Raw genomic sequence first — 72,089 nt, 5'->3', positions numbered from 1 at the left:
ACGAGAGGAAGGTCGATAGACTAAGTTAGAAGCAAGCATGAGTATTGTGGATCTAAAAAAGGTAATAAAAAAAGTCAAGGCCCAAGCAGACAGGAGGCTTACAAGCAAACTTAACCCTAAAAGCACCTAATGATACAACCTTCACATATATTTTTTGTATCTCCAACCTCCATCAATTACGTATACTATTTTCATAATATAGATATCTCTCTCTCTGAATCTATTACCAGTTAGTGCCAGATAGATGTAATGCTCATTGTCAAAATTCTATCAAAGGAATTCTTAATAGAACAAGTTATTGAAATGAATGCACCTATAAACCCGATGCACTTAAAGTACCCATTCAGTATGCACCCATAAAGATGCAGAGAAGACATACACACATACAGAATGTAAAAACAGAAGAATGAGCAACCCCCCCCCCCCCCCCCCCCCCCCCCCCCCCCCCCCCCGCATTGACACAGGAGAGAGAATAAAAGAGATGGTAAGACTACCTAAGAGCATAAGATTGAATAGTAAGAGAACCCAAAAACAGCAAGAGATTCTTCAAGATGCATCTGAATGAGTTTGCATGCGCACATGTGTGTGTTTGAGAGTGGAGTGGTCGTATGCAAATTACCTTGGACTTCTACCCTGATCCACCCCCTCGTCTTCATTGTCAGGATAATGGTTTTCCTCAGATCCACTTTCAATAACATCGCGTCTCTTACTTGTTACAACTCTTTGACCATACTCTTCTTTTTCATCACTGTCAGTATCTTTTCCTTCACTTTCTTCTCTTTGATCACCAACTTCTACTTCTTGGGAACTTTGATCTCTTTCACCCTCACTTTCTCCAGGATCAGGATCTACATCATGCAATTCACCTTCACTCTCTACTTCCGCCTCCCCATGCCCCTCCACTTCACCTTCACCTTCAGCCTCAGGTTCCAGCCCTCCCTCTCCTTCGTCCTGGAAACAAAACCATCACATTAGGAAAGAAGGAAAAAAAAAAGTTGAATCAAGCAACAAAATGCCATCAGGAAAAAAAATATATATAAAATAAAATAAACTGAGCCATTACGCTCCTTAATGTGACTTGGCTTTCAACAAAGATTTCATGCATACAAAAATTAGCATTTTCTCTTTCATTTTGTTTCCAGAAACAAAAGGGAGGGATATATTTTCGCAAAGCTAAATCTTGATGACACCAGCACAACTTTCTAACTGTAACTGAAATTGTTCTCAGTTATTTCCTTTATACTTCAATCACTAAGACCCAATTTTGACCATCTCACCTATATAAATATAAAACTTAATCACGATCAAGCACACTGAACCACGTGACTCGAGTGATGAACAATTCAGAAATAATTTTTGCCTCCAAAACCAGAACGCAACAATGAGACATACACAAGATATACACACATACCCATTTATTTAATCTTCATTCTTCAACCTATAGCATTTATACTTTACTTATAAAAATAAAAATAAAAAAATAAAAAAAAAAATGCATTTATGAAATTCCCTAAACCCAAAGCATCTGCAATCGATTTCTACTTAAGTATTTGTACCTCCAAATCTTGAACACATCCATATACAAAATAAACACATAAACAGATATTTATATGTGCATGTATTACTCTCTAAATCGATAATAACATAATGAAATTCATAGACCCTAAAAATCGCAACATGAGAACCAGATCCAGAGCCTGCGAAAGAATCTCCTTAAATTGATAAACCTAGCATTCCGAGCAAGAAATCGTATCTGAAAACTTTTGTTAAATCTATATCTATAAATCTTTCTAAAGATAAAAAAATAAATAAATAAATAAAAATAAATAAAATGAGAGAGAGAGAGAGAGAGAGAGAGAATTATTAACAGAAAACTTCGTTAAATCTATATCCATATATCTTACTAGAGAGAAAAAAGAGAATTCTTACAGAGACGTAATTGGGCTGGGGATTGGACTCGTGCTCGGAATCAACCTCTTCCTCTTCTTCCGATTGATCGCCAAACAGGTTCTGCATCATCTGGTGCCGCTTCTCCTCCCCCATCTCTCTCTCTCTCTCTTTCTCTCGCGCGCGCGCTCTCTCTCTCTGTGACTGTGTGCGGAGCTGAGAGTTCTGAGGGCACTATGTTATAGCGCGGATCGGACTACGCTCAATTTTCTTTGCGTTTTATCGACCCCCAAGATATTCTTGACACGTCGGCGTTGGGTTTTGAAAGGACGGGACCCACCAAAGCCTTCTATTATGGTCCCCCTCAATGCAATTAACCATGTAAGTTTTTTTTTTTAACGGCTAAATATCATTTTGTCCCCAGTGCTTTGAAATCTTTACTGTCTATTTGAGTGAGAATTTTTTGAAGAAGAATAATATTTTGAATTTGTTTGCAAATTTTGAGTTAATAAAAATGTGTTTAAATGTTAAATAGAATTTAGATTCTTTTTAAATTTGTGTTTGAGTGTTAAATTTTTGAGATCGGAAAAAAATATTTTTTAATGGTAGGAAGTAATTATAAATTATTGAATTATATGAAAAGTTGTGTATAATGATTGGTGTTAAATTTATTAAAAAATAAATAAATAAACTTATTGTTTTAAAAAAAAAAAGAATTAAAATTCAAAAAAAAAAAAAACAAAAAAGGAAATGGTGGCCCGAAGACTACCCCCAGGCCATAGCGGTGGCTACGCGCCACCCCCGGCCATTGGGGGTGTCCCAGCCACCCCTTCCCTTTTTTGTTTTTTTAAAATTTAAAAAAAAATTATTTATTTATTTTTTAATAAATTTATTTTTTTTATTCAAATGAACATTTGTTGCCATTTTATTGGTTTAATGTGGCATTGACGTGGCATTTAACAGAATTTGACTTCAGGGATTGAATTGTAATTATAGTTTACTACAAGGACCTTCCATGAACTTTTTAAACTATAGGAGTGATTCGTAATTATGGCAGACCACATGGACCAGTGGTACAATTATCTCTTAAATATTTTTTAGATTGAAAAAAAAAATGTTTTTTAATGGTAGGAAATGATTGGATTGTATGAAAAGTTGTGTATAATGATTGATGTTATGAAAATTAATGTTGGTAATGATTGAAATAATCAAGGCATTTGAATATTTGAATATTTAAATTAAGGTTTTATTCGGGTTAGACGTAGGTTTCTGGGCTTTCGAATAAAACCCGATAAGAATATTGAATAACATTCGAACCAAACAGACCATTATTTTTTTGTTCCCTCTACTATGCGAAAAGACAAAGATGGTACTTTCATCCATTTTTCATCCAAAACTGACGGATTTCTACGTCAGTAGCACATGGCACCATTAAAATTGTGATACACGGCTGCCATATTTTTTATTATTATTTTAAGGCTTTTTTTAAGGTTTTTAAAAAAATAAATAAAAATGTAGGAGTACTCAACCACGCCTTTGGGGCACATGGGGGTGGCCGTCCAAAACTGATGGATTTTCACGTTAATGACACATGGCACCATTAAAATTACAACACGTAGCTGCCATATTTTTTTAAAAAAAAATTAACGCTTTCTTTTTTAAGGCTTTAAAAAAAATTAATAAAAATGTAAGGGTGGCTAAGCCACCTCTTTGGGCCACATGGAGGGGGCTGATCACCCCCATTTTGGACAAGGAGGTAGCTATGCCAACCCAAAGGCTAGTTTTGGGGTGGCCGAACCACCCTAAGCCAAATGGGGGCAGTTCGACTACCCTCAATAGCCAAAATTTTTTTCTTTTTTTTTTAAAAAAAAACTTTGGCCCTATGGGATAGTCGGCCACCCCCAAGCCAAATAGGGGTGGCTTAGCCACCCCTTTGGCCAAGATGGGGGTGGTTGGCCACCCCTACATTTTTTTTTTTAAATCCTTAAAATAAATAAAAAAAATTAAAAAAAAAAATTATGCAACCACGTGTCACAATTTTAATAGTATTATTGTCGCTGACGTGAAAATTCATCAGTTTTGTACGGAAAAATGAATGGAGGTACCATTTCCATATTTTCTCATAGCACAGATATCATATGTGATAAAAATGAAAGCACAGGAGGCTATAACGTATTTAATTCTTTTTTTTTAAGGAAAAAATATATATATATATATATATAAACCAAAAAAAGTAGTAACAAGACTCATAGTATTGTCGTGGGTCACTAGACCCACCACACTAGCGGCCATGGGCCACAAGACCCACAACTTTTTTTCTCGTTTCTATGAGTATTTCTATTAGGGGTGGTTGCGTGCACCTGCTTTGGGGTGGCCTGTGGCTGGAGTTGGCGTGCAGCCACCCTGGCCCAAGCCACCCTCTCCCAAGGGGGGTGGCACCCCAAACCCTCCCTTTTTTAAAATTTGTTTTTTAAAAAATAAAAAATAAATTTTAAGTTTCTAAATTTATAATATAATAAAAAATATTTTTAATATGATGTGGTGAAAAGGCTAACATGACACTAACGTAAATAAAAAAATTGGACAGAAAAATCACAAAATGGCTTATTTCAAATTCGCGACAAACTTAAAGTGTAAAAATTGATTTTTAAAAAGTGATGGACTAATATCAAATCGCTCGTTGACTCAGGGATTTATTAGATATTTACCCTTTCAAATACTGGGAACACTTTTTCATAAATTAATTCAAACAAATTTTGAAATATATCCATGCCACTAACACTTTTTTCCGAAACAATATATAAAATACATTTTAGAAACCAAAATACTCGTAAGAAAGCTTTTTCCATTTTCATATACGAATGTTTTCAAAATACATGTTCAATTTATCCAAACACCCACAATTGAGATATGATACGTTTACAACTTCTGTATAACTTTTGTACAATTTCAATAATTTTTTTAAAAATCAACCATTCAATATTTATGACCCACATATAAGAAAACAAATCCAATAGTTAGTTTGCAAAAAAAGTTGATGTTGTGTCAAAAATTGTGCAACAATCATTTCTTCTCACAATAATAAGTGGAGGCCAGTTTTGGTGATTATAACACAAAATTAATTAAAAACAAAAATAGAGTGGAGATGCGAAGATCTCCTTTGGGTGGGGGCAACACCTTCATCCCCTTGGAGGGGGAGGAGAGAGGCTCGTTTGAGTATGCGATTTTTTTTGTATTGTATTATACTATCTTTTACTATATTCAAAATTGTGAATACCAAAAATAGTTGTTTTTTGAAACTACGTTCCGATGATTAAGAGAACACCTGAGACAAATTTTTTTTTTTTTTTTTAAAAAAAAAAGATAGATAAAATACTTTTCCAGAATTTGAATTTAAAAAATCCACCCCAAACTTGTTTTTCAAAAATAATAAAACATAATTCAAAAAACATGAGTTACCCAAATATGCAGAGATTCAAACCCTTCATCCCCCTTGTGGAGGGTGACACCAAAGGGGGAAGGGAACCTCCCCCTCCAATGAAAGGATTGCAACCCGTCACTCGTAAAGGTGTTGTGCAAATATCTACTTAAATAATAAGCGAATAAATATACGTTTTACTCACAAGTGCACAGTATCAAAATGATAGTATCTAACAAGTACGAGATCATTTCCACGAGGATTGGTAAATTATGTTTAAAGAGAATTTATTAAGATAAATATTTTGAATATAATTGCAATGGAATAAAGTAAACTACATAATTAAAAAGAATAAATAAGAAGGTATGGCTCCGATATATACCACCAATCATATTATATTTTAGGAAACAATATGCACAATGCTGCAAACCATATTGCGATGCTTAATATTTAACAGCCACAAGGGCATGGGTGTATACTCCTAAACATATTGATCTCTTTAAGCAACGAGTTAGGCATGGTATATACTCTAACTCTTTTATTTTTTAAATGATTTAGCATGGGTGTGTACTAAATTGTTCTTTAAGAAAATATAAGACTATGGAGATCGACAAACACACTTAAGTTGGAAATGGTATCTATTCCATTTGTCTTTATGTTTGATTAATCCAAGAACCCGTAATGAAGTTATTTCGTTACTCTACTATGCTCAGGACTCTGTCATCCAAATTGACATAAATAACAAATTAATACCACATGCATATGATGATCAAGCATAAACATACTAGGAATTCAAGAAAATCGGAAAATAATTAATTAAGAATCACAAATAGTTGTAGCAATGCAAATCAAAACCTTAAAGAAGCATTATTAGGTCTTCAATCGAGCCCCAACAAGAGTAATTAACTACAACTATTTCGGACTAAAGGTATATACATACAGAAAAATATAAAGAATGGAAGAAAGAAAAATCAAAACTATTGATCTAGCCATCAATTATTTTCCCAAAGCTTGTGTGTCTATTTTAGAGGACTTAGGAAAATATTTATAAATTTTTAGGAACAACCCTAGATGATTTCATGCAGCCTACAAGTCCAAAATTGAGTTGGAGTTGGATTAGAGTCTTTCCAAATTCGTCTAGATTTTTGGTCCTATATTGCGGAGCGATTTTGATATAGTATTCATCCGAATTAAAGAAAACTTATTTTAGATATATTTGTTTTCTTTTGTATTAGCTGTCCAACGTTGATAATTTCACTACAGTCCGATATTTGAACTGAAAGTTATGATCAAAATACGGAGACGTGCTCATTCTATAATCTTTCAAAAAATAACAGATTTTGCCAACTTCTCTTTTCAGCAGCAAACAAATTCAAAATTGAATTAGATTTGAATCTTTCCAAAGAAAACAAGTTTGCCAACTTTAATATTCTGTAGCAATCAAATTTAAAATTTATTTGGAGTTGGATCTTTCCAAAAGTGAGTTTATTGTCTTCAATATTCTTGCAGACTTTGTTATAAGCTTGAAATTTGATGGATTTTAAGTGTTTTTCTTCCAAAACCTGTAAAATACAAGAAAACACAAAACATCAATACAAAACAAAACTAAGAAATTAATATATATAAATAAAGGGCCTTGAATGTGTAACATTCAACACTTATCAAAATGCCAATCTATATCTCTAAAAAAAAAAAAAAAAAGAACGGCCAATCTCTAAAAGATAATAACTTTTTTTTGTTTACTTTCAAAATTAAATCAAAGTACTTTTCAATTATTTTTTTTGTTCGAAACATTTTTTAATTATCCAAACAAGTTTTCACCGGTGACACGTAGATAATCCTTTTCAATTTTTAATATTTTGAAAACATTTTTCAATATAGACTGAAAACTATTTTTAAGAACTTTACCAAATAGGGCATGCTCTCTAATCTCTTTTGATCGATTAAAATCTTAAAAATAGCTTAAAAATATTTGATTATATGAAAAACATAATTGTGTAAAAATTAACCAAAATCTTTTTAAAAAAGTCAACATACGAATATTGTTGCAATGTAGTGTGAAGAAGACAATAGAGGTTGTGGTGGTGGAGTAGAGAAATAAGAAGAATAGGACCGAGAAATGAAATGACTATTCCTATAGAATAGTTATTCTTTTGTTTAGTAATAGTTTATTTCTTGAAATAATTATTCTCATTTAAATAATTATTCCCTTACGAAGAGAAATACTGATTCCTCTAAAAAATGAGAGAAGTAGCCATTCCAATAGAAATGGACTACAATATATATATATATTGTGAGTTTTTTTTAGTAATTTTGATTGGATTCCAATTAAAGTGCTGCGTTATTATCAAACTAAATATTATGAATAATCATTCTATTCCACTCTCTTTTATTCTTGGAAATAACTATTGAGAATACCTTCAATAAGGATGGACTATAAAACTTTTGTTTTACAGCCTTCAATAAAAAGGTGCCACGTCATCTAAAAACACCAAATAATATATATATATATATAATAGACAAGAAAACACAGGATTATAAGACAATTTTTATCCTTTCAACCCCACAGGATCTGCCCCTAACCACCCCCACAGAAACGGTCGGTACTGCATGAGGCTTTATTCAGATCGATCTCTTTCTCATAGTGATCAACAGGTTCAGAGGCTGTGGAGGGGGTACTAGGTCTACAGGTCTAGCATCTGCTACACTTGGGTATTTTTTTATTTTTTATTTTTTTTATGAAAATCTGCCACTCCTTTTTATTTTTTTTTTGAAATCGAAAATTGGCTACTCTTAGTTGGCTTTGTAGTTGCGGATCTGTAGGATTGTGGGTCAAGGATACCTCCGTAGTTAGCTCCAACTTCTTTTTAGACGAAAATTAGCTCCAACTTTCAGTCTGTAATTTTCTTCTAGGCATAGATAGTTTTCTCCTATGTGTATTTTATGACCCTGTAGGGTTGTGGGTTGGGGGTGGCTCTGTTCATGGGTGGCGGTGGCTTTCAACAAAATCCGGCGGCGACGTTGCGTTGAGGATGGTGATGGGTTGTGGGACGAGGGGTGGTTTGTTTTGTGGTGGACTGAATCTTAGGCCTTCAGCAGTACTGGCTCTATTCGTGGGTGGCGGTGGCTTTCGGCGGAATCCGGCGACGGTGTTGGGTTGAGGAGGTGGTGGTTTTTTAGTACTGGTTGGACTCTTGAAACGAAAAACCAAAAATTACTTTCTTTTCTTTTTTTCACAAGATTTAGGTGTTTTCATGTTTATTGTATTTAGTTTTTTTAAATGATGTGTCAACTTCTTATTGGAAACTGTAAAACATCACTTTTACAACCTATCTTTATAGAAGGGGCTCTCATAACCGAGTAATGCTACATATCATCCCCTTGTCCTCCTTTTATTCTCCCAAAATTGATGTGGCTCTTGAAATCACCATTGAATTTATGATAGATCATTATTGGATTTTGATCCAATGGTGATTTCAACAGCCACATCAATTTTAAGAGGATAAAAGGAGGATAATGGGATGATATGTAGCATTACTCCTTTAGTAATAATATGGCTTTTATAACTATAATCGAACGTGTTATTAAGATTTTTTTGAATTTGAATTATTTATTAATGTATTTATTTTGATCAAAAAAATTAACGGGAAATGTTTCATTTGGTTTATAGAATGAGTATTTTATTGAAAAAATGAATGGTTATGAGGAGTAATGCTACATATCATCCCCTTGTCCTCCTTTTGTACTCCCAAAATTAAAAGATAAAATTTTAAAAATAAAAAATAAAAATATGAGTTGACTATACGGCAGCTCACCTCCCATTAAATTCGGTCAGTTTCTTCCAATTTAGGACATGCGTCAAAAAGAATATCTGAATACCAAACATTTTCCACGTCACTCATCACTCTTTTTCTTTTTCTTTTTTAACTCTCTCTCTCTCTCTCTCTCTCTTTTTCCCCCCCTGAGAATCTATCCTTAACGTTAACAGCATTAACATGAATCCAAATAATTAACGTTTGGAAAAAAAAAATTGCTGTCCTCGTTTTGCGTATTTTTTAAAGCTTGTTTTCAAAAGTTTAGCCCAAAAAAAAAAAAAATGTTAAAATGGTTTTCAAAAACAGAGAAAAAAAAAAAAAAAAAAACTTGTTTTAGCGTGAGAAAAGGAAATAAAGATAATTTAGCACATTTGTATTTAAAATGTTCATGGAATAGGATTATATTTATTTTAAGTAAAATGGTGAAAAATTATTTTATGGTCCAGATTAAATTTTATTCTATTTAACAATGTATATTGTGTCAAGTTATTTATAAATTTTAAATAGCGGGAGAACATAAACAATAGATATATCCTTATATATTGTAAAATCTGATATGGATCATAAAATAGATCTGAAATGAAGAGCAACGTATTCTGGTATGTGCTCTTGCCCAAAACACATTAACATTAAAAGATAGAACCATAAATTTTGTGTAAAAACTAATTAGAAACGTAAGTCCTATTCTTCATGCATGTTTGAGTACAATTTTTTGTTGATAAGAAGCAGTTTTTTTTTTTTTTTTTTTTTTTTAAAACAAATAATTCCCAAATGCACCAAACACAAGAAACATGGAAAACGGTTTTCAAGCAATATTTTATATAAAAAAAAAATGAAACCTATTATATTGATTTATTCTTTTCCATTCTAAGATTTGTTTCAAATAAAAAAAAAATTATCACTTCCTTTTGAATTCATTTTGCAATGATTTTTTCATTCAATGACTGCACATATAATCATCTATAATAGGAAAATAACATTGATTTCTTCTACTACTTTTTATTTTTTTTTAACAAATCATTGTCTTATAAATCTCCACAATGACAGATACAATGATCACAAACAGGCAAGACTTTCCTTAGTTACAATGCCATAGATAGTCCGTTGAATTTCTTCCAACCAAATTCTCTCTATGCCATTGGTGATAGCTCCTCGAGCTAGTTAATAAGCTGTTGAATTTGCTTACCGCTTAACACAAACAATCTTAAAAGATCGCAATGAGCCTAATTCATATCGGGTACTCTGTGCTCTCCACAAAGTGACCAATTCTGCTTAAATTATAACTCTCGGAATCGATCTCCTGTACAATTTGCAAAGCATCTCCTTCCACTATTACATCACAAAAGCCCATCTCTTTTACGAGGATCACAGCATGTGAGGCCCGCCGCTGTTGCTTATGCAACAACGGACTCCACATCAATTCTTTGGATTGTGCTTTTAACCATATCGAGTATTTGACCAAAATTGTCACGCCACTATTAAATTTCTTGATCCACAAGTCAACTATTAATTTATATTCTAATATGCACTTGATTTCGCTCTTTTTCTGTTCCTTCTTTGACGTTTGTGAGTCTATTGATATGATTAGCTTTATTTTTAATAGCTTATTGACTTATTGATCCATAACTCAGCTATCAATAGACTTTCTTGATGACATGTGATCTCATCATGAACACTATAAATTTAATCATGAATAAGTGTTGTCACATGTTTGTTTATTTATTTATTTTAATTTTTTTTTTTATGTGCATCGTCAAATCCCAAATCAAGCATGGATAGCATCTGATAGTTAAACTTAACAATGTTAAATTGGTGTTATTATTGTACCATCGTCACAACTATAATCACAATATCAGTTTGACCACTAATTATCTCTCACCCTTCAATGATATCATTGATTCTATTTATATTTTTGTCATCACCACTTTTAGAGTTGGATTGGGTTTGTGTTTGGAAATAGAGCTTTTATACTTAAAAATAGCTTTTGGAAGAAAAAAAAAAATCATTTTCAAGCTTTTCTCAAAAGTATATTTTTGCCTTTTCTTAAAGAAAAAAAAAAAAATATATATATATATATATATATATATATATATATATATTTAAGACTTTTATCAAACATACCCATTCTTACTTTGCACAACTTTATATGTAATAAAAGTATTTTTTAAATTTTTAGCGCAATCTGAACATACCCTTAATATACCATCATCCCTTGCATAACTATAACTAAAACGAGTCGGATGGTTTGTTTGAGTTTTTGCCTGTAAATTTTGTTCACGGTTTCAAATGAGCTTTTTATTGGATTTTAGTAATAAAAAATTGAGCCAAATTTAAGCCTTTTTTTTCTTCTTGGATTTTCAATAATAAAAATTGAGCCAGATTTAATAGTGGCTATTTTTGTATTTGGTTGTTAATCTCTTATAACATCTTTAGCAGGCTAGTCAAATACCTCAAAATAATTAAATTTGACTATTATCGAGTTTTTTTCAATTCGGCCAGCATATGAGGCAAAGTGGCTATTTTCCTTATAGAATGAATAGTGAATAGGTTGTAGACCCTATTCACTATTCATTCTATAACTAATAAAATATTAAGAAAAATTAAAATTAAAACAATATGATATTCATGTATCACACTCTTTCTCTCCCACCCACTTTTCATTATAAAAGCGTGCATAATAATGTATAATATGATTATTGAAGACGAATGAAATACTGACGATACTAGTGATATTAAATATGAACAAATCGATGAAACTTCCTATCTACAAATTTCTCACGAGTATATCATTGAATTTATGGAGTTCATTGAAAGGCATGTGAACAATAGAGATAGTCAAACTCATTCTTAGCTGCAATCTGATCTTATGAAGCACCTGTGGGAATTGCATGGTTAATCTTGAGAATTGTTAGTCTTATTGTATGTTTCTAGTTGCTTTGTTTTCCTTTTTTGTTGTTGTTTTTTTTTTCTTTTTTTCTTTTTTCCACATGATCAATTGTTTTGTTTTTGGTTGCATTGCTTTTAAAAATTGTGTAATTTTGCTAGAATATTAAACTAGTGCAACGGTGTAGATCAATGAATTAATGTGTGTAAATTTTCATTGAATGTTGGCAAAATTATAATAGAAAGAATGAGAAATAATATTTAAATGCAAGTAAAGAGTATAATAGAGAATTTATTGGAAAAAGTATAGAAAAAACTGTAAGTAAGGTAGAGAGTTGTACTTTTTCAATAGCTACTTTGGCTACTATTATTGATTATGCTCTTAAACATAATAATGGCTTATTTGGACAACACGAGTTTTAGTTGAGCTTTGAGTAAATTGGTTAATTTTAGAACAAATTCCTCTTACCTCCATTATCACAAGCCAACCTAACAAGATTGCCATCAACACCACTTAATTGCAACATTTTTTTCCTGAAGTTCTGTTTGTTTAGGCGTAAAATGTTTTATGTTGGAAAATGATTTTAATTAAAAATATTTTTCATCACTTGTTTCATACATAAAATCAACAAATATTTATTATATTTCATTCAATCATTTTAATCTATAAATATAAACTTTTATTCACAACATAAAAATATTAATATAAAACAACTAAAAATATCAACCTAAAATTTATGTTTTGTTAAAATATACACATATTGACTTACAATAATAATATTTTCATATAATTTGAGGAGTTGAGTGCCTACAGCCAAAAGAACAACATCTACAAGGCCGTGGTGTTAGCTATGTCCGCATAAGTGAAGGAGTGAGTTCACCACATTAGCAGTATAATACTCACTAAGTTTTCGTAATGAACCGACATTTCATTTTATTATCCGTTTACAATAACAGCTACCATTTATAATTATGATTCCTTAAAAACAAATCGTATTTGACAATGTAAACACAGATATTTCAAAACACATGCGAACAACATACTACATAATTGTGAATATATATACGCATTCCAATCTACCGCTCGGAAATACATATATACAAGCCCATTTATAACATATGACTTTTATACGAATGGCTCATCTATATATGTATACAAGTTTTCCAACCTTTGGAAAATACCAGCATACAAGTACGTTTGAATAGAAAACATATGGCATCAAATATAGTTATATAGAGATACAAATGTTTCTAAACCTTGAGACAATCTCGTAGGCATACTAATACATCTAGTCATGAAATCATCTTAAAACATTACATAAAAATATCATGCATGCTCATGTACGTCATTCTTGTCATTTTGGTTGCCAAATGGGCCGCAGCCCATTGGTTTTTCATTTCATTGTGCTAAAGGGGACATAGTCCAGTGGTTTTTCACAACACAATGCCAAATGGGATGCAACCCAGAGGTCTTTCACATACTCATGATATCATGCTAAAATCATCTAACATTTACTTTCATGCTCATGCTTTCAATACATAACTTTATCATAAATCGTAAACATTTCAATCGGTCATTTTCTCATCACAACTCATGTAAATCACGTCTCATTCTCATCATACTTTAAAGGTCAATCAAAACATACTTCAATCTATACTTTCATACTCATTGCTGAAAATACATAAAACTTCATCAAAACACAATTCAAATCATACTTTCATATTCATATCTCAAATCACTTAAACATCATTATCATATCTCAACATAATTGAAAGTATTAAAAACACTAAAATACTAATAATCAACATATTGTCGGTTTGAATCAACAAGCATATCATTAGCATTTCTATAAAATACATAGAACATAATATCTTTTTCTCAGTGAGTAAAAATTAGAATACTTACTTTGGTTGTGCGGATATGGGGCTTAACTATGGATTTCTAGCTAACGACTTGCAATGTATCACTGAAATCAACACATTGCACAACATTTTAGCATTTCCAACTCTAAACATCCCAAAAGCTTTTAAATCACTCAAGGGCTTAACTCATGAAAAATCCATAGAATTTATAAGGTTCTATTCAGTAACCCAAACACAAATAACACTAACCCATAAGATAATCTTAAGGTTAGGCACTTAAACCACAATTTAGACAATAACCCAAAACCTAAGGTTTTTAGAAAACTTATCAAAAGTTCACCCAAACGCAATCCGGAGCATGGAGATTGTTTAGGAAGCTCCAAAACGTGCAAAACCTAAAGAATATTAGAAGATAAAGCTCAATCTCTCAAGAATTAATCCAAAATCTAGAGATGTTAGAGATTTCGAAATAACCTCAAATCAATTGGTGAAAACATAGATCTCTTCGCGTAGATCACATTCTCGGTGTTGGATTTGAGTTAGAGGCTTGAATCTTCAAGAAATATGGGTTTTGTATCAAAACTCGAGATGAAATGGAGAGGAGAGGTGAGTATTGTGCGAAAATGAGCTAAAAAGAAGTTCATTTTCACTTTATATCGCGTGCTGTCTGGACAGATTAAAAGGCTATCTAGACATGCATGTTTAAGAATCACAATTTTACATTCTAGAGCTGTTGTCCAGATTGTACCCACAATAAGTGAATTTTCACTTCCTGCAATACTTGTCTCGATACCAACTTGGCCCATCCGAACCCGACTTCCTGAAACTCGATTTTTACGTGTTTTCTAAGTGTTTTCTTGGTGTTTTTATCACACTTTACCTAATTAATCATTTAATTAATCTAATCCATATTTCAAACACTCAAATAATGTATTGTATATTACATGAACAGTGTCCTGATCGATTGTTATTCATAACTGATTGAGTGGTGATCACCACTAGTCCAAAATACCCAATTTGGCCAGATTAAGGATGAACTATCCTCCACAGCCAATGAGATGGTTTGACCAAACCACCTCAAAATGAATTGGGGATGGATGAGTCACCCCCATTTGGCCATAATGAAGATGAAGAACCATTCTAACGGCACATGGGGTGGTTTGGTCACCCCTAATCAGCCACCCTCATCGGCCATAAGGGGTGGTTGAGCCACCCCTAATTTATTTATTTATTGTGTTTTGTGTTTTGTGTTTGTGTTTGTACATTTGGACAAAATAAAATGCGAAATCAACCTACTTGAAACAAGTGGGTCCCACAACCCCAAGGGATCCTAATCCCACTTGGATCCACTTAAAGACCTTTAAAAAAAAAAAAAAAAAAAAAAAAATCTCACCAAGCTCCTATTTCATAGCCAAAAGAACTTAAAAAAGAAGAAGAAGAAGAAGGATAGTGCAATTTTTCAAATAAGTTAAATAAATAAGATGTTTATTCTTATCACTTATTTTTGTTTTCATGATTCTAATTTTTTAAGACAACAAGTAAGTTCTTACAAAGGTACTTCTAGTCTTTTAAGCCAACATCTAAGTTATTACAAAGGTCTTGTAAAGAGTTACACAAGATTGATTGCAAATCAACGGTTTGGACCAATCCAATCATACAACACTCTACTCCATAAACTCATAAATAAATATTATGACTCTTCTCATGATCAATTACTACATTATAACATTTATATATATATATATATATATATATATATATATATATATAATCAATGAAATTAATTATCAGCTCTGAACAAGAGCTTATTATCATCGAGATCTCGAAAAGAGCAATAATCATCATTTCAAGATTTAATTAATAAGAAAATGTCAAAATCCATAATAGATATGACAATTAACTCGTACAAAGATTGTGCAATGCTACCTTCAATATGTTCCATCAAAATGTCAATATCTACTTTTGGTAGAATAATTAATATATAGATCTCAACAATGGCTCATCAAGTTTAAGATCTCAATAGAAGTACAAAACAATTATCAATATGTTATGAGAAAATGACGATATATGATAAAATATCAAGATAACTTGATGCCCCATGCAAATATCATCAAACATTATAACTCATAAACCCAAAAGCTAGATTAAATCATAAAACAAATTAATATAACTCCACATTCCAAGCAAATGCACCTAATAGGGTTGGTTACCGGTTAAATTAGTGATTGTAGGGGCATTTTTACCCATCGAACTGCTACAATCGGTTAAGTCAGTTACATGTTTGTTGGTTAATCATTTAATCGTGAGTTTTTTAAATTGTGTTAAGACTTTTTTATAGGCAAAAATTGTTTTTTTTTTTTTTTTTTTTTTGGGCCTAAATAGATTTTTTTTTCTTCTCTAAACAAGTGCTCAAAGGTTCAAAACAACGTTGTTTTGATTTATTTTTTTTAAAAAAAATAAATAATAAATATATAATTCGGCTGAATCATTTCTACTGGCTACTGAACTGAACCAACTATGACTAACAAATTATTAGAGTATATTATAGCGGAAAACGAAAATAAATTATCTGAGATAACTAATACAAATTCATAAGCAAGAACATGTATCATCGATATAGATTTAGAACTTCCAAACATACATTACTTTAATGCTAACAATTAACATATATTTAACAAACATAACAATGCAAGCCATTCACTTGGCATATTCATCCTAACAAATTTCTCACTCTACTGTCTGGCAACCTGCTAAACTACAAAACACCGAGATGTTCTACTGTGAAAGAAAGTAACTGCGTAAGTCTAAATTATTATAGACTTTGTTTATGTAAAGAGCCTCAAGTAAAAGTTCGTAGCTTTCAATTATTAAACGTGAGTTTTTCATCAAAATGATCTGTGTTGTCATTGTTATTATGCCATCTAAAAAGCGTGCTTTATTTTAAAGAGGGATGACATAATTCTGGTAACAAGTCACTTATGTTTTAATACAAAACTCATGCATTATACACATGGGTAGAGGGAGGAGGGGGTCAAATACCCTCCTCAACTCCCAAAAATTATCCTTACCCTTGGTATAATTTTTACCTATGCCCCCAGTTGCCCACCCTCAAGGCCTCAACAATTCATAGGGGGCAAATTTGTCCACCCTCCACCGTAATTTTCTTATGTTGTCACTATTTAGGACGTTTCTGTAATTAAGTTTACAAAATTTGAAGAAGAGAGAAAGGTTGAAGATGATGCAAGCAATTTATTTTTTTTTCTTTACAAAACTCATTGTTTAACTAACAAAGCAATGTTACCTCTTTCTTTTTCTTTTTTTTTTTTTCAAACTCTATGCCTACTTAAAAAGGCATGACTCTTTACCATTTCATTTTTGAAATATACGCTTCTCTGATTTGTGAAACAAATAGGTGACAAGGCACCTAATTCAAAAAAAAAAAAAAGTGACAATGCACAACACTTCAAAGCACAATTCACAATTCTTTTTTTTTTTTTTTTTTTTTTTTTTCATTTTCATTTGGCTTAAACTAGTAGATCCCAAGTTTCCAACCATCGAGTGCTACTTTTGTTTCTATTACTTCACGTCATCAAGTGTGAGACTTAGAAGAATTTGCGATTTGTTGATTCTTCTTACAATATTTATTCTAACTTCAAGCATTCAATAGTTCAAATCAAACTATTAAGTTTCAACCGTTCAAATCAATTTCTTCATACTTTTTCTTATAAAAATTCAGGTACGTAATAAAACTTTTATATTAATTAAAATTTTATATTTATATTGCTTTTTTAAGTTACTTATTGTTTATATTTGGATGACTCTTTTTATATTTAAGTTTTTTTATGAATATATATAATTTTTGTTCCATATTTTAATTGTATAAAATATATAATTGTAATTACTTGAGATTGTGGAGAACAACAATGATTCTATTGAGCTCCAATCAAATTATAAACAAGCTAGTGTTAAGGTAGATTTAGCCAGTCTGTCACTCAATCCTTGCTTAATAAAAAAGTTTATGATTACCATTCTAGTTGTTGTGATCGTGCACAATAATGATAAATAGTATGGAATAAAAAAGAGAGAGCAAATGAAAATCAAGATACAGATTTGTGTGGTTTGCTAATGTGCCTACGTACACATGAGTGCGACTATATTTCAGTCTATGATTTAGGGTTACAACATAACATATTTATAAGAAAACCCTAATTGCTCCACCAACTGGCCACTATACTGGTATTTTAGTATTACTCTCTATACCCGAGAAAATATGAGCCACTTGTTCCAACAATTTTCATCTTGCACGAACATTTGTCTCTTTGAAGATAAACAAGTATTGGACCTCCATCTGGAACTAATAGGTTGGGGATGCTCCCTCCTCTCATTTATAGCACCTAGAGACATTTGTCAAGTCCAAGCAATGCTTGAACTTGTCTGCGATAACAAGATTCGTCAATATGTCCACTGCATTCTCAGAAGTGTGCATCTTCTCAAGCAACAATTCCTTGTAGCAATCAATTCACTGATATTGTGAAGCCTCACAAATTAATATGCTTGGTTTTCGTATGATACACTTGTTCTTTGTCAAATAAATGGCACTTTGACTGTCACAATGTAACTGAACTCCACCTTGCTGAATGCTTAGCTCCCTGACTAGCCCTGTGAGCTACAAAGCTTCATTTGCAGCCTCAATCGCCGTCATGTACTCTGCCTTAGTTTAGTGGTGGACATGGCAATCGTGGAGTGGATCATAGACATCCAACAGATGGGTCCTCCTGCAAGAGTGAACACAGAACCTGTGGTCGACCTCCTATCATCCAAATCCTTTGCATAATCTGCATCCATATTCCCTACAATTGACAAATCACTATTCTGTCGGACAAAAGTAATGCCATAGTCAATAGTACTTTTAAGGATCTGAATATCCATTTGACTACATCCCAATATTGCCTCATTGGATTTGCCATGTACTTGCTCACCATATTGACTGCTTGAGCCAAATCTGGCCTAATTTATAACATACCTTACATCAGACACTCCACCCCACCCCATTGCACTGCATATGGGATCTTAGACATGTATTCAGTTTCTTCAACTATCTTTGGGCACCGTGAGGTAGACAAATAGAAGTAATTTGCCAAAATGTGTACTCACCGGTTTCGCATTCTCCATGCTAAACCTCTCCAACATCTTCTTTACATAGCTGGCCTAGGATAGCCACAATCTTTCGAAATCAATGTCCCTGCGAATATCCATCCCAAGATTATTATTGGCTCCGCCCAAATCCTTAATGTCAAATTCTCTAATCAATAAAACCTTCAGCTTGTTGACCTCCACTATACTCTTAGCTGCAATAAGCATACCATTTATGTAGAGTAGCAGAAAAATAAATGAGTCATCATCAAGGCTCCTTACACACACAACAATCATATTCACATCTCCTGTAACTAATTTTGATCATGTAGGAGTCAAACTACTTATACCAATGCATTGGAGACTGATTCAACTCATAAAGTGACTTCTTTAATTTACAGACCAAGTGCATCTATTCAAATTGATTAAACCCTTTTTGTTGTTCAATGTAAATATGCTCATTTTAGTTTTCTTGAGGTCTTTTACTTCTTCTTCTTCTTGTTTTTTTTTTTACAAATTTAATATTAAAAACTTTTTTTTTTTTTGGGCCTTCTTTAATTAGAGGTGTGGTGGCTTGTGGCCTAATTGACCTAGCTATAGAGCTGCCCTATAGCCTTGAAGTTTTTGAAACAAGTAAAAGTATAGACAACTCCCACTACCCAAATTCATATTCTACATGAGTTGAAATTAAACATATCTCTATTAAGACTATTATTATAACATAAATTTAAAGACCAATAACTTTGAGTAAACTACCACTATAGCGTAATTTGCCATTTAAAGCAAATTATTGTTTTTACCATTACGAAACCTAACATTGACTTTAGTTTTGTTTATTAGCAAGCTTACTTAAGATTGTTGACCAGATAAATGAACTAAGTTTGAGTGACTGCTTGACTTATTTAAGGTCAAAAAAGTATTTGTTGTTTGGACAATATTCTAAGTCAATTGAAGAAAAATTTGAGTTGAATATATAATTTTTGTATCAAATAAAATTTTTTAAAACTGATTTTAGAGCGCTCTTCTTGAAATAAATTGTATAATGCACACCCTAAGCTTGCAAAGTGAATTAATTAATACCCAATAGATAGTAAATGAGGTCTCAAGACGTTTACCAAGTAGATAAAGTTAATATTATATATGAGATCAAATTGAACTAGGGTTTAAAGATACACTTAAAGTGACGAGAATTTTTTCTTATTAATTGTCCGAAGTTTATAGAAATTTATATCTACCTACTTCAGACAGGTGAGCCTTGCAACCCCAAAGGGATCTCAATTTCACCAAACTCCTATTTAATTGCCAAAAGAATAAAAAAGATAAAAAAAGAAGACCACAAAGTTTTCAAATATAAAATGGAGTACCTTATTTTTGTTTTCATGTTTCTAATATTTTAAAACAATATATGTAAGTTCGGTATTTTTAATCTTTTAAGACAACAGCAAGTTATTACAAATGCTTTGCAGAGAGTTACACTAGATTGGTCGTAAATTAACGGTCTGGACCAATCCAATCATACAGCACTCTACTTCATAAAACTTTTGCGGGCTCTCATGCCACGTGGCAAAATCTTATTGCATTACCACCTAATTCTCTCCCTACTCTCAACAACTCTTCACATGCCCTCTTCTCGGTTTCTCACACCCCAGCCGCTCGTAAGCAAAAACGCTTTCATTTTCACATAGAAACCAAAGCCCCAGCTTCGGACCCGAGCCACTCGGCTTCGTCCGCCGAGCCCCAGCCTCGGCCCGAACCTCAGTTTTGTTCCTCAGTTCGTTGAAAATTTCGCACTATTTCGATCACTTTTTATCTCTCTGTCTGTCTATCTCTCTCTGTCAAAGACGCCCATTTACTCACTCTTCGATTCAAACCCTAACGCTTCGCAATCAGACACTCTCGGAGGATCGGTTCGGAGCTTCAATGGAGGCCGCTCGACGTTACTGTGAGTCAAAAGCCCTTCTATCCCTGTCAAAAAACCCTAATTTTCTCTCTCTAGGGACCATTTCTATTTCGAAAGCAAATCTATGCTAGGTTTTTGGTGTTCTCGGGTCGGGCAGCTCTCTCGCAGCTCCTATTTATTGTTTTGCGTGGCTTTGTTGATTAAATCACTGGTTGTGAGTTCGAATTGTGGTATTGTCTTCTCGATCTTACGTGTTTCAGTTACAAATGCGAGATTTTGAGGAAACTTGTGGCTTTTGAGTTTGTTTGATCGCTATGAAAATAGAGGGAAATGAAAGAAAATGAATTTGACTGAATTTTTTTTGTCGTTTTTGTTTGCCAAAAAGGATACCGAAGTCTTATTGTTGCACCGGGATTTTGCTTTCTTCTTCTTCTTCTTCTTCTTCTTCTTTCTTTTTTTTTTTTTTGGATTTTTTGTTTTTGTTTTTTGTGTTGCTGGAAATAGTTGTATCAGAAACTCTTTTCATTGTTTGCTTCGCGGCTTTCCCTGGTTCTAAATGAGGAAAGCTTAGGATTCAATTGAATTCTTTTTTTCTCCTCCATGGCATACAATAACTAAGTAATAATGGAGAAGAAAGGTTATTATGTTAGACATGTTCTGGTACATTCATTTTTTTTTTTTTGGTGCGTGTTTGGGTTTTGGTGGTAGTGGGATTCTGGCGACTTGGTTATGGGGGCATTGGCTACTCCTTAAGCCTGAATGTTGTAGATTTTGTTTTGACTGTTGTTGTTGGTAGCATCAGTGAAATTTGATTTTACATATGATATGAGTGAGTAGATTGTACATATCTTAAGTGATTTTAATTTCCTTATGTCTTTTGGGGGTCAAGTTACATAAATGAGTTTCCCTAGTAATTAACATCGGGAACTTAAGTCTTTGCTATATAATAATACATAACTACTAGATGTATATGCTCCCACAGTTTTTACTTGGTGACAGGAGAATCTGTTAAAGTGGACCAATGCAGCTGGGCTTGTGAAATTTTTTTTGGTGGGGGGGGGGGACTGCTAGTGATTTGTAATGTGATGAAAATACTTGAATACATGAGTTATGGACACGTAACTTATTTGTTGTAGTAACTAAGGAAGATGGGGGATATGGAAAACAAATTTCTTAACAGAAAAAGAAAACTGAATGTTAATTATGCACCTGTATAGACCAAAGGTAAAAAAGTTGATGTTAGAATTGTTATGCATTCATGACTGTGGACTTTTGTTATTAGAATTGTAATGATTTATTGTTTGGAGGCAATGAGAAAATCATTTATGTTTTAACAAGAGGCTAAAGGAGTTCTCCTTCTCAATGTTGATTCCTCCTTCCATTGAAAGAGCATTTGGAGGACTAAGACTCATTTGAGGGTAGGAAAAATTCTAACTCTGGATAATCTCCACAAGCATCACATCATAGTGATGGATAATCTCTGTAAGCGTCAATCATTATGATGGATTGGAGTTGTATGTGTAAAAAGAGTGGGGAAACTCCCGATCACTTCCTTTTCATTGTGAGAGATTTGTAGAATATTGTTTTTTGGATGTTTGAAATAGAGTGGGTTATGTCTAGACACATGCTTGTTAGAAGGGAAGAGTTTGTCGTAATGATATTAAAATTGCTTGGAATGTGTTTCCTCGATGGGATGGATGGGGGTGGTGATGGTGAGGTTGGAGAGGTCCTTTCTTCCCCTCTGTGTATCTATCCCTCTGTTGCATTGGGAGATTTGGGGTACTCAGATTGGGCTCTACAATGTGTTAAGTAGATCTGTCCTATTGTGGGGATCTCTTGTGTGGGTCATGAGAAGCATAATTTGGCTTTGTTGATAGCTATTCAAGGGGTACATCGTTGTGGGGAATTGGCTTCCCTCTGTAATCTTGGTACTAAAGGCAATGATGCCAGAGGAGAGTCTTCTAGCGGTGGTAAAGGCAAGGCTCACGTCTCTTAAGCGTTGTGTGCAGTTTATGGGGGTGTCATCATGTGGGTTTTTGTGGGACTTAAGGGTGGTGGAGAAGTTAGACATGTGTGTGTGTGTGTGTGTGGGGGGGGGGGGGGGGGGGGGGTGTTGTGTTTTCGAGTTAGGTGTTCATTATGTATACTTCCTATGTAGGGGAGCCTTACACTTTTTAATAAAAATTTCCGATCAGTTATAAAAAAAAAAATTTGTTTGGAATGTAATTCTTTCATATGTTTAATGTGGTGCATTTAGAGAGAGAAATGGTCGAAGTTTCGATGATTGTGAGAAGATGAGTTAGGATCTATATATTTGTTTTCTTAAATCCCTCTTTGAGTTTCTTACTTATCAAAAAAAAATCCCTCTTTGAGTGGATCTTTGCAAACACGTTTCTTAATACCTCCAATTTTGAAAGAGAGAGCTCCTGAACCTGCATAGCTCCATCAATTATGGCGATGATTTTATTCCTGCCAGGCGTAGGAAAGGCAAGGCCCACGTGATGTAGGCTTTGGCGGGTTGTGGGTTGTTTTTCCGGTGCTTTTTGGTATTGCTTTGTAGTTCGGTTTGGGCTGGCTTGGGTTTTTGGGGTGTCTATTGGGGTGTCTATGGGTGTCTCTGGGTTTTGTTGTGGTGGGTGTTTTTTTTTTGGGGGGGGGGGGGGGGGGGGGGGTTGGGGGGCGTTTTTAGGGTTTTGTGGGTGTTGTTAGGGTGTTTTGTCTTCTGGGTTTTCGCTTTTTAGTTAGGTGTCTCCTGTTGTATACTTCTAGTGTACGTAGGGGCGCCTTACGCTTTTAATAAAACTAATCTTACTTATCAAAAAAAATTTTGTAGAATTTGTGCTGTCTTTTCTCTTTCTTGATTTGTTGGATTACTGGGGCTGCATCCCTTGCGCTTTTTAATGAAATTGTTTTACTCTTTTTATTTTTTATTTTATTTTTTAAAAGAGACTAAAGGAACTTATATAACCTTGAGATGCCTATCCCCATTTTTGGCTAAATAAGCCGTAATTGGGTCAAAAAGTTCTAGTTGGTGTTGAGAATTTACAAAAATTTGGTCAAAGTTCTTCTAAGGTGATAGACATATATTAAAGATGGCTAATTCAAGTAGAAGGGTTACGGTCAATAAAAGAAACATGCTGGATAGTTTGGTGATGGAGGATGGTCAGGAGATGGGATTTCCATGATAAATTCAATTGGTGTTTGTGCTTGGATTAGATGTCTGACCTAGGGAAAATAATGGAAATCTATGTCTGTTTGCTTGTGGTGGGTTTTAGGATGGCAAAATTTATGATCTTTAGATTTGTTATGGTGAGTGAAAGGATTTAGGATTTGTAGATTGAATAATCAGGGTTTCAGAAGTTTGAAATTTGGTGGCTGAAAATGGAGGATGACCGGTTGTAGATATTCTGGTCACCAGCAAACTTAGGTATTTTATGGCTGGTTTGATTGGTTATTTCGTGAGTAACAGGCATGGTAAATATGAGGTTTTAGGGTTTTGACAGATAAGGAAAATAGCTGGGTTTGGGGCTCAAAGAAAGGGTCAGGGCTGCGTGAACATTGACATAAACAATAACAGTGTAACTCATAAAATAATGACATCTTGAAAACTGCTGTAACCTAAGACACTGGTATCATAAACTTTGGAAGTATAAAGGTCTTGCTTCAATCGGATGTCTTTTGATGCCCCAACACATGAAAAGCTCTTAAGTTGCAAAAATTGAAAAAAATACTCCAAAGGCAGTAACTGTACCTTTCTTCCATGGCTGAATCAACGATTCAGATGTTGAGTTTGTGATTCATTTGATTTTTGGATTGGTTGGAAGACAGGTGTTCTAAAACGAGATTCTTGCCATCATTCAAAGGGTCATATAATTATCCTGGCCGTTCCAACATAGATAGGGTTTGTTGGGAGGGGTTTTATGCCAGTGGTTGATAAGTTTATTTACTGCTGATAACTAAGTCAAGCTAGAAAGCCAAGTGGGTTTGTTCGGATGATGTTGTATCATTGACGTCTTTCAATGTAATGGTGATATTTCTGTCAATGAGGCGGAAATTTCATTGTTGGCATAAAATTCTTGATTGGAATAGCACATTGAATTGAAGAAGCAAGACCTGAGAATGGTTATGTTGCTAGGAAGAGGGAAAATATTGCACGGCCCTTCAATTTGGAGATTAGGGAATGCTGTGATCAATATTGGTGGGCTAGCACTTCCATTTGTAAGGGGTTTGTTCTTTTTTTGGGGGTTAAGAATAGAATGAAGATTAGATTGGGTTTGATTTTAGTTATGTTCTTGAAATAGACGAATATAGGGTAGGGCTTGTGGTCGATGTGGTAAGGTTTGTGGGATAAAATTGGACTTACATACGGATTGAATGTGGATGAAGAGTTTGCACAGGTCTTGGTGCAATGGGGAGGGAGGGAGGTCACTGACAAAGAATCATTGTAGTCAATGTCATAGACTAAAGGAGAAATCTGCATTGGTGTATATCATTACTTCAACTTTTCTGTAAGACTTGCTTTGACAGAAAAAAAAAAAAAAGATATACACAAAATGAAAATTTATAAATTCAAAACTCCTATTTCAACATGGAAAAACTTTCTAATTACTAATTAAGACCTTTTCTGAGTCAAATCAACAATAACATTAGTAAATAGCAATCAGTAAACAATTAAATTTAATTAGCAACAAATTATTGTTTGTACAACTAGTAAAATACACATGATATAAAAATTTAGATCTCAAGTCACCTGGGAATTATTGAGTGAGTGAACCTTTTGGAGAGTCACTTAACGGGCACAAACTTTCTTCTTCGTCTGTATACAATGAAGTGCCTTTGATTACTTGTCACTTGATCTGACTTTTTGCAGCAAATGTTGCTAACTCTTTTCCTGCCAAATCACACTACTTAAGAGGTATTGAGATGCTGGACTGTTTGTGTGCAGGATAAGTTTTGAGGGCGGGAAACGTGGCAAGGAGTAACCAAATGTATAGGATGAGGTGTCTTTCCGAACTCAACTGTATTTGTAGACATTTCACACTTTTTTATGATCTCTAATGGAACTGTGAGTGGTAATCTTGAATTTTATTCATATTTCTTTCAGGTAATTTTTCTCCTCACAAAATTTTAGCTGCTGAGTATTTGTGGGCTGGATCATCTATGCCTGGCAACGAAGTTGGAGACAGGGTCCACAATTTCTTTGGCCAAGAGAACTTGTCTGAGGACCAGCATCATTCACAGGTTGTTCATGGGAACTGGCCTGGATTAAATAACAATCTATTGGTTGGAAGCCAGAGACAGATTGGTGCATCTTTTATTTCTGATTTAAAGAATTACAATGTACAACAATCAGGTATCAATAAGTTATCCTCTTCTTTTGTTGGTTTCTGTTGGCTTGTACAGTCTTCCCGAGTGTATCTTATGACAGCTGAATAAACGTCTGTTCTCAATTGCTCTTTGTTCTAGTATAAAATCAAGGATCTCATGAACATATGGTTCAGTCCTGCTATTTAATCATACTGCTATGTTTTTTGGTTCTAACAGACTCTGAGAGGGGAGATGGAAGTCAGTCTTCAAGAGTACCACATAGTTTCAACTTGGCACAATCAAATTTGAGGCCTGAGTTTGGCAGAAATTTGTCTCAGAATCAGCAGACAACTCTGAATGGCCATGTGCATGGGCAGCAGTTTTTCCAGACAAGGCAGAATGAGGCGAACTTTTTGGGAATGGATACAGAATCTGATCGCAATAATTTGACATCAAGAGGCATATCTATTCTTGCTTCACAGCGAGGGAATGCTCCTGAGCTTAGTAGGAAAAACTTATCAAGGTTGGAAGCTACTGAATCTCCGGTTAATTTTGATTTTTTTGGAGGCCAGCAGCAAATGAGTGGCCAGCAGCGTGGCATGCTGCAGTCTTTGCCAAGGCAGCAGTCGGGGATCAATGACATGCAGCTACTACAGCAACAAGTCATGCTCACACAAATGCAAGAATTTCAGAGGCAGCAACAACTTCAGCAACTAGAGGCAAGGCAACAGAGTTCTATGAATCAGGTTTCCCCTGTCCAAAAACAGACAGCTCCCAACCATTCAGCTGCCCTAATCAATGGCATTCCTATTAACGAGGCATCTAATTATCCATGGCCGCCTGAGCTTGTGGCAGGTAACACGAACTGGCTGCAGCGTGGTGCATCTCCAGTTATGCAAGGGTCTTCTAGCGGACTTGTGTTATCCCCTGAGCAAGGCCAGGCACTATGTTTGATGGGATTGGTTCCTCAACAGGTTGATCAGTCGCTTTGTGGGGTTCCTATTTCAAGTGCAAGAAGTACTTCTCATGTTCAAATGGATAAGCCTGCATTGCAGCAGGTATCAGTTGGTGGTAATTCCTTTTCGGGTCATCAATATGCTACATTTCCTGGTCCAGTTAGCATGCAAGATGAACCTTTGGCTTCCAGGCAGGATTTTCAAGCTAAGAATGTTTTTGGTCCTGCTGCTGGCCAAGGCTTAAACAGTGGATTTAATTTGGAAAACTTTCAGCAAGTGAATCCCCAGCGAAGAAATGCATCCATGCAGGAATTCAATGGGAGGCAAGAGCTAGGTGGGTCTTCAGAAACATCACAGGAGAAAACACTGATTCAGGTTGCCCCTTCACAGAGCGTGTCTTCCCTAGATCCAACGGAAGAAAAGATTTTGTTTGGTTCAGATGAAAATCTGTGGGATGCCTTTGGCAGGAGTGCAGGGGGTTATAGTATGTTGGATGGCACAGATGTTTTTAATGGACTTCCTTCTGTGCAAAGTGGGAGTTGGAGTGCTCTTATGCAATCTGCTGTAGCTGAAACTTCTAGTGCTGAAATAGGGATTCAGGAAGAGTGGAGTGGTCCAACTTTTGGGAACGCAAGACCTCCGACTGGGAATCAGCAGCCCTTAAGCATTAATGATAGTAGCAAACAGCAAGGCTGGGCTGATAATAACTTGCAGACTGCTAATTTGAATTCTAGACCTTTTCCCCATTCTGACGATGCAAATAGGCCCACTACGAGTACCAATTATTTTAATGTTCAAGGATTTCAGCAATCAGGACTCAAAACGTTGCATCAACAGGGTGACAGATTGCAGGATAGTTCTTCTCATAGAACTATTCCACAGTTTCAGGAAGAAGGAAGCAAATGGTTAGATCGTAGCCCTCGTCAAAAGCCACTTGCTGAAGGCAGTCATATATATGGAAATGCTGCTCAGTCTTCATGTCCAGAAACAAAAACCAAGAGCATTTCAGGTTCTTGGGCCCATCAACAGACCATATCTTCATATAACAGTGGTGGCCAGCCCTACAATAGATCAAATGGTTGGAACTTTATTGAATCTGTGTCACCTGATAGTGCTGCTACTCTGAAACATCATGAAAATGAAAAATCATCTCAAATGACTCAGAGTAGTGATCATAAGGGAAACTCACATGAGGAAATTGGTCATGTTGCCGGTAGATGGAAGAATGCTTCTGTTCCCAATTCATCTGTTGAATTGGGACATACAAAATCTGGCATAGGTAGTCTGCAGGTATATAGGGAAGATTCAAGTTCTAATAGTGTTGCTGCAGTACCTAATTCAAGCACTTCAAGGGCCAGCCAGGAAAGAAGCCAGCAGCTAAATAATAATAATATTGATTTGTGGAAAGATGTTGATTCTTCAGGGAGCTCCAAAGGAAAGGAGGTTCTGGGGAAATACCAACATCATCTCAACGAGAGCTCTCAAGTTTTGGAGTCATCAGGGAATAATGGCTTGGACAAGGCAGCGGGTGAAATGCATGAAACAGAGAACTCGAATAGAAAAGAGAACTCAAGTGACAGTTTTCGCTCTAACATGTATCAACAAACTTCCACTGGTGGTTTGAGAGAGAATGTCTGGTTGGATGCTAGTGACTCCCGTGCTTCGACTGGGGGCAAACAAAAGTTATCTAGTCAAGGTAATCGAAAACCTGGAACTCGCAGATTTCAGTATCATCCAATGGGGGATGTAGATGTTGATGTGGAGCCTTCTTATGGCGCAAAACATAATTCAAATTCACAGCCCATGGCTCAGCAGGTTTCTCAAGGATTAAGAGGTCATGACCAGGTGTACATTGGCCAGTCAAGATTTGCTGGTCACACCAATAGAAATTCTATGGAATTGGAGAAGGTGATCATTTGGATTTTACTATCTTTGAGAATGATAGCCATACTATTTTTTTTTTGTTCTTTTGATAAGTTTGATGTTTTAAAATTCTTAAGAAAAAAACTGCTTAACACTTATTTCATTTACAATTTGACAGGGCCGTTTACCTGGTTTTCAGGGTGACACAAAAGGCTTAGATGAGATAACTTTGAATAGCATGCTTCCAGGTCATGTACCTAATTCCTCTGCTCCCTTTGACAAATCTGTGGGTACTTATGACCCTAACATGACAGTAACATCGAGGTAGTTGAATATTTATGATTAACTATTGCTCTCTTAGCTTTGACATTGTATACACCTATTTTTTTATATTATCCGTTGATTTTCTTCTTTAATTATTGTTCATTAAATTGTGGTTTAGCTTTATGTCTATTAGATGCTGTGATAATAAATGTTTGTCCGCAGCCTCTACCTATTTGTTTTAACAAATGTCAACTAATATTTTTTATGTTTTGGAAAAATATAAAAAAGCCCTCTAAACTAACTACCAATTTTAGAATAACCTATTGAATTTCCAAGTGCACTAATGTTAGGAAGAGACATGCTGTCATAGTGGATAGATTCTTCTTGTGCAAGAGGAATGGAGAATCAGTGGACCACCTCCTTCTTCACTGCGAGGTGGCTTCCACTTTGTGGAATTCTCTCTTCACTCGATTTGGTCTGTCTTGGGTTATGCCTAGGAGAGTTCTCGATTTGTTTGCTTGTTGGTGGAATTCTGGAAGGCAGAGGAGTGCTGCGATTTGGAAGATGGTGCCAATATGCATTTTTTAGTGTGTGGAAGGAAAGAAATCTTAGATGTTTCGAGGACGTGGAGAGTTCCATGGAGGATATTTTAGTTTTGTTTTTTCATACTCTGTATCTTTAGATGGTGGCTTTTCTGTCCCCGCTGTCGCTTAGTTTTGTCGATTTCCTTGGTCATTTTTCCATTCCTAGTTAGGTGTTTCCTTTTATATAATCCTGGTGTACTTAGGGGCGCCTTACGTTTTTAATAAGACTTTATTTACTTATCAAATTTTTTTTTAAGTGTACTAATGTGACCCATCAAACTACCAAAGTGTGCCAAAAATGCTACTTTGTTGAAATATTCCTGTAATACCCTTATTCTTTTAAAACCTGAAAAAAAATTTAATAAAAAAAACTATTTTTTTAAAAATAAATTTAAAGAAATCTTAGGTGTTTCGAGGACTTGGAGAGTTCCATGGAGGATATTTTAGTTTTGTTTTTTCATACTATGTATCTTTGAATGGTAGCTTTTCTGTCCCCTCTGTCGCTTAGTTTTGTCGATTTCCTTGGTTGTTTTTCCATTCCTAGTTAGGTGTTTCCTTTTGTATACTCCTGGTGTACTTAGGAGCACCTTACATTTTTAATAAGACTTTATTTACTTATCAAAAAAAAAATTTTAAGTGTACTAATGTGACCCATCAAACTACCCAAGTGTGCCAAAAATGCTACTTTTGTTGAAATATTCCTGTAATACCCTTATTCTTTTAAAACCTAAAAAAAAAATTAATAAAAAAAACTATTTTTTTTTTTTAAAAAATAAATTTAAAAAAACTATTAATATAAAACTAAAGAGTTAGAGAAATTAAAAACTTAAAAAATTAAAATTTTTTAATTAAAAAAGAAAAGAAAAAAAAGAACAAGAAAAGAGGTGGCTTAACAGCCACCCCAATTATAAAAATTTAATTTGTTAAGCTTTTAATTTCTTTTAGTTTTTAGTTGTATATATATATATATAACAATGGCACATGTTATCATTTTATTGATGCTAGCGAGGCACACTAACGGAATTCGTTAAGTGTTTTGACAGAATTTGACTACAATGACTAAATTGTTATTTTTTGCTACCTTGTAAACCTTTGAATTATTTTTTATTCCGCATGAGTAATTTGTAATTTATGCCAATCACATGGATTGATTTTGCATTTATCTTTTTTTTTTTAAAAAAAAAAAAAGAAAAAAGAAAAAAGAAAAAATGGGTATTATAGGAATATTTCGATAAAAGTGGCTTTTTTGATACACTTTGGTAGTTTGATGGGTCAGATTAGTACACTTGAAAATTCAGGGTGCTATTTTAAAATCGGCCGTTAGTTCAGGGGGCTTTTTTTGTATTTTTCCCTTAATGTTTACACGTTTATACTTCTCTATCTGCTTTTTCCCTATTATATCATAACTCACTGATGAGTTGAGTTGAATAATATGTTTTGTTGCTTTTGAATCACTCAGTCAAAATATGCTTGAGCTTCTTCATAAGGTGGATCAATCAAATGAACTTGGCACCAGAACGCACGTTGGCTCTTCTGATCGCTATCTGTCTTCTGAGATGTGTGAAACGGAAACTTCTGATGGATCTGGTGGTCATCTTCAGCGAAAACAGTCTTCTGCTACTCAAGGTTTTGGTTTACAGTTGGCACCTCCATCTCAACGGTCGCCAATTCCTGATCGTGCCTTATCTTCCCAGAGCTCCTCACAAACAGTTCTTGGTTCATCTCATGTAGCTTCTGGGAGTGGGGATAAGGGTAACACATGGTTGGCTTCCGCAGCCTCCGTTCAGTCTTTGTCATCTTCACGTGAATCATCTCAAGGTGAATTTAGGAATAACATTTCTGGTAGTTCAGGACCAACCGGTAATATACCTTCACAATATGGTGTCCAGGGAAATTTTTCTGCAGCTTTTGCTTCTGGTTCTCCTTTCTCAAGAAGTCATCTTCAGGCTCAGCACATGACTGTTGCAAGTGGACAAGTAATGTCGAATCAACCTGTAGACATATCTTTCGATAGGCTTCCTTCCCAATCGAAACAGAGAGATCAATCTGGTGAGAGAACTCCAACGGGTCAATCTGCACTGGCAGCAGTGACAGATATGTCTACAAGCACTCGTCAAAATAACCTTGCTTGTTCTGCGGAGATGCCCCATTCTAGAGATCCAGCCCTACAAATCCCATCTTCCGAGGCCATGCCAGTCTCTCTGCCTTGTGTTACATCTGGCATGTCTCAACCAGGTGCTTTTTCAAAAATGTTACCTAATTTATGGAACAGTGTTTCAAGCCAGCAACACTTGTCAGGTCCCCAGCTATCCAAGGTTCCGTCCAATTTATTAAAGTCCCATCTTCAATCAGATAACAATTCTGGACCTCTGACGCTTGATAATCAAGATCCCCAGAGAGGAGGGAGTGGTCAGCCTGGATTTGGTGCAAGTTCTATAAATTCACAAGGCTTAGTTGGGAAAGAGCATTCTATGAAAGAAAGCCCTGGTCAGCAAGTGTCGGCTGAGAATATTGACCATGTCGAAAAGACATTGAGTCTATCACAGGGAAAGGAATCTGTTGTAAAGCGTCTTTCTGATTCTACTCATTCAAATGCTGCTGCTACCCAAAGAGACATTGAAGCTTTTGGCCGTTCTTTAAGACCAAATAATGTCATGCATCAAAACTACTCCTTACTGAATCAAGTACAAGCCATGCAATCCGAGATTGATCCAAGTAATCGTAGTGTGAAGAGATTTAGAGGTCCAGATTCTGGTGTGGATGTACAACAGGTAGCTCCCAAAGGAGGACAGCCACTATCATATGGATACAATACTATGATGAGAGAAGCATCAGATGATCATAGTTCAGGTCCATCTGGAGATTCTAAGATGCTAAGCTTTTCAGCTAAGCTAGGGGAAAGTCGGGATACAAATGCATCTTCTCAGGACATCCTTGCATTTGGTCAGGACAATTCTCATAATTTATCTAGTAGTAATGATGCAGCTGGTGTTCAGGCTGAGCATTCTCAGATTAGTCCCCAGATGGCACCATCTTGGTTTGAGCGGTATGGAAGCCTAAAAAATGGGCAGATGTTACCATCGTATGATGGGCGGAAAACTGCCACTGCCAAGGCTTTGGAACAGCCTTTCATTGTTGGGAAGCCGTCTGATGAGTTGCTTGCTCATAATTCAGTCGAGCAAGTTAATGCTGCTGCCAGTGCTAGCCATCTTGGTTATGTCAGGCAAGGTTCTACCTCTACATCAGTAGCAAATGAACAGCTATCAACCCCTCATTTATTGTCTTCTGATGTCACTGATCAAAGTCTAGTTGTGAGACCAAAGAAGCGTAAAAGTGCTACCTTAGGACTTATACCATGGCATAAAGAACTGACAGAGGGTTCCCAAAGGCTTCAGAGTATCAGGTGGTTGGCATATGTAGCTCATCTCTTCTATAGAGTTTCCAAATCACTATCCATTGACTTATGAATTTGTGTGTGTGTGCCCCCGTCATTTCAAATTTAAATTTGGTTGCCTTTCTCATATATATATATATATATATATTTGTTAACATGCGCATTTGTCTATTTTTCCCCTCACCTTATTGATTTGTCCTATACTGGTTTTTTAACATAAGCATTTCAATTTTTTACAGTGCAGCAGAATTAGTCTGGGCCCAAGCAGCAAATCGACTGATTGAGAAGGTTTGTTAAGCAAACTGTAGTTTGATATCATGTTTGTTCCTTCGATATTCGTAGTTCTTTGAGAGTACTAATTGCTTCATATTTGATGACAGGTGGATGATGAAGCTGAAGCGGTTGACGATGGACTGCTTATGCTTAGACCAAAAAGAAGGCTTTCTTTGACGACACAGCTTATGCAGCAACTGCTTCGCCCTGCTCCAGCTGTAGTTCTCTCTGCAGATTCTAGCTCACACTATGAGAGTGTGGCTTACTTTATTGCTAGATCAACACTAGGGGATGCATGCAGTGCAATATCTTGCTTTGGAAGTGATACCCATATGCCTTATGACAGCAGAAACCTGTAAGAATTGCTCTAGAAGTCACTTGAAAATGTTTCTTTGCCTTTGCTGGATGACATTAATGATTTATGATTTTAATATGATTCCATACACTAACAATAAGTTTTTTCCAAAATATGCTTTTAGCCTGTCTGAGAAGCTTAGAAGATCTGGTAGAAGTGATGATCAGTGCTTAAAAGTTATCGAAGACTTCATTGGCAAAGCGAGGAAGCTGGAAAATGATCTGTTGAGGTAGCTTTCATGACGACCGGTTTGATATATACTTTCTTACCACTAACATATCACTATTTCTGCCTACTTGTCTTTGACAATGTAGTTAGTCCTTTAGCTTGGAATTTCTCTGTTTTGACTTGTTTATGAATCTTCTTCTTTTCTTTTCTTTCCTCTTCTTTTTTTCTTTCTTTCTTTTTTTTTGAAATTATTTTAATTATGTCCTTTACAAGGTTTATCCTTTGTGCAATAAGGCATTCCTAGCTGTATCTGAAAGTGATAAGTTCTAAATAAGAGTTAAGGATTCATGATTACCTATTTCTACGAGAAGTAATAATTGCGGTTAATGAAGCAACATGGTATAAATGAATTCATTTGGCAGAATCCAAGTAGTTTGAATAAAGCTCGGTTGATTATCCTCCATTGCACTTTCACTTTGCGGCGTAGCTTTTTCCCCATATCGTTAGATATTGAGGAGAATTTTCCCTACTAACTGCAGGTCCAGGTAGATTGTGTTTGGACTTGTTTTCTGTGTGCTGTGTATTTTTTTTCCAAAATAGAATGTTAGTAGTTTGAAACTAGAAGAGAATGCCCGTGCCTTGTGCTCTTATGTTGTTTAACTTGGGTACATTCATGAAATAGGTGCAACTGAGATGAGGATGTTCAGATGTTTGATTAGAGAGACTTGAAAATTACATATGGAAGATTAACACATCCAAGAAAATTATGTAATTATAAAATAGCTATTTGAAAGAGAACAACTAAAATTCCCAAAAATTTGTTACAAGTCGGTATTGTTCATTGCTATCATTGAGAAGATGCTACTCTTTAGCCCAGATGAATGAATGAATTTTGTTGAAACTAAGGAAGCTGTACAATTGCATTACCCAAGGAACAAACCTAATTATAATGCATCCTTCCTGAGAAGTACTACAAACAATTTGACAAGCTAAAAGGTCTCTCTATCAAGACATATCAGTTAAGATTGACCAAATGATAGCACAATGTAAGCTCTCAGAATCATAAACTACAACATTCGGTTAAGATGCGCAAGATATTTTTGACAGATTGAAATGTTAGAGCAGATTTTCGTTGTGGGTTCCATTATGTTGGATTGTGCATGTGGAGAATACATAGTGCTTCTGGTTTTTTTTTTTTTTTTTGGTTGCCTGGTGTTGCTATTATCAGGGTATTATATGGTGTATTTCTTTGCTTCATAGCATGTAGTTCTCTCTGTCTCTGTCTCTGTCTCTCTCTCTCTCACACACACACAAACATTTTCTAATGCTTCCTCTTGATTATGCAGACTGGAAAATAGAGTCTCAATATTAGACTTAAGAGTGGAATGCCAGGATCTAGAGAAGTTTTCTGTCATCAACCGTTTTGCCAAATTCCACGGGCGGGGGCAGGTTGATGGGCCCGAAGCCTCATCATCCTCCGAGACTACTGCAAATGCTCAAAAATCCTTCCCCCAGAGATATGTTACTGCACTTCCAATGCCTAGGAATCTTCCAGACAGGGTACAATGTCTTTCACTTTGATCATTAATTAATTGATTTTTTTCCTCTTTCTCAGTCAATTGTCTCCACATCCCTGGTGCTTCTATGGTCCATTTTCTTTCAACTTATATAATGGTTACTTGCTCTGAAACTATAGAACCACAGGGGTGGGAATGTAGGAGAAGAATGGATAGTAGAATGTCTCCTTAAAACCGATGGAGGCTGTTAGATCTTTGCAAAATCTAGGCCATTGATGTCGTTCTTGAGAAATATAAGTTGGTTCCCTGTATACTTTGATAGTCTAGAAAGAAACTGCATTACTGCAATGCCCCGTCATTTTTCAGTAACTGGGGAGGGCAGAAGCACATTCTGGTTTTCAGCAGCTATAATTCCAGGTAATAAATGTGAATCGTTCCCAAGTTTTGGAGCATGAGTTTCAGAAATTGGGTTTATCTATTCTTTAAAAAAGAACAGGAGAAAAAGGGAGGTGAGTGGGCATGGTACTCCCAATTTTACTACACAAATTAGGCTGTTAGACTGTTAAGCCATTATATATATAATTATTTAATCTGACTTGTTCATACTTGTACCTAAAAATAGTGAACTTCTTTCTATCAGAAATTGAGCTGAAATGATAAAAAGGGTGGCCAAATTATCTGAACGGTTCACTGAAAATCCAATTTTTAATTTTTGTCTGGATCCACCTCATTGATTTACGGTACCCTATCTTGTTAAATGTATTACTGTGCCTTAATATGCTGGAGTTTAGCGGCAAGGATAGTTACTGGGGAAACTCCAAAGAAAAAAAAAAAAAAACATGTAGGCTGGATTACCAAATCTTTATTGGGAATCGTGTTGTATGAGCGTCTGCTCTCTCTCTCTCTCTCTCTCTCTCTCTCTCTCCTGGGAGGGATGGTGGCAAAGGAGGTGCTTTACAAGTGTTCCTTTTGTACGTTGTTTACCAAAAGGTGAAAAATTGAAACTAAAAATCCAGTTAAAAAAAACCAGAGATGAAAGGCAAAAAGTTCCAAAATGTTATTAAGGCCTTGGTTTTTTATTGATGAAGAATAGTAGACGGGAAAGAAACAAGTCTAAATACATTGCCCAAGACCGATAGCGTGACTAGAATCATTCACATGATTAGTGCCCGCTGACTTTTTTTTTGATATTTTGATTAACTACAGCACTGCCCACTTGGGGAGTTTCTACTTTCCATCTATTTGTGTTCTAAACCCGTCATGGTCAAATTAATTCATGCTACAGATCTCTGCTGGTTAATTTTTTTTGGGATGTTAGTTTCATGCAAACCTCAACAAGAAGTGAGAAAAGGGCTTTTCTTCTCCTTTTCCCTTTTTTATTCTGAGCTGAAAACTGCACGACAAATGGCTTAAACCCTTGCGGGGCAAAGGATATATATTTACTAATCATTCCCATGGCTCAACAAATTCTCTTCATTTGAGTTAAAAAAAATCCTATTTTTCTATTTCAGTTATCTATTTTTTCCAAAGCGCTTACATTCGATTAAGGGTGCCTTTGGCATTGTGATTTCGTAGACGAAAAAAGTGGAGCAATTTAAATCAAATTACAGAACAAGAATCGTTTGAGATTGAGTTTTTATAAAAAAATGCTATTTCAAGTCACAAACAGGCAATGTGTGTTTTTTTATAAACATAATTTTAAAAGATAAGCTGTGATTTCATCACATGTTTAATTGCGTTTTAAAAAATCACGTTTTCAAATTGTAAATCATTTTTTAAAATTACTAACCCAAATGGACTCTAAATATTTTAGCTATCCACTTTCTCTATTTTATTATTTAAAATATTATTTCATCTTTTAATTATTCCCAGAACAAGAGAACAAGATTTTTTTTGTTTTTATTAATATAAATTATAAATTATGGAGCTTGGTGTTGAGAGCAAAATATTGCAGCTGCTCAACAACTTCCTAATCATTTTGCTGAGCCTGATGTAGAGCCTTTTTAGTATTTATTGCTAAGAAGATAGCCAACATAGCTGGCTAGTCGGAATAATAACGCTATTTTAGCCACTCTCAAGTCAAGTGGTTAGAGCCCTTACCATCTTAGAAACATCTCTGCCTAGTCGGAATAATAACGCTGATGCCTATATAAGACGAGAGTAGTCGTCAAATGCTGGAACTCACATGAAGTGAGGATCCTTGGATAACATTAAAGGCTCTTTATTTTTTTTCTTTTAATCAAAGGAGGAACAAGGGTTACAAGAAAATAAAAACGCAAGAGGAAATAGGCTGCCGTGCTGAAAATAAGAATAATTAAGAAACGGACAAAAAAAAAAAAATATAGTCTGATCCTCTGTATCATGGGCTAAAAGCAGAAAAATTGACCGCAAGAGGTGGCTTCTGAAGATGGGAACCAAAGATAACAGTATCATCCCTCGTGGCCAATCACAAATGAGAACCATCTCCCAAGTTTTCCAACTTCAAATGATCACCGACTGACTACTTACATTAATTCACAAGATGTATTTCAGGGGTAACAACACAGAGAATGAAGAAAAGAAGACAATAATTCTATAAACACTGCTGCAATACAATAAAATGATTACACTCAAAAATTGACTTGGAGACAACTCAATGGGGTTTGATACTTCTCCTTCTCTTGCTACTAATTTTGCTAACGTCCACCTTCACTTCTTGCTAATGCAAGAGGATCCTTGGTTTCTGAAAAAAATTTAATCCAATAATTTTCTTGCCAGTAGAGTATGTTATCTGAAACTGACATGCATTTCCTCCTGTATTACAGCAAATATCTCATCTACCCTGTGAAGAAAAAAAAAAAAAAATGAAGGTAATTTTTGTGTCAAGTGACTCTAAATTGCAGAAAAGGAAGCTTAGAGACGTATTTATCTATATGTATTCGTAGTTTGATATGGTTATATATCTTCAACAATTTGGAAACAGACAAGGCTTTATTGTTGTTGCAGTGGTGCTACTTCTGCTCTTCCCCCCTTCCTGCTCACGCAAGAAGAGCCTTTGCCTTTCCCCTTGCTATATGAGGTGGCACCATAATTCTCCATAAGTGAGAGTATTATTAACTTTGTTCACTTTTATATATTTGAATTCAAGAGTAGAATAGAAAGTTCACTAGTTTTTTTAATTAATATTATTATTTTTTTTATCTTTTGCATTTTTCATTTTTTCTTCCCCATACAGGTTGGACAGAAAAAGCTATTATGATTATTTGATCTCCACTGACCTGTTAAACCAGAGCCATGATTTCTTTTTAGGGAAAAGAAAAAAGAAAAACATATTAAAACGAGATTGAGCTCTTGAGTTCCAAGATCTACCTATGAGTATTTATGTTCCCCTCTGCAAGCCATGTTGTTAGATAAACCTGCAACACAAGACAATTCAGTAGTTTCAGTTAAACAACAAAAAAGAGAAAAAAGAAAACACTAGTTCAGCCATATTCTAAAAAGAGAAATATTAGCACTAAAGCATAAAATATTCTGTGAGAAAATACTGTTATGAATTGCCAGGTTCTGGGGTGAACTCTAAATAGTTATAGGGGCAAGTCTACCTATGTGCCCCATGAATTACTTGAGGACTTGATGATCTCTATGTAAATACTGGATTACTCAAGAAAAGCAACATGAACGGAAGGTGAATTGTTAGGTAATATGAAAGAATTGATGTTTCACCCTCAGAAGTTTTGACTAAGATATCTCCTATTTATTTTTCAGCAAATCAGGCTCTATAACATACAATACATTATCCTTCTGATGACTGCACAAAACATGTAGAAGGATTGAACCCTAGACCTAAACTAACCTCTGACCACTTCTGTAAACCCGAAGCCCAGGTGTTCTCTCATACATGTATTTACATGGTTAATTGCATGATTTTAATTAATTATGCAAAATGAAGAATTAAGTACCTGCAAAACCTCATGGTTTGGCTGGTTGTTACATCCTACAACAGGAGTATCAGATTTCCAATCCATCAATTTTGGTGGGACAGGTTCACAAGTTTCTTCAGAAAACAAGCTGCACGCTCTCAAATGATCAAATTCTCCTGGATAAAGCTGATCCGACCAATGGAACCCATTCACTTGAGGAACTTCACAACTAATAGACAGAAACTCCAGTACTAGCAACCTCTGTCAGGACCAAACAATACTAGTCATGACCAAGCAAGAAAGGATCTTGCACAATTTCAAATTAAACCAACTTTCCAAGTAGCCAAGGGAAACTGCAATTTACCTTCAACATTAGTTCCATTTTGAACATCTGAACAAGCTCTTCTGCCAAATTCTCTGAGATTGTTCAAGGATAAGAATCATCACATTATATAAACTAATATGTATGCTGAGATTTAGAGTTAAACATATTTTGGAAATAATGCCTAAGCTTGCCTCATGGATTTGAAATTGTTATCCTTTATTTCAAATGAGTAAAAAAATTCATCAGAAACATTTAGGGTAGCAACCCAAGTATACTAGAGTATACAAGAGAACACACTGGCGACAAAGGACAAACAAAAGGCAAGAAAATAAATCAAAAGAATAAAGAATTGGTAAAATAATAACTTAAAATTCGGAGAACAACTAGCATGTCTCCACCATTTAACCAAGTAAATAGATCGAACGAAAAAATCACTTGTGCTCCAATAAACTCCACTCCTCACCATCAAACATCCAACCTGTTCTGACCAAATACTCCATTCATTCACTTGACATCATTGTTTTCTTTCTCTATTCATTTATTAAAAGGTTTTGAGGTCACTATCTTCCCAATTAGTAAAAAAGGCTGTTTCATAACTGAGACAAACTATTTTCAAGAAATAAGGACATAGAGGCTGGCTAAATTTTTTAAAATTGGTTTGTTTCAAAATCCCATGCAAAAATGATATACAAGGACAACTTTTTTTTTTTTTTTTTGATAATTAAGAAGCCAATCTCATTAAAAGAGTGAGGCGCCCCTTAGTACATTGGCAGTATACAAAAGGAAACGCATAATTAGAGAAACGAGTAAGGAAATCAAGAAAGCTAAAGGATAAGGGGAACACATAAGCCATAATCCAAAGATTTAAAGTGTGATAGAAGGAGGATAAAAGTTCCTCAGGGGTCTTCTCCACGTGCCAAAGCTCCGGTTATCTCTTTCCCCTCATAAGCACCAAAAGAGGCAAGTGGGTGCCATTTTTCACGCTGTAGCACTCCTCGACCAGTCTGAAGACCACCAACAAGCAAGCAGATCGATAACCCGTTGTGGCATAACCCAAGACAACCCAAAGCGACTAAAAAGAGAGTACCACAAAGCAGAAGCCACATCGCAATGGAGAAGAAGATGGTCCATGGACTCCTCTGTCTTCTTGCACATGCAATATCTGTTTAATAACATGACATTTTCTGAAATTATCCAAGGTGAGGATCTTCCCAAGAGCTGCCGACCACGAAAAGAAGGTCGCCCTTGAGGGAGCTTGGGTCCGCCACACACACTTACAAGGAAAGGAGTACCTATAGGACGAGTCAAAGAGTGGAAAATGCCTTTTCTGGAAGGGACACACCAAAGCTTGTCTTGGACGCCTCTTTTAACTATAACTGAATGTAGCATTAGGAAGAAAGAAGCAAAAACATCCACCTCCCAATCATGCGCTTCTCTAGCAAAGCTTATGTTATATTGGTTGGAACCACCCAAGAACTCTAGGTTATCTGCAACAGAGGCGTCCTTCACAGCGGCTATACCAAATAGAGCTGGAAAAGCTGCCTTGAGAGTCATATTCCTGACCCACATATCATGCCAAAAGTTCCTAGTCTCATCCCCCACTTAGAATATGGTGTAGCCTAAAAAAGTCTCCCAACCTTTTCTAATATTCTTCCATAATTCTACCCCGAAAGCTCCTGTGAGAACGTGGGAGCGCCATCCGCCCCGTAAACAGGCAAATTTGGATTCGACCACAGTTCTCCAACAAGCATCTCTCTCAATACCAAAGCGCTACAACCATTTACCTATAAGAGCTCGGTTGAACATTCTTAAGCTACGGATACCCAACCCTCCCTCAGAGATCAAGGAGCAAACCTTAGCCCATCTATAAGTTCCATTTTGAACATCTGAAAAAACTCTTCTGTCATATTCTCTGAGATTGTTCAAAGATAAGAATCATTACATTATATAAACTCATATGTAGGCCTGGCAATTCGGGTTAGCGGGTTGGGTTCTTGTTGACCCGGTTGACCCGATGACATATACGGGTTCAACACGAACCCGACTCGATTATTAATCGGGTTAGAACATATGACCCGATCACGACCCGATTGTGAACCGGGTAACACGAACCCGACCCACTAAACACGACCGAACTCGGTGTTATTTGGAGCCCCGTTTTGAACTTCTGGTGGATCTTCTTTCTTGTGGTCATGACCCATCACCCACGGCTTGTAAGGCTTTGTAGGAGATGCAATTGGGTCATCTGGTCCTTGGAGTCTCGCAGATTGTTTGGGCAGGAACACTGATGGCAAATAATCTTTCACACCGGTGAAAGCGCAAGTGGTCGTCGAGAGAGAGGGATACCTAGTTGGCGGGCTTGCTCCTCGGTGCATTTCGAGGTGGGAATCCCGAAGATGTTGGATAGCTGACCGGTCTGGAGGAGGTGGCCCAGCTTGGCGACGACGAAGGAGGCGGCGGATCCTGGTCTGAGGCCGAGGACCATGCCGGGCTTGACGTAGTCCACGGCGAGCTTCTTGAGGTCGTCTTGCGTGAGGATTGGAGTGGAGAGGGCTTTGATGGAGATGGGTTTGCAGGACTAGGTGCGTAGGTGAAGGGGTTTTGGGTTGCGTGGGATAAGAGGGCTAGAGGTTTGGTGGTGCAGGGAGGAGAAGTTGGAGAACGACTAGGAGAGGGATAAGGAGGAGGCCATTTCTGGGTGGAGATGAGAAACAATATAAATGTGTGTTTGGTTTGGTTTTGTTTTGTTTCTTTTCTTCTATCTCCTTTTGGTTGAGGGGGGTGATTATTTGGTGGAGGAGGGCTTTCACACCGGTGGAGAAGCGTGGTGAGGATTGTGGTTTTGAGATGGGTCTGTAGGTGCGGTGATGAAAACACTGAAAAGGACCAATAGGTGTGCGGTGCGGGTAGGGTTCTTCACTGAATGTCTGAAATCTGATTTGAATCACTAATTTTTTTTTTTTAAAGGATCCGTGTCATAATCGTGTTCGGGTTGACCCGCGAAACACGATTATAAAAGGGTCATAATCGGGTTAACCTGATTGTGACCCGAACCCGATAATACTAAACTCATATCCGATTTTTTTTCGTGTTGGATTCGTGGGTCGTGTCAAAAATTGCCAACCCTACTAATATGTATGCTGAGATTTAGAGGAATTGTTGGACCATGTACACAAGGACAACTGATTAGATAGCTTTCTTGATTTTCTTACTCTTTCTGTCCACAAGTACAACTGATTAGAGAAAGAGTAAAGAAGACGAGTTAGGAATGATGTATGTTGAAACTGTCAAAGATGACTTGGAAATACTATATAATTGCACATATGTAATAAGTATGGCTGCACACTAACTAATATAAAGAAACAAGATGCGGTGAAAAAAAAAAATTGCAAATACCAACATACCATGAGAAGAGATTGACCAAAATGCAAAGACTGGGATTCCACCACCATCTCCAGTGTCATTCTGGTCTTCAGAAGAACCAGAAAATTGTACAAGTGTACTATTACTTGTCCCTTTGAGAAAACATCTCATGGATTGACTAGTGTTGAGCATTTGTGTTACAGCAGCCACCTGCAGATAATTTATTAAAACAAACAAAATAGGAATATGTACTGAATTATTTTCACATTATATAAAATGCAGATAATAGTAATGATGTTTACCAAAAAACTCTTGAAAAACCTTTCTGAGGACAAAAAGAAAATGCTCATTTGACACATGCTGACATGGATCAGGAAAATAGCAAATGTATTCTTTTTGTCTTCACTAGTTGTTGGTAGATCTTTATAGAAAAACATTTCCTATTAACTGTACGAAACTAAAAAGGATCAACCATATTGTCAGGTTCCAGCCTAGCTGGAAACGTTAGTTTTGCATTAGGTGATAAACAAAGCCAACACAAAATTTTAATAGTTATTCTATTTTTTGAAATTTTGACCCCACAATGAGAACCCCATTACAATATGTTGCTAGATAGTACATTCTCTGTAAAAGCATTGAGTGAAAAAGATAAATACAAATTTTCTTAGATCATCAAACATGATATTCTGGAATAAACATGTGACACTTTGGATGATGTCCTGTCAAAGATGACATGAAAATACTGTATATTTGCACAATCGTAGTACGTATGGCAGCATAGTAATAAATATAAGAAAGCAAGATGAAGTAAAGAACTGCAAATACCAACATTCCATGAAAAAAGACACAAAATCACTAATTGTACAGATTAAAATTGTAAGCATACATACCATGTCTTTGTATGATGATAGAACTTTGCTCCGATAAATTTCCTGAAACAAAATTCAGTAAGAACTTTGAGAGACACAAAACCAGGTTGTAAATACTCTTAAAGATTTAAATACATCATAATCACAACAGTAAGTAATTACAGAAACATTTTCTGCATGATACACTAAAGTCCTCTTGTGATTTTACTACAAATATGGCCTGGTTGATCTTCAAAGCTGAACATATCTATGACGCATGATGATATAATTTTAAGTCTACTCCTATGAAAACCAAACTGATGAAAACTAATAATATAACATATCAGCACATGAAGATGACTGAATTGATCATTATGGACATATTAAATAAGATGATGAAGTGGGAGTGCTAGATCCCATTGTGTGGCACATTGTTGCCATATTAACAGTGATTAAATGACTTTGAAGGGGGGGAGGCCGTGCAAAGTTCATAATACTTGAGCAAAATCCGGGGAAATAATTTTCTTACCATAAATCAGAAGTCTGGTAAAGAAAACTTCAAGCTTGGCTTTCCAGAACTCTAATAAGCTGGTCTAAAATTTTCAAACTTCCAGAAAATATTTAAAATACTCACCTAAATATCAATATGAAACTGATATTTACTGTGAATTTAGGACAAGCTTTTCCCAAATTCCAAGATTTAGATAAATTTATGAAAGCAAAATGTCAGATCTTCATCAAATTTATCCTAAAATGCAACTAAAATCGGCCTTTAGCCAATAAGTCTAACAATCTCAAGCACTGGTACAATGCAAAGCAATTAGCAATCAGTCAAAATAATAATCACCTGTTGCTTAAACAATTTTCGACAGGCTTTCTTTCTTATATCAGCCATATCACTTAGAACACCCAGCTCCATTGAAGGCATGTATCTGAATCAATTATCAACCCATATAAACCCTGAATTTCAGAACTCCCGTAAATCACAACAATTAAACCTCACTAACATGAAGTAAAAAACTTCACTATAGCCATGAATCTATATTAAAGTCAACCCACAACAAAATGAGTCAAAAAATCAAAAGCCCACCTTAACTAAGCCAGACAACACCAGGTACAGTTAAACGAAGCTTCTCATTTTCTAGAATCCCAAAAAAAGAAACATTCATGATCCAAGAAGACTAAAAACTCAAACCTTATTGTTTTCCTACATTTTTCTCAGCAACCAAACAGAGCAAAACATGCAAAACCAATTACCAAGCGAACACCAAAATACATGTGGGAAATCAAAATCTTAAGTTTTTTTTTTTCTCAGAACCCTGGACAGAGCTATAGCCTCTAAACCCCAATACCACCTTTAAAAAAAATACAGTACGATAGACCCAAAACATAACACAATTGAATACCCATGAAAATACAAAAACAAAAACCACAAAAGAAAGAAATTTTTTGGAGTACCTCTGAGAGAGATAGGCATTGACGAGAGAGTTGGCGTGAGACTTTCCACTAGAAGAAGCAGAAGCCCATTGTTGCCTTTGAGAAGCCAATTTGGACCACTGGTTTCGGAGGTTTCGCTGAGCGGCAGGCCTCCATAGCCTGGTCGCTGATGGAGGTAATGGCGAAGGGATAGAGCTAGGGTTAGGGCTTGGTGGTGGTTTTGAATCAGAAGGAGAACAAGCAGGAGTTGGTGAATCTACGCTTTCCATTGCTGCGGTTTCAGCTCAGTCCCATTGAATACGATGATCCAGTATGTCAATTTTTTTTTATTATTATTATTATTTTTTTTAACTAATAGGGTTAAATACCTAATTGGTATGTATGGTAAGTTGGTAACGGTCAAAATCAAAAAGTCACTTCGGTTTCAAAAAGTATCATAAATGGTAGATGTCATTAATGAAATATTCACTTAGTACTTCCGTCTAGATTCCGTCCATTTTTTTTTATCGGTCTTTCACGTCATGTCACGCCCCCGTTTTGAAATATAAGGGGAACAAAAACTTGAGCTATACCAAAAAAAATAAAATAGAAGTTAATAATAAATCTATTCATATGTATTTCCAGGATACAACACTACTAGAAGGATTTATTAACATAATTCTACTATGTAGATACCATGCTAGGGAACCAACCAAGGTGCTGCCACTGTACTTCATACAAAATGATCGAATCCGATCTATGCTCTATCGCTCTAGGGAGGTTTTCTGCCTTCCACTTAAAAGAACCCGGCCATCTGAAAGGTTTTTAGGGAAAATGGGTGAGTTCGACAACTCAGTAAGGAAATCACAACACCATGAAAAATTAAAACATGCTGTAAAATCTTCATGCCATAATGACTATTTATGCGAAATAACATAATGAACAATTAAAGCAGGAATAAATGAATGAGGAATATGTATAATGGTGCAATAATTTTATAAATCTTCTAACAACTTCTTTTGATTCTTTTTCTTTAAAACTATACTGTAGTTTTCCCCATTTTTGACTCCACACCGCTGTTAACCGTGAGCGGAGCACGTTGGCTCGTCCCAATGGACGACTATAGACTCATTCTGTCGTCATAGAGAGAGCCACTGGGTTAGGAACTTCCCTAGGTAAAGGCCACCCGGCCAATAACACACACCGTCCTTCGGTGTGCTTGCCATGCTACCCTGTAGGTGCCGATCATAACTATAGTAGTGCCTCGGGGTGAAACAATTACTGCACATAACGCCTTCTGTAAATCTATAAGCTCGAAATATTACATTGTTTAAAACTGTAGAGTCGTTTTCAAACTATAGTTAAGTGCAGATTTTTATACTTTAGATACTCTTTTCATTCAAAACTGTATTCATGTATAAATCATAACTTTAAATGCTTTCATTCATAACTGTAATTATGCATAAATCATAACTTTGAAGTGCTCTTAATCATAACTGTAATTATGCATAAATCATAACTTTTAAATGCTCTCATTCACAACTGCAATCATGCATAAACCAAAACTTTCAAACGCTCTTAATCATTACGGTAATTTATGCACAAAATTCTTGAATAATAACATATGAGTAATAAAAGCTTAGCATTGAAATAATTAAAAATTACGTAAGTAAACACTTCATAAAATTTTTCAACACTTTCTCAAAAGATTCGTAATAAAATCTTGTTGGGGTTTTTCGGTGTTGTGTCCCCTTACCTGGATTTGCCAATAGCGCTGGGGTCGACCTTCTATCTAAATAAATTGTAAGAAGAAGCTTAGACGAATATTCTGAAATTTTAAGGTCTAAAACTTAAACTAAGGTATCCTATACATATCCTACATAACATGTAACCATAAATCTCCAAATTGTACTGCATATAAATACAAAATCCCTATCCAAATTTACTGCATATATCTGAAATCACTAACTTATGACTTCTCTTGAAGCTCAGAACAGTCCAATCAACACTACCTTAATAGGATTAACTATCAATACTAGGCAACTTCGACATAAAAAGAAACAAGAGCTCATTCGGCTTATCCACAGAAAATTCCCCCCCAAAAACAGCAACTCTCTCGACTCACCTAATTCATAATCCAAAACCCAACTCATTAAAGTTATGGCAACATCATTTAATTTAAATCCAATGAGCACATAAAGATTCCAAAATCTTAGAAGCCCAAACAACCTTGCTATGTGAATAAACTAAACCATTGATATTCAGCTATAGACAACTAAATTTGTGGAGAATTTCCATCCTAGATACCTCAAACATTTCATACAAGGACATCTTTAAAGTTCATAAATCTATAAAGACGAGAATTTATAGTAAGACACTATGTATGTAACAACATATCTCACCACACTCTCAATATTAACAAAACCAATAGATATTGAGCCAAGCTTATGAATTCAACCTCAGAATGTCCAAGTAGAAAATTGTCAAAAACCTTCAAACAAAATATTTCCAGAATTTTCTACACCCACTCGGTTCTTCCAAAAATTTCTTCCACACGGCTACCCACAAAACTGAGAATCAGCCAACCCAAACTAAAAATTAGCAATAGGATTGATTCACACCCATTCAGTTTCAAGTCCAAAACAAACCCAGAATTTCAGAAATCAATCCAACAAATCAGTATCAAAAATTCAAAAACAAGATTAACAAATCAGCATCACAAGAAAATCCAGAAATCTAGCCCAATGCCCATTCGGTTCTCTTCTCAAACAAACCCAAAATTTTGATACCCACTTGGTGTATCTACCGAAATCCATAAAAATGAAGTCTCAAGCTCATAAACAACAACCCATTTTGTTTCACCGAAAAACACCTTCACTAAAACAAAATCCCGAAAAACCCAACAATACCAATTCGATTAAAAAGAAAATCAAGAACACCCATTCATCTTCTACAGCAGATTTCAACCCAGAAATTCTCACAAAATCCAACACAAATCAATCAAAAATCAAAAATCAAAAGCTAGAGGGGAAGAAAATCTACCTGGAATGAACTCATATGTAATTACCACCGGTCTCTTTCTCTTCTTCTCTCCCGGTGAGTCTCATCGTCTCGGTCGGTTCTCTCTCTCTCTCTCCTCTGCTCTGTCTCTCGTGGTCTCTCTCTCACTGTCGCAGGTACAAGAAGAAGAAGGAAATAAGAATAAGGGAAGAAAAGCGAGGAGAAAGGGGGCGCGCGCGTGTGTACTCGTGGCTCAAAATCTGCAGGAGTCTGGTGCATGCTTGAAAGGTGTCAACAGAAGGGAAAATAGTGAGACACGATTAGGCATTTCTTTGACACGATTTTTTTTTTTTTTTTAAAATAATTACCTTTTAATTCCCTTCAATAATACTTAATACAAAAAGAGTAATGATTCACTACCACCTAAATATACAATTTTTCACCACCTTGTCTACGTGGCAAGGTGGTCCCCCACCTTAATTTATTTTTAAAAAATAAAAAAATGCAAAAAATAGTGAGGGACCACCTTGCCACATAAGCAAGGTGGTGAAAAGTTGTATATTTAAGTGACATTGAATCATTATTCATACAAAAATATTGTAAAACACCTAATATTATAACAATTTTCTTTGGGTTCGCACTTCTCATGTGATAAAAGAAAACGCTAAATTTTCTGATGTGTTATATCATTTCCTCTTTGTAAAAATTTCATCCTCAAAATTTGTCTAACTAATCATAATATATTCCTATAAAAACAGCAGCAACATATATATTAAAAAGTACAGGGCACCCCTTAACAAAATACAAGGGTATTTTAGAAATTTTGATAAAATTTAACATAAATTTTTAATCAAAGGTTAAAATTGAAAGATGGATACCCTAAATTGACATGTTTTAAAGTTTGGGTATCTTATTTCAAAAGTTAAGAAAAATAATAACTTAAAAGTATTTTTTTTTTTAATTTTTTAAAAAAGGAAAAAAAAAATTGGGGTAATTACCTTTTCCCCCCATCAACTACCAGCCATTGTCAACATGCCCCCATGAACTGACACCTCGACCAAAAGAGAGTATCCAACTACCAACTTTACATACTTTGCCTCCCTCCGTCAGGAAATCCCGTTAACTTGGACGGAATATTCTATTTTTTGGCGTTAATTTTGGTTTAAAGACCAAAATGCCCTCCAACAGTAATTAATAAAAAAATATTAAAATTAATATGTTTAAAAACGTTGAGGGCATTTATGTCATTTTTGAATTTGAGTCAGGGTATTTAAGTCTTTTTACGAATTAAACTGATGGAAATGGGCAAAGTATGTAAAGTTGGTAGTTGGATGCTCTCTTTTGATCGAGGTGTCAGTTCATGAGACCATGTTGACAATGACTGGTAGTTGATAGGAGAAAAATGTAATTACCACAAAAAAAAAAAAAAAAAAAAAAAAAAAATTAGTAATGAAATTCTGCATTCCCATTTGTGCTACCCTTTTAAGATTTCGTGTCGGTTATTCATTGAGAAGCAAGAGTGCTAAAGTAGCTTTGGCCTTCTTTGGTATGCATGTTTTGTATTATTGTTTTGTTTATTGCTCGTTTCATGACAAAGACTCATATAGAAAATTAGATAATTCTTGTTTTATCATTGAAAATATAGTCAAGAAGATGGCTGTGCTATACTCTTGATGCGTGAAGACATCTACTTTTGCCTCTTTTTGCAATTTACAAGCAAGACAAGAAATGGAGGAAACGTTGGTAGATCAAGATTTTCATAATAGTTTAAGATGGGTTAGCATATAATTAGGTTACTAATTAGAGATTAAAATGAGAAATAAATAGTCAAATTGGGCTTACAAGACGTATTCCTCAATTGTTTGATATTGGCTACTTAATTTTATGATTTTATCTAGTGTAAATTTTTTTATCAAAAAAATTTTAATTTTGTCTCTAATTTTTTAAACTATTTAAATATAATTTAAAAAATAAATTTTTTCGATACTCATAATTGTGAATATAATAAAAAATAGTGAAATATAATATAAAAAAATTGCACACCCAAATATACCCTTGCAAACTAAACAACTCTCAACTCACAAACAACTAAACAAATGCTAAACTAAATTAATGAAGTACTTTCCTTCAACTCAAACACTAAAAACTAAATAAATAAGAGTAATGTTTCTTACACAACTCTCACACAACTTTTGCACAACTCTAACTACTTTTTGTTATGATCAACCATTGGATTTGTTTTCCAACATGTGGGTCCTAAATATTCAATGGCTGATTTTAAAAGAAAGTTGTTAGAGTTGTGTAAAAGTTGTACAAAAATTGTGTAAGAAACATTACTCAATAAATAAACAAACTTTCTCCTAAATAAACCACGTAGGAAAGACATACTCAAAGAGTTTCAGTCATATTGTTAAAGAGTTTCTTAGAAACCAATATAAAAAGTAGAGAACGAAGCGCAATTTTCAGAAAATATACTGGTTGCGGAAGATAATCGAGGGATCATAAAACTGAAACTAAGAGAGGCTCTTGGCAGAAACAGAGCGATAGGGTAGGGCAAAAAAACAGAAAATTGTATCGTTTGAGGATATCATATTTTTAATATGCAGCATTTTTCACATCATTTTGATGTAAAAAACAGCTTCATTTCAAAGAAATTTGAGAATCTCAAATTTGTTTGAAATTGTTAGAGATATAATAAAGCCCTATGTCGCTTTAGACGCACAAAAACATAGTGTACTGAAAATTGCACGTACGCTTAAACCCTAACAATTAAAACGCGCATGAGAATTGCTGGCCATGGACTTAAATGCATATACACTTATGTTCCGTTTATTTCGACGTAAAATAATTTTCGTCGTAAAATGGTTTCAGGGAAGTCATTTTTCTGAGCGGAAAATATTTTTCAGTGTTTAGTGTGTACGGAAAATCACAAATATTTTTTATATTTTTATTCAATCATATTAACCTATAAAAACCAATTTTTATTTAAAACATATAAATATTAATGTAAAATAATATAAAAATCACCGGATACGAGATTTCGTCACTAACTAACAGGATTCCGGCCACTTTTACCGGATTCTGGCTACTATAGCCAGAATCTAAGATAAAGGCAGGAATCCGGACAGTCTCATCAAAATCTGGGTTGGCCAGATTCCGACAAAAATATCAGATTCCTGCCAAAATTGCCGGACTCCGACATACTGGCTGAAAACTGCTAGAATTGATGGAATTCGGACAGTAGGCTGGAATCTAGCCGTTCTGGATAGATCCTGGCCAATCGGTAGGGATTCCGTCGTTCAGGGCAGGCTATTCTGGCCAGATCAGGCCAACCGGTCGGAATCCGGCCGTTCTGGCCAGGTGGCCGGAATACGACCAGTTTGGTCGCCGAAATCTGGGTTGATCGGATTCTGGCGACATTGACATGAGGTTGTCGGATTTCGGTACCAGCAAGATTTTGGTGATGGTCGACTGCTTTAATGTGAAGGTCAACTGTGTCGTTTAAAAGGGGTTGAATGCGTCTGGCGTCTTCGGAAAATGATTTACGCTTTTAAAAAACGTAAATCATTTTTCGAAATTTACAAAGTATTTTTGGTTAAATAGAAATCATTTTTCGGTTGACTATTATTTTCGCCCCTATCAAACATTGAAAAATGCCAAAATAATTTTTCAAAAAATTAATTTACGCCAAAACAAAATGAGCGTTAAATCCGAACCAATCGAAACACACAGTTTTACTCAAAAGTACACGTGATGTAATTTTAGTAGGCCAAGTCTCTTGACTGGATCCTTGTCCCCCATTTTTGCGTTCGGTCACGCGGAGAGAGAGAGAGAGAGAGAGAGATCGAATAGAAGAGAGAGATGTCGTCGCACGGGAACGCAGCGTCGGTGAACGATCCACGTCAGCCGTCGGCGGCGAAGCCCTACGTGGCGCCGATGGTGTCCCCGCAAGATCTCCCCGTCGATTACTCCGGTTTCATTGCCGTCATCTTCGGCATCGTCGGTGTCATGTTCCGGGTCCGTCAAAATCAAAGTTCCTTCCTTCAATTTTTCTGATCTATTATATACATGCATACATACGTACGTACAAACATATATTTGTGCCTCCGAAATTTGAGTTTTTGTTGGCAATTTGATGTTGTGCAGTACAAGCTAAGCTCGTGGCTTGCTATTGTATTCTGCGCCCAATCGCTCGCCAACATGCGGAATGTCGAGAATGACCTCAAGCAGATCTCCATGGCCATGATGTATGTATATGTGCTTGTATTTCTTTCGCGTACATTCTGCGTTATCGTACAAATCTATGTGATGCAATTTTTTTTGTATGTTCGTATCGGTGAAAGAAATGTTTAGGGTTTGATCTTCTCCAACATTGTCAAAACTAAGTGTTCAACATGCAGATAGTTTTTTCTTTTTTCGTTTTACTAGAGAATTAATATGTATTTTTCTGGTTCCCCACAATTATATCGCTGAGCGTTCGATTGAACATATTGGAGATACTAGGAAATTTGTAACAAAAATTTGAGTTTTCTAGTTACAATTTCCTTGTGTAGTTAATTTTTAGATTGTGTCAAGGGTAGGTTTATTTACACACAGTTAACTTGGTTATCCGCTTGCTGATTGTAGTTTGCTTGTTCTTCTGGACTTATAGAATTAAGATGCAAAGTTATAGAGATACAGTTCTTTGTTGGAAGATTGAAAAATATGAGTAAAGTAGTTCATCAATGCTTTTATCAAAATTTATGAACAAACAAGTAGATAAAAGGGTGACAGGTCCATACCTTTTAAGAAGCCATATGCAGCTGAAAGAAGGGGACAAATTCATCAACTTTTGGGTACCCGTTCTCGTTGGGATAGGTTTGAAGAACTCATCTTAGTCTTCTATATGAAAGCAGTCATTGTATGCGTATTAAGTTTCATATCTGTTGGATTAAAGGACACTGCAAGTAGAGACTAGTGTCAGATTTGCCTAATGTGTACTTCTCAGTGCAGTTTTAGGGCTTCATTGTGTGCAAAATATTGACATATAATTGGAGAATAACATACTATCGCAGCCAGAAAGCAGAAAAAGCTTAAGTACAGGGGATTCCAATAGTCAGTATATCGACAAAGTGTAGTGTAGCTACACTCCTAATTATTGGTTACCTTCTATTTGGAAAATTTTACATCAGTGTCTAATGATGATCTACAAGTTCATGAGAAGGATACTGGTTTCTTTCCTGGATTACTTTCAACCTTCGTGACTGCTTTTTCTTATCTCTGCTTTAATATGATGGTGTTGTCGATTCACTTAGCTCACGTGTAATGTGTGAGAATTATGACATAGCTGATTTATTGCTATTACTAATTTGATTATACTTTCTGAACACCAGGTTTGCTATTATGGGATTAGTAACAAACTACTTTGGGCCTGCTCGACCAGGTACAAAAAGTTAAGATTTCATGATTCACAGAGTCAAGACAAACCGTGATGACAGTTTGAAGGTTCCTTTCTTTGATGGTGTTTTATCCTTATTCTGGGGGATATTGTTGATGAAATTTGATGTCAAAAATTTGTAGGAAGACTAAAATCTACCTTTGCGTTTTGTTAATGATTTTCGCTTACTTATATAAAAAAAATAATAAAAAAAAAAATATAAAAAAATTCTTTTCCACTTATTACTCCCCCCTCCCCCCTCTCTGCAATGAACCTGTCTTTTGGTATGACTTCATCGTTCGTAATTTGTATGGGAACCTTCTGTGATAGTCTTGCTCAAATTAAAAGGTTGCAACTATAGCTCTACCATGATGGTATTGCCTTTGGATAGGACTCCTCATCTAACATACTAAGATTAGTGGGCAGGTTGTTGCATTACCAACTTCATGTTTCAGATATCAATCATCAGATTCATCACAAGTAGAATAATGAATAGTGGGTCATGCATTTTCTGGTTCTCAATTTCATCCATCTTTTTCTTAGGGTTGATGCACAATCTAGTAACGTGGTATTGTCTTTGCTGTGGCGCTTCAGAGGATTAGATCATGTAAGCTATGAAGTATATTAACAGTCATAAACCTATTAGATATTATTTCACAACCGTCACATATTTTTGAGGTTGTCATGGAGATTCACAGCAATCCGAAAATTGTCAGACTTTTCTGAGCTCGGAGATTAGAATTGAAGCAATACCAATTCATGTGATGTTGGAAAACAGGGCAGGTTGTTTGTCTGCGTTCAATTAAGATAAATCTTAGGGGAAGATTGTTGCTTTGAAGTTTTAAAGGATGGGAAAAGAAAATGGAGAGCTTATGATTCAAATTGGGTTAGGAAAGATTTAATTTGAAAGGGTTTTAAGGGGCTGGAAATAGGAAGCATCTTGCAAGACTTTTCAGTGGCAGCAGCTTGTCGCAGGATTCAGGGAGATCTAGGGTTAGGGTTTTATGGTTGTAAATATAAGTAAAAATTCATGAATTGTGGGTTCTAATAGGGCAAGGAAAGGTTAATGTTTGGAGGTGAAACATAATGTCGGAAAGGGTAAAGTTTAGTAGCCAGAAAGATTGTTGAATGGGCAGCTCAAGAGAAGGTGTTAGCTAACCCTTCTACTGCATGTTTCCTTAGCCATCGTACATGGAATTCAACCTTGGAGGGTATAAGCATGGGAATGCCATTTGCGATACTTCGAAGTTTGGTTTAGGCTTGACACTAGATGAAAATGGGCTCATCACAAGGCATGAAATCAAAACAAAGATAAAAACAATGCTATGTGATAAGGGTGAAAAAAAGAAAAACAAAAGCACTGAAGCTGAAGGAAATCGCTGAAAAGAGTGTCAGCAAAGGTGGATCTTGTTTGAAGAATTTCAAAAGCTTTATTGAACAGATAAAGCATGAAGGGTCTTCTAAAGTTTTAACTGTCGACTGTCGTATTGTTTCTAAGTCTTTCAAAGTCTGTCCTTGATGGCATATTCCACGGGAGTGTGTTCTTAGAAAGTGATGATGCAGAATGAAAGAGAACAGTGTGTGCGCGCGTGTATCTAAGGGTTTCGGGTTTAGATAAATGGCTTGTGAAGTTGGCGTCACTAATTGTCAGCAGCATCTAATGCTACTTACACTAAACTTTAGAGAATATTATAGTTTTTTCTCTTTTTTTTTTTTGGTTTGATTTTGAACAAGCAAGTGCCAAGTAGGCTAAAGGAGGGGATTGCCCGCAATTGCCTACTCGGATTGCAACGTGCCTGATTGCAAGTATGAAAATTCCCTTAAAAAAAATCATTGCTCGGGTATATTTATAGGGCTTTTATTTTCTCAAATTAAAAATCACAAGAATAATGTTAGTTAGAAACCGTATTTTTATCTCGCAACTATCTCATAATGTTGACGTGTGACAATCTCAATAAACCCTTAGATTAGTCTTCTTCTTTTTTTTTTTTTTTTAAAAAAATAATAATAATAATAATCATAATAATAATAAAAATTCAAAGATTAGTTAGAACGGTCATATCAGCATTGTGAGATAGTTGTGGAGTAAAAATATGATTTCTAGCCTCACTCTTCTAGGATGGTAAAAGATCTTAATGACTAAACTAGTTGATAATCACTTACTAATAAAGAAAGTATATCATTGGCAAAAGCTTGTAGAAGATTGTTATGAATGGAATTGGTAATGAAGAGTTAAGCCTACATTATTGAGGGAGTTAATCCTACCTTATTGGCAATTATGATTATTTTGCAAGTTAATAACCATTAAACAGAAATAGTAATGCTATATACATATAGCATTATGATTCCGGCAGTGCAGTGGGGAAGAAACACTGATTTCGGTGTTAAAAACAAAGAATGGTGCTGGCTTCCTGCTCGGTCCGATGATTTAGTGAAAATCAGCATAGGATTATTGAGTAGAAGAGTTAAGAGAGTTGTGATGTTGGATGTTTTATGGTGTATTTTTTTGTCGCTCTGTTTTGTTAGGGAGCAGCGTTATGGAATAGCATTTATTGAATTGATGTGTTTGTGTTGCTCCAGTTTTGTTACTGGAGCGAGGATTTGTACATTTGTGCTGTTTTCTATAAAATGATTTTATTCATCTAAAAGAAAAAAATAAAAATAAATAATTTTTAGCCCTACTCAAACATAAAACATAAAACATCATGATGTATGGTTTCGTGCTTATTGTAGAGGACTTTGGACTTTGCATGCATTGTTGTAAATAATTTTGGATGGTACACAAAATACTTGGTAAAATAAAATTATACCAATATAAAAATTAACAATCAAATAAATAATTGTTAAATAAATAATTGGTTGAAAATATTCTTGTTGATATTAGACCATATTAATCCAAAATAACAAAAAAATAAATACAGTACAAGAGATTAAAATTAAAGCAAGAAAAGATCTCATAATGCTATAGAATCACGGAAGATAGTTGTCCTTAAAGGTTGATCCGTGCCTCCCGAAGTATATAACTCGGCGTGATTGGATCTCTTTACACGTAACCTCCCAGGATTAGATTATAGCATTTATCTTCGTTAAGGACACACTTCTAAGAATAAAGATCAAATAGAACAACTCTTTGATTAAAATGGGTGGGGTACTTTCAAAAATATTTTTCTTTGTAGAAAAATTAATAATATAATATATGACCTCATGCCTTAAAGCAAGCATTTTGCAATAATGTATATAGTGTTCTATCTTCTTTTTGGTAAGCTACATGTATATATATACATTCACGTTGGCAATCAAAGGAAAAAAATATGATTAAAAAAATTTTCATAAATGAAAATTTGACTGCATGTTTAATGTTTGACCGTTTGAAGAACAAAGTTACAAAAGTCATGAAACGTTATGAGTCTTATGACTTGAAGATCAAACAGTTTTTTAAATAAAAAAGGTTAAAAAGAAAACTCTTGAATACTAAAAAAATTAGTAAACCTTGTTAATGACCAACGGTGTATGATCGGATAGAGTAGCTGTGCCTTGAAGCTGTGATGAAGAAGCTTGGGTTTGTGCCACAATGGATCTCCCTAATTATGACACGTGTGACTACGGTGACCTATAGAGTTCTAATTAATGGGCAACCCGATGAGTTGATTATACCCTCTATAGGAATTAGATAGGGGAATCTTCTATCTCCCTATCTTTTTCTTTTTTGTGCAGAGGGGTTGAGTTCTCTTATGAGGACAGCCGAGCAGGAAGGGAAGATCACAGGGATTCCAATTGCACATTGGGGTTTCAAGTTGAGTCACCCGTTCTTTGCAGATGACAATTTACTCTTCTGTAGAGCTAATTTTGTGGAGTGGGGGAATCTCTTGCAACTACTTAGACAATATGAATAAGCGTCGGGACAAAAGCTTAATAATAACAAGACAGTAATTTTTTTTATATCCGTAACACTGGCAGGGAGTTTCGAGAGCTTATATGTTCGAATATTGGTATTACCGCCTCTAAAAATTACGAAACATACCTTGGTCTCCCGACTCTAGTGGGTAGGGCAAAGGTGAGCACTTTCAAAGGAATTCTTAACAGAATTCAAAGAAGGCTAGATGGGTGGAAGGAGAAGTTCCTATCCCAAGCGGGGAGAAAGATTCTACTCTAGGTTGTGGTTTAGGCCATACCGACGTACAACATGAGTGTATTTCAGCTCCCTAAAAATCTGTGCAAAAGCTTAAATTCAATGATGGGGCGCTTTTGGTGGAAACCAGTCAAACAAAAGCAAGGCCTCTTGGATGAGTTGGAACAGATTAGGCTTTCCTAAGTCAAAAGGAGGGATGGGGTTTCGTAATATTGAGGTTTTTAACACGGCTCTTTTGGCTAAGCAGGGTTGGCACATACTTCAGGCTCAAGATTCCTTGGTGAGAAGGATCTTGAAAGAAAAATATTTTCCTCAAGGTTCCTTTTTGCAGGCCCAATTGGGTAGGAACCCTTCTTACACCTGGCTTAGCATTTTTAACGCTAGAAAAGTGCTGGAAAAGGGACTCATGTGGCGGGTGGGCAATGGTGACAACATTCAGATTTGGCAGGACAAATGGATTCCAAAACCTACTACTTATAAGATCCAGTCACCTTGTGGGAGTATGGATCCGTTGGCCAGAGTCAATACTCTTATTGATCTGACAACGGGGTGGTGGAACTATACCTCGATCCAGTCTAGCTTTGCCGAGGTAGAGGCTGATATGATTTGTAGTCTGCCCCTTAGCCCTCTCAAAGCACCGGACAAGATGGTATGGTTGGGCACAAAATCAGGATTGTTCACTGTTCGAAGCGCTTACCACATGGAGATGCAAAGAAGTCGAACTGAAAGGGGAGAAAACTCTCGGGCCAGGGAACAAGAAAGAATGTGGAAGCTGATCTGGGAGTTGCAAGCCCCGCCAATGTTAAAGCACTTCACGTGGAAATTATGTCATGGAATTCTGGCTACAAAATCCTTCGTCCATAGTAAAGGCATTCTCACTGACCCCTCCTGTCCACTCTGCAATTATGCATCCGAGTCAATTTTCCATGTCGTGTGGAGCTGTCCAGCGACTATGGCAGTATGGCAAGAGGCTAGTAGGAAGCTCCATAAAATGATGCTTGAGGATACATAGTGACTGGGCGGGTTTTCTGGAGCAGCTTATTGAAAAGTTGGAAGGTGAAGAGCTGGTTGAAGCCCTCTTGGTGGTCGGATCTATATGGCTTAGACGGAATGCAGTGATTTTTAATAACACTTTCACTCCCCCAGTAACAGTGGCCATGCAAGCCAAGAGTGTTTTGATAGACTTCCTTCAAGTACAAAATGGTGGGGGGTGGAGCAGATTGCTCAACCCGTTCTTTTGCCTCCTCAATGGCAGAAGCCCCCCACGGGAATCCTAAAACTCAATTGGGACGTGGCTATTGATCGGGCTCAAGGCATCACTGGAGTGGGATTAGTTGTGAGAGATTCAAATGGGCAGGTGGTGGTAGCATCTACAAGGCATTTTCCATTTCTTGTGGAGCCGTCGCTAGGAGAAGCCTTAGTTGCTTGGTGTGGAGTTAGTCTTAGTAGTGAATGGGGGTTTCAAAATATGATTTGTGGGGGAGACTCTGGAGGTAGTTTCAGCACTGACAAAGACTGGGCCAAATTGGAGTTGTAAGGGAACTCTAATTGATGATACAAAAGTTTTATTAATTCCAGAGGTTCAGTACTATAGAGGCACGTTAGACATGTCAAGCGAATGGCCAACACAGGAGCGCATTTGTTAGCAAAATTTGCTTTGTCTTGTAATGATTCACTGGTCTGGTGGGAGATGTGCCCTCCCCCGATCCAGTCCGTTATTGTAGCAGAGCAAGTTTAGCTTTTTTCTATCAACGAGATCCTATTTTGATATAAAAAAAAATTAAAAAAAAAAAAAAAAAAAACTAGTAACCATATTATTAAACATTAACATATTTTAAAGACCTTTAAAAAGAAATATTGTTTGTAACAAATACAACATGCATCATATATCTATCATCTACTGAGCCTCGTATGTTCGTGCATGTTATGCGTCACAGCGAGGAGTGTTTGAAAATGACAATAAAGCTCTGCAACATATTCCAATCTCCATAGAACAAAGTCATCATGCATCTTATTCTGTTTTCATCTCTTTCTCTCCTAACCCAAATCAACTACTTGCTTAAAATAACCAAAAATAAAAGGAAAAAAAAAAGGAAAAAAAAAAAGAAAAAGAAAAAAAGAAAAGAAAAGAAAAGTCTACGTACCCTCAAACCACTACTCAATTGGCAATGTTCCTCCTAAACATTGAGACAATGTCACCCTCAAACTACCAAAACATTGTCAATGTCTCCCCTAAGGCCAGCAAAAGACAAAAATGACCTTATAATTTTTTCAATAAAACAAAAGTATCCCTATAAATTCAAAAAAGAATTTTCTTTTTAAACACGGTTTTTTTTTTTAAAAAAAAAAATGAAAATTCTAATATAAACAAAAACTTTTAATTTTTAAATATGGCCACCCCTTGTTTTTATGTATTTTTTTTTAATTTTATTTTATTAAGGGTATTTTCGTCATTGAGGGCACTGACAATTTTTAGTAGTTTTTTTTTTTTTTTTTTTTTTTTGGGGGGGGGGGGGGGGGAGACATTGTTCAAATTGAAAGTTTGGAAGGACATTATCAATTGTGTTTCAGTTTGAGGGGGTTATGTAGACTTTACCTAAAGAAAAATCATTGTCATTTTTGTAAAACTGGAGATCATTTTGGTTTTCACTTTTTTTGCCAACTTCGACAAGGAATATCATCCTCTCTATTTCAAGTGAAACGGAAGGAAACTATTTTGTGGTCCAAATTTTATTTTGTTAAATCTACAAGGTACATAGTGCCATGTCATTTAAAAATTTTAAATGATGTGGCAGCATATACACCATTAAATTTGTGAAATTTAATATGTACCATAAAATAGGTTTTTTTTCATTTCAGTGATCCGAATAACCGATACCATTTGGTACTGTATTTTTGCACTTATGGTATATTTGGTGTGCGGAATGACTATTCTATTAGAAAAAAATGAATAGCTTTTATAAGGAATTGAAGAATGTGAAATATGATAGCTATGGTATTAGAGTATATGATAAGGATAGAATTCTTATCATATACTCTAACACTTGAAATAGATATTCTCTCATGGGTCATGAAAATGGTTATTCCATTCAACTTTCTTACATTCCCAACAAAATTTATTCATCTTTCTAATGGAATAGCCATTACGCGTATCAAACCCTTGGTCCTAAATAGCAAATATTACACTACCTCATCATAAATTTGAATTAACCTTTTGTATAGTCTTAATGATGGAAAATAGAGTATCTTGATGAATAAACAGAGTTTGCAAAAGAAAAAGGAGAGATATATGAGAGAATGAATTGATTCTCATTAAGTGAATGATAATACAATATTTGTACTTATACAAGAACTACTTAACATATTACATAACTAACTATCCAGCTAGTCTAGCTAATCACCACATTGAAACGTGATATAAAGCTTTGCTAGCTCATGTAAATAACTAGATGAATGATCAAGACATTGATCAGTTGTGATATAAAGCTTAATGACCAAACATCGATTAATTGGCACCTCCCTTTTAAGGAAATGTAGAAACACTACTAATTACTTGTCCTATATTAATTAAAAACTAGATCATTTATAATTCCATAGCCTCATCTCCGGTCCCACTATTTCTTTCTTAAAGCCTGTATATGGTTTAGAAGGTGATTAGCCCCATTTTCTTGAGCCAAAATGACTAGTTGCTTGGGCCATGATTATGGCTTTGGCCTTTGCTGCTAACGTTGCTCATGGGTGGGAGTATACTCATGTAACATTTTATGGTGATATGAGCGGTGCTAAAACCATGACTAAGTACTATTTTTCTCTTTCAACCCAAGCAACTAGAAGTCTTTTCATTTCCCAATATATCATTAGATTGAGATCCACAACAATTACTTGCCCATATTGCTATGATTAATTCAGACAAATAATGTGAGATATCCCATATAAGACCAACTTGTCCAGGTAGGTGGCCGTGCATTTCAAAATTTATTTGGACATGTAGGCTTCAGATAAGGAGGTCTTTCAGACTCTTACATTACCTGCTCAAATTACTAATAATTCGAACAGGAAGTTGTTGTGGCTCATTATCCGTATGTCACACCACCATCACAAAGGGGATTTTATGAAGTTAAATTCTATTGCTTCACACATGTGCACAAATAGACACAAAAACATTGTTTTTGTAGTAGATAGAAGATCAAGAAAATTGACATGTTTTTGTGTTGTAGTGGGAGCTTGTGGTTACAGAAACATATTGGAACAAGGATATGGTCTTGAGACAGCAGCATTAAGTATTGCTCTTTTCGACAATGGGGCTACCTTCGGAACTTGTTATGAATTGAGGTGCTCAGACTCAACATGGTGCAGAAAAGGGATAGGTTCAATTCAGATAACTGCAACCAACTTTTTTCCTCTAACTATACCAAAACAGAATGAATTTGGTGCAACCTGATACGTGCTTACGTAATGTACATAGGATGAGAACTTAACAAGAATGATAGATATGGTAGGATTTTTGAGGAATCCTAGACCTCTTATGAGTAATTAGAGATGTTCTGAACTCACAAACACAATGTTTGTTAATTTACTTGATTGATTTCTTTTATTCAATAACAAAACAGTATTTAAAAGAATGGAATACAATAAAAAAATGGAGTCCCACATGAAATAGAACTTCCATTTGACTTATAATTCAACAACCTAACCTGCTGACAACAGATTTTTAAAAAAGATAAAAGAGATAAACCTAATCATATCCAAATATCAACATAAAAAGATAAACATGAGACATACTTTTACCCAAACAACAATAGTAAACTAATAAAACAACTAATGAATTGAACATCTAGTAAAGCTATAAAACACTATTGAACTAAATAATCTAATAGATAATATTTCCTAACAGACTCACTACCTAACAATGACTATACACATACCACAACCTGCAGCAAAAGCACTTCGATCTGTTAATGCAGATGTTTCTAAAGATTGTAGAATATAAAGATGGAATTGTTTCGGTTTGGTATTGACGAGTGATGTGTTTCAGGCCAAGTGAGATTAAGTTTAAGGGAAATCCATTTTGGTTGCTTGTGCTGGTCTATAATGTTGGTGGTGTTGGCCAAGTTGCTAGTGTGAAAATCAAGGGCTCCCATACTGATTCGATACAAATGACACGTAATTGGGGTCAAAATTGGAATACATTTGAACGGTTGGGAGGGCAAAAGTTGTCTTTCCAAGTGACTACTACTGAGTAACTGATGGTAGGATGGTGCAATCCGACAACATTGCACTGCCAAATTGGCAATTCAATCAGGTTTACGAGGGTAATAATTTCTACAGATGAAAATTATTTATTTTTGTTGTAAACTGATTATCTACTTGTTGATGGTGATTTATGGGATGTGGGATATGGAATCGGTATGTAAAGAAAGTTGAAAGTTTGAAGAAGGAGAAAAAGAAGGAAGAAAAGAAAAGAGAGGGGGAGTAGAGACACAGAGAGAGGGTAACAGTTGAAGGAGAAGCTTCCATGTCCAAGGTGAAAATTCTCTTCTTTAATTTACTTGATGATTTTCTTTAATTAGGATTTTGTTAGGTGTTGGAGATATTAGTTGCATATGTTTTGCATGTTCTCTTTTGGGAATTTTAGTAGGGAAAATAGTTGATTGTGGCTGTTTCATTCTTTAAGAGATTTGGAGTTATTAATTAGGGCGTGACAACGAAGGAAGAAGAGAGAAAGAAAGAAAGGAAAGGAGAAGGGAAGAAAAAAAAATGAGAGAGGGAAGAGAGGGGAGTCTGGGAGACACGATTTGGAGTTACTAATAGTTGATTGTGGCTGTTTCATTCTTTAACTTACATTTTGCTAGTCCCTTAGCAAAACAAAATGAAAAACAAAATCAAAGCATGAAACATAAGTCCTCTTTCGTGGGAGACACGATTGCATTTAGCGTATGCAACAAGCTTTTTAAACCCCTAGGACTCCCTAGTGGACGAATGAAGTCTCGTGAGGGTTTGCCAGAAATGATACCCACAAACATTGAAACACTACGTTGTCAATAAGAAAGAATTTTTACGCAAACCATGGTTCATACGTCATTAGTAAGCTTAAAAAGACAAACCCCATCATCAACATCAATAGAGGATCCAACATCAAATCACTCATAAATGGACAATTAAGACATCACATTTTCTCAAAAGTGTAGATTGAAATTAACATGCAATCATGATGTTCCATTTTAATCTCAAGATAAGTACCTCAAAAATTATTGGACTCCCTATCAAATGAAACAACCAAGGCAAGATATGCAAATTATTTTATTTTATATATATATATATATTTTGTGTAAGCTGTGCAATGCTCGGCTTCCTTAAGCTTTCTAGTTGACCCATGTGACGAGTGTTGGGCCAGTGGCTCCCAAACTAGATGGTCTTAAGGCACTAGATGTAGAAACATCCCTAAGGGCTTAATTACTCAAGTCAAAAAAGCTACGAAGCCAAACTAGCTATACAATTAACCAAATTGAAATTCTCACATTTTGACGCGAACACTCAATACTTAGTGAGGCAAGAGACCCGGTTACTCAGTGAAAAACTCAAAATGATCTTATTTTTTTTTTTCTTATTTTATATATATATCTCTTGTAAGCCAAGGTTATTTATCAGTAGGTTATCCAACAACTTTCAAAATACACAATTAAGCACAAATTCATAGCCCACAGATTACATGCTAATGTGCTCATGATAATTCAACTCAAAATAAGTGAAGTCTCTCTAGCCCAAAAATAAGTCAAAAGACTCAGATTCTTAATGACATGATGTGTTTAAAACTTTAAGCAAGCCAATGAAATGCAAACCACAGCTATGGCTTAACTCAAACTTGACAACACTTTTTTTTTTTTTAGAACAAAAAGACAACTAAAAATAACTAAACAAACAGAAAAAATAAATACACAAACAAACAGACAAGTGTTTTTCCATACCCCCAAACTTGAATTATACATTGTCCTCAATGTGTAGTGTAGAAATACATTACCAGAAGTAAGGAAAAATCAAGGTGTAAAAAAGGTCAAGGCGTCCCCCAAACTTAAATACCAAAACACCTGTCAATAAAAACTAACAGCAATATTTTCTCATAGAAACAAACACCAAAATATTAGTTGCTGTCAGAAACAAAAATAAAATGACAAAAAGTAAAATGAAAAAGTAAACTTCTCTTCTTTTTTATTAATGAACATAAACATTGAGAAACAATCTTAAAAAAAAACTACAATTCTCGTGTCCCACCACTGGCCACCAAGCGTGCCATTTTTTTTTTTTTTTTTTAATTTTTTTTAGGAAAATAAAAGAGACAATCTTAACAAAAACATAAAAGAACATAAACGAGAAAGGATGCCTTTCCGTTAGATTTTTTTTTTTTTTTTTTTTTTTTTTTTTGTGTGTGTGTGTTTGAACATAAAAAACTAAAACAAATAAACAAAAGAAAAAAAAAAATGAAACGAAGCTGCTAGAAATTGAGTTGAAAATAGAAAGAAGAAAACAATGAGACAAATCTGGACATCAAGCATCAGACTTTGGTTCCTTCTAGCGCCAGAATTTTTTTTTTTTTTTTTTTTTTTTTTTTTTTTTTTTTTTTTTTTTTTTTTTTGTAGAACACAAAAGGCAAAAACAAAAATCTACCTAAACTAGTAGAAAAATAAAATCAATTCAAACAAAAATCAATTTTCACAAGCAAAACAATTCCCCGGCAACGGCGCCAAAAACTTGTTGTGCAAATTATAATACTCGCAAGTGCACGAATCATTTGCAATATAGCGTTATGCAAGTGCGAGGTCGATCCCACGAGGAATTGTGTTGTGAAAATTAATCCTTATTCAAACTAATCATATTTTAACCTAGTTCCAAATATAGGGGTTTTTGATGAAAGAAAACATAAACAAAATTAATGAAAATAAAGGGGTCTAGGGTTTTAGAATCCACGCCCTCCAAATCATAGCAAAATATTCTCATGTTTATCAATACTTATCCGAAGTTGTCACTATAAAAATCTTATGTATGATCTACGATGCTTCAAAAATTGTTTAAATCATTCAATGAATCCATTCTTTGTACAAATCACAAAAGATATCCAGTTTAAACCAAATCATCAAATGTATCCGTAAAGCGAAACACAATAAATATCCAACATTTATATATATAAACCAAACAATCAATTAAATGAGATTATTTCAAATCATCACTTGTATCCGGAAATCACAAGAGATATCCAAAAAACATCTCAAAAATTGATAAGAAGTAAAACATTGAAAATATTAACCCCAATAAAGTCGGATAGTATAAACTCTCATGAAAACATTTTCGCTCTTCAATGGTGAGGTTTCATCCTCAACCTTAGTAGAAGGTTTAACTACACATAATAAAATAAATAAAACCTAAGACATTAAATTAAAAACATAAAAATCAAACATTTATAAAAGACATATGGTGCTGAAAATCTATCCCAAGAAGGAGAGAAGCAGAGGCATAGCCTCTGCTCTCTCACTTCTCTTTCTTTTCTCTATGCCTCTTCTCTTCTTTTCGTTTTTTCTCTCCTCTGTTCTTCCATGGCATGGTGCTGCCTTTTTTAAAGAAATAGCATGCTGCAGGTTGCTGTCTTGGTGGAGTGTGCTGCCTTTACGTGATGCCCATGCTGTCCAAGCTGGAATGTGGTGTCCAAGGTACTGTCTGGAGGAGCTGCTGGGCATGCTGTCCAGGTGCAGAAGGTGCTGCAGGTTACTGTCCAGCAGCTGCTGTCCCTTGCAGGTGTTGCCAGGCGTGCTGTCCAAGTGCAGAAGGTGTTGCAGGTCATGCAGGTTGCTGTCCAGCAGCTGCTGTCCATGCTGTCAAGTGCTGCAGAGTGTTGTTGCTGTCCAAGTGCTGTCCAGCAGGTTGGGATTCGGTGCTAGGGGAGTGCTGTTGGACGTGATTTGCTGCTGGAGAGGAGTGTGGAGCTGCTGTCCACGTGCTGCCCTTGGAAAGAATTGTGCAACAATTGGGACTCTTTTCTCTCTATTACCTAAAAAATGCTAAAGTACCAAAACTAACAAAAGCATTAGAAAATAACAAAGCTAAAGGTTTAACTAATGAAATTAAGGGGTCCAAATATACAATATTTGTGACACATCAATTAGTTGCATATGTTTTGCATGTTCTCTTTTGGGAATTTTGGTAGGGAAAATAGTTGATTGTGGCTGTTTCATTCTTTAAGAGATTTGGAGTTATTAATTAGGGCGTGACAGCGAAGGAAGAAGAGAGAAAGAAAGAAAGGAAAAGAGAATGGAAGAGAGGGGAGTCTGGTGCGTGGGAGAGAGAGAGAGAGAGAGAGAGAGAGAGAGAAGAGAGAAAAAGAAGAGAAAGAAGAAAAGAAAGAAAAATTAGAGAAAGAAGAAAAGAAAGGGAAAAAGAAAAGAAAAGAAAGAAAGTCATGTACGAATGTGAATAAAAAAGGAAAACAAGGAAAATGTGAGAAAAAGACAAAATTTGGGAAATGTAAGAGATAAAAGATAAAAGTGAAAAAATTGGCTTTTATGAATTTATAACTTAAATAATATGATTTTTGATTTTAGGTATTGATAATTAATTATTTTATTTTTAGGAACAAGTGGCATAAGATAAAGTGTAGTAAATTCCCGTGATAGTGGTACAGAAATTTAAGGTAAGTAGAACTGATTAATCAATGATTTTATGAAAATAATAAGCCCAAAAGTAAATATCTTCAAAATAAAATGTATTTGGGTGTATATACATGTGCATATGTCTTATTGTTATTGATTTTCAAAGTAAATGAGAAATTTTGAATAAATCATGCACATAGTGAGTCGAGCTATATTTTGATATTGATGATGCATAATATTATATTTGATATAGTAGTGGCATTGTGGAATTTTATAAATGTGAATTGCATTGATTGATCTGGAAAGGCATTGGGTTATTAATGTGTCAAATGAGAATTTTATGATGAAATATGTGATTTTGTTTTTCAGAAAATGGAAATTTGCACTTTATGTATAATTGTTTGAATGATTTAGTTATCTGTCAAGACTTTGATTATGATTTGAAAACCCCCTATGACATAGTGAGATTTATAAGCTCGGTATTGAAGCTAGTCCTTGTATGAAGATGTCGAGTGTTTGGATCCTAAATTTTGGGATTGTACAACTATGCGTGGTTTGGAGAGAGAGGCAATATAGTAATAGGTCATGGGTGAATTCCTCATAAATTATATGGGCAGTCCCATGGATAGAGATTCCAAGGAGGGTTGCTTCTTCTTGCCCGAGAAGAAGTTTCAGTCCCAGTATAGGGACCATACAACCCAATCAGACGGGGCGAAAACGTTTGACAACGAGTGTATGACATTTGGGAGATGGTTTTAATAGATTTGAATTATTTGCATTATTTTATTGCTCACTGTAAGAATGGCTACTCGTGTGCACAAATTATTCTCATAGTTATTGAATGCTACAAATGTAATATTTCATATCTTGTTTTGAAAATATTGGAAATTGTTTTATTAAATTATGTGCATAATTCCAACTGGTAAACGGCTCGACATCACTCCCTTGATTAATTAGTTCTACTTACTGAGGTTTCTCATTATTTCTAAATATTTTGAAGTGGCTTATGGAACTTATGTGTGATAATAAAGACGTTTAAACTTTATTTGGGAGTATTAAGATTAAACGATCTTTGGATAATATTTGATTGATGCTTGAAGATTTTAGATGCCTTGGAACCTGTGAAAATTATTGTGATTGATCCATTTGGGGATATTAGAAATAGAAAGTATGCTTCTATGCAGATTATTGGATTGGGATGTTACAAGTTTGGTGTCAGAGCTCATGTTAAGATTCTATAGATTTTTGTATATAGGAAATGATATTGATTTTGACCAGGGTAGTAAGTTTTCAATTTAAGTTCGGATTTGGATAGATTCTTGTTATAGTGGTACGGTTACTTGATAAGATCACTATATTATTATTTGTGCTTTTGATTTTATATTTATGTGGGGGAAATTTGAAGTTATGTGGATAATGGTGATTATAGGCACAATATGCCACCTCGGGTCAGGCCACTAGTTGAAAATCGTGGTCGTGGTAGAGATAGTCCACCTATTAGTAAGAGCAGAAGCTGAACTAGATATTCATGACAATTCTGTTGGTTCGGAAACTTCAGAGAGAAGAATGGAGCCTGAGACTGCTTTTCCAATTGATGAGGTTGAAAATAGAATTATGGAGAGGCTCGCCAATGCTACCTATGGAAGTGTCAAGGAAAATGAACCCCAAATTGGGTGCAGTTTCGAAACGTTTTGCAAGCAAAATCCCATAGTTTTTTATGGAAAGAGTGGTCCAATGGAAGCTGAAAATTGGTTGATGCAAATGGAAGATTTACATGAAGTTCTTGAGAGCACAGATGACCAAAAGGTAAAATATACTGCCTTTTAAGTTCTTTGGAGATTTGGGGGATAGCCACGAAAGCTATGTTGCATAAAGATTTGGGGGAAGAAAATCCGATAACGTGGGACACCTTCAAATTTTTTTCTTAAGCACTATTTCCCGTAGATTATCCAGAAAAATAAAGCCCGAGAATTTGCAGATATAGTGCATGGGAGTATGACTGTGTAGCAACATCAAGTGAAATTTATTGCATTATCCCGCTTTGCAGCATACCTAATTCCAAACGAGATTATGAAAGCTTAGAAGTTTGAAGAGGGATTAAATCCCGTCATCCTTGATGGTGTTTTAGGGTTGGAAGTTAAAGACTTTGTGGAGTTGGTTGGTAAAGCTATGAAAATTGAAGCAAATCTAAAACGGCAAGCTGTTCTTAAGGAACACAATAAAAGGCCTTTACCGTCAAGGTTTCAATTAGGGAAAGGTCAAGGTTCTTGGAATAAAAGGGAATCTTCTAGTAGGATGGGACAAGGTAACAGAAATCCTATGAGTTCACAAAATTCACAAAGGGGGGCTTCTAGAGTATGCTCAAAGTGTGGAAGATTTCATACAGACAATTGTTTCAATGGTAACATGACATGTTTTCATTGTAGAAAGATGGGTCATATTTTTCACGGGACTGTCACCTCAGACAAGGAGGTTCTTCATCTCAGAATGTGGGGACTGGTCAGAAGGGCACTACTCAGGGAAGGGTATATGCACTTACTCCTTAGGATGCCCAGGCATCAAACACGGTTGTTACAAGTACTTTTCCACTTTTTATTGCACATGCTAATATACTTTTTGATTTTGGATCTACTCACTCTTTCATCTCATACAATTATGCTAGTCTGTGTAATACAAAGGTTGAACCATTAGATTTTGAATTCTTGGTGTTTACTCCTTCGGGTGCTTCTATGAGTGCTAGTTTAGTGATTAAATCAAGTGCTATAAATATTTATGGTAGAGGGTTACCTGAGAATTTGATTTTATTGGATTTGTTTGGTTTTGATGTAATTCTGGGAATGAATTGGTTGGCAGTCTATCATGCTAATGTTGATTGTTTGAATAAGGAAGTTGTGTTCAAACCTTCAGGTGAACCGGAGTTTAAGTTTGGGTTCTCAAATATGTTCTTTTATTGAAATTATCTCTATTCTTAAGGCTAACTGTTTACTAAGAAAAGGACACCTTATAGGATGGCTCCAGCTGAGTTGAAGGAACTTAAGAAATAGTTACAAGAATTGTTGGATAAGGGGCTTATCAGACCTAGTGTATGATATCCTTGGAGAGCTCCAGTGTTATTTGTAAAGAAAAAAGATGGGACCTTAAGACTATGTATTGATTATAGAGAATTAAATCGAGTTACAGTGAAGAAAAATATCCTTTTGCCCGCATTGATGACTTGTTTGATCAATTACAGGGAGCGCAAGTATTTTCAAAGATTGATCTTTGCTCAGGGTACCATTAGTTAAAAACTAAAAATAAAGATATTTTAAAGACGCTTTTAGGACTAGATATGGGCATTATGAGTTTTTGGTTATGCCATTTAGGTTGACTAACGCTCAAGCTGCATTTATGGATTTAATGAATAGAGTCTTCTGTGATTATCTGGATTATTTTGTTATTGTGTTTATAGATGATATATTGGTGTACTCTAAAAGTTTGAGAGAGCATGAAGACGATTTGAGGATGGTGTTACAAATATTAAGAGAAAAGAAGTTGTACGCCAAGTTTAAGAAATGTGAATTTTGGCTAAATCAAGTTATCTTTTTGGGGCATGTAGTATCCAAGGATGGAATTTATGTAGATCCTAGTAAGGTGGATGCTGTGGTTCATTGGACAAGACCAACTAGTGTGACTAAGGTTCAAAGTTTCTTGGGTCTTGCTAGGTACTACAGAAAATTCATGGAAGGATTCTCTAGCATAGCAGTTCCATTGACGCGAAAGAATGCTAAGTTCAATTGGACTGAAGAGTGTGAGAAAAGTTTTCAAGAACTAAAGCAGCGTTTAGTTATAGCCATTGTCTTAACAGTTACCTCAAATTCCGATGGTTTTGTGATTTATAATGATGCTTCCCTCAAGGGTTTCGGATGTGTGTTAATGCAACATGGAAGAGTGATAGCATATGCCTCTCGTCAGTTGAAACCTTATTAACAGAACTATCCGACCCATGACTTGGAGTTAGCGACCGTAGTTTTTGCATTAAAAATTTTGAGACACTATTTATATGGCGAGAAATGTGAAATATATACTCATCATAAAAGTCTAAAGTATTTTTTTTTTACTAAGAAAGAATTGAATATGAGACAGTGTAGATGGCTTGAGTTGATTAAGGATTATGATTGTTCTATTAATTATCACCCCGACAAAGCTGTTGTTGTGGTAGATGCCCTTAGTAGGAAATCTTTTGAAGGTTCTGTTGCTATGTTGATTACTTAAAGACAAATTATGCTTGATCTAGAAAGATTAAAAGTTGAAGTTATTTCAGGTGATTCTTAATCTTGCATAGCTAGTCTTAGTGTGCAACCTGCTTTGATTGAAAGGATTAAAACTTCTCAAGCCAGTGACTCACAGTTAACAAAAATTATAGATGGGGTGCAGAATGGAAAAAGACTTGAATTTAATGTATCAGATGTCGAAATTTTAAGATTTGGGAATAGGCTGTG

The 72,089-nt window shown here is 35.3% G+C and overlaps 4 protein-coding genes across 9 annotated transcripts in view; 2 read left to right on the top strand and 2 right to left on the bottom strand.

Moving 5' to 3' along the window:
- The window catches only part of LOC133875447 (protein LEO1 homolog), a 7,931-nt gene extending 5,790 nt beyond the window's left edge, over nucleotides 1–2,141 (bottom strand). The window contains exons 1-2 of the mRNA XM_062313589.1: nucleotides 1,930–2,141; nucleotides 620–951 (exon numbers count right to left, since the gene is read on the bottom strand). Of these exons, the coding sequence (XP_062169573.1) occupies nucleotides 620–951; nucleotides 1,930–2,043 (446 nt within the window). The 5' untranslated portion in view covers nucleotides 2,044–2,141. The remainder of the gene's footprint in view (nucleotides 1–619; nucleotides 952–1,929) is intronic.
- Nucleotides 2,142–20,669: 18,528 nt separating this feature from the next.
- LOC133875837 (uncharacterized) lies at nucleotides 20,670–36,035 on the top strand. The gene is made up of 10 exons (XM_062314080.1): nucleotides 20,670–20,941; nucleotides 25,845–25,899; nucleotides 26,004–26,252; nucleotides 26,444–29,070; nucleotides 29,204–29,349; nucleotides 31,333–33,276; nucleotides 33,507–33,555; nucleotides 33,648–33,895; nucleotides 34,020–34,124; nucleotides 35,410–36,035. Exons 3-10 carry the CDS (start codon nucleotides 26,060–26,062, stop codon nucleotides 35,642–35,644), a joined length of 5,547 nt encoding a protein of 1,848 aa, XP_062170064.1. The 5' UTR covers nucleotides 20,670–20,941; nucleotides 25,845–25,899; nucleotides 26,004–26,059; the 3' UTR covers nucleotides 35,645–36,035.
- Nucleotides 36,036–37,752: 1,717 nt separating this feature from the next.
- Nucleotides 37,753–48,731, bottom strand: LOC133875759 (uncharacterized). Of its 6 annotated transcripts, none has more exons than XM_062313992.1 (10): nucleotides 48,474–48,731; nucleotides 46,145–46,245; nucleotides 45,474–46,018; nucleotides 44,863–44,947; nucleotides 44,058–44,099; nucleotides 43,209–43,377; nucleotides 39,844–39,896; nucleotides 39,519–39,740; nucleotides 38,929–38,975; nucleotides 37,753–38,302 (listed from the first exon to the last, which is right to left on the bottom strand). In XM_062313992.1, the coding sequence occupies exons 3-10, from the start codon at nucleotides 45,719–45,721 to the stop codon at nucleotides 38,269–38,271; spliced, it is 900 nt and encodes a 299-aa protein (XP_062169976.1). In that variant the 5' UTR covers nucleotides 45,722–46,018; nucleotides 46,145–46,245; nucleotides 48,474–48,731; the 3' UTR covers nucleotides 37,753–38,268. The 6 variants fall into 6 exon arrangements, with proteins under 6 accessions (XP_062169976.1, XP_062169975.1, XP_062169974.1 ...); XM_062313991.1 differs by having other exon boundaries at nucleotides 37,753–38,401; nucleotides 46,128–46,245; nucleotides 48,474–48,729; XM_062313990.1 differs by having other exon boundaries at nucleotides 37,753–38,401; nucleotides 48,474–48,729.
- Nucleotides 48,732–52,217: 3,486 nt separating this feature from the next.
- LOC133875567 (protein Asterix) lies at nucleotides 52,218–54,085 on the top strand. The gene is made up of 3 exons (XM_062313739.1): nucleotides 52,218–52,448; nucleotides 52,578–52,678; nucleotides 53,804–54,085. The coding sequence occupies exons 1-3, from the start codon at nucleotides 52,293–52,295 to the stop codon at nucleotides 53,865–53,867; spliced, it is 321 nt and encodes a 106-aa protein (XP_062169723.1). The 5' UTR covers nucleotides 52,218–52,292; the 3' UTR covers nucleotides 53,868–54,085.
- Nucleotides 54,086–72,089: the final 18,004 nt, after the last annotated feature.

This window comes from Alnus glutinosa, chromosome 8, assembly GCF_958979055.1.
Source record: "Alnus glutinosa chromosome 8, dhAlnGlut1.1, whole genome shotgun sequence".
NCBI classification, from domain to species: Eukaryota; Viridiplantae; Streptophyta; class Magnoliopsida; order Fagales; family Betulaceae; genus Alnus; species Alnus glutinosa.
The sequence above is the reverse complement of the archived record's forward strand: the minus strand, read 5'-3'. Positions and strand labels throughout refer to the sequence as shown.

Coding starts and splice junctions, on each gene's coding strand:
- LOC133875567 (XM_062313739.1), top strand. CDS start 52,293: ATGTCGTCGCACGGGAACGCAGCGTCGGTGAACGATCCACGTCAGCCG. Junction 52,449..52,577: donor TCGTCGGTGTCATGTTCCGG/GTCCGTCAAAAT, acceptor GATGTTGTGCAG/TACAAGCTAAGCTCGTGGCT. Junction 52,679..53,803: donor CAGATCTCCATGGCCATGAT/GTATGTATATGT, acceptor TCTGAACACCAG/GTTTGCTATTATGGGATTAG.
- LOC133875837 (XM_062314080.1), top strand. CDS start 26,060: ATGCCTGGCAACGAAGTTGGAGACAGGGTCCACAATTTCTTTGGCCAA. Junction 33,556..33,647: donor CAAATCGACTGATTGAGAAG/GTTTGTTAAGCA, acceptor ATTTGATGACAG/GTGGATGATGAAGCTGAAGC. Junction 33,896..34,019: donor CCTTATGACAGCAGAAACCT/GTAAGAATTGCT, acceptor ATATGCTTTTAG/CCTGTCTGAGAAGCTTAGAA.
- LOC133875759 (XM_062313991.1), bottom strand. CDS start 45,721: ATGGAAAGCGTAGATTCACCAACTCCTGCTTGTTCTCCTTCTGATTCA. Junction 43,378..44,057: donor TATCATCATACAAAGACATG/GTATGTATGCTT, acceptor AATTATCTGCAG/GTGGCTGCTGTAACACAAAT. Junction 38,976..39,518: donor CAAACCATGAGGTTTTGCAG/GTACTTAATTCT, acceptor CTTGTGTTGCAG/GTTTATCTAACAACATGGCT.